A 55,758-nucleotide genomic window follows, 5' to 3' on the forward strand; every position below is an offset into this window, starting at 1 on the left:
AGGAGAAGGACACCAGCCAAGCAGGGTACAGGGAGGGCACAGGCATGCGCTCTCACAAGTATGCACGAACGCACACACTCACAGGCACGCACACGTGCAGACACACACTCACAGGCACGCACACGTGCAGACACACACTCACAGATGGGAATTCTGGCCTGACAGTGACCACCCACCCTGTGTTCTCAACCACGAGAATCGCGAAGGAAGCGTTCTTAATGCCAGGACACACTTCGGCTCTGACATTTCAGCAGGTAAAGGGGGGCTTTCAGCTCCATGTGGGAGCTGGGCCTCTGTGTCCACCACAGGGCTGCTCCAGGGGCCCGCGGGCCTGCCGCTCTGGCCAGCCCACCCGGGGCGCTCTGCCAGCCGGCATAGGAGTGGTCAGAGGAGCCGCTCAGTCCTGTGAACACTCTGAGTGCCCCCACACTCCACCACAGGGGCCTCTCCAGCAGCCCCTCAGCCAGGACCGGCTCCACAATTGTGGGGCCCATGCAGGACTCGTGCGGCCTCTTGCTCCAAACCTTAGCTCCCTAAGCTGGCAGCGGCGGGATTTAGGCCTCCGCTCTGAGCCCAGGCCGGCCTGACGCCCCCTCCTCGTGCGGGTGGCTCCCTGGGGTTGGGCCCTGCCGCTGCGGTTGGACAGACCCTGTGGGGACGAGAGGTTCATTCGGGGGGGAAGGGGAGACAGCTGGGCTGTGGTGCAGGACCCCCGCAGCCAGGACACCCCGCTTTGACTGTGGCCCCTCCTTCAACAGGTCGGGCTGCTGCTGGTGGGGGAGCACTGAGGCTGTTCGTTAGATCTCGGCGGGGCCTCTTCTGACCCTCCGCGCACTTTGCAGCAGGGTGGGTGGGGGGCATGGTAGTGTGGGGTCCAGCTCTGACTCCTGCCTGTTCCTGGGGGGCTGGGGCTGGGCTGGGTCTTATGACCAGGCTTCCGGTGCCCCCAGGAGGAGGGGAGCCCAGGACAAGCTATTGCGGGGAGACTCGCATGGCCTGAGGTCCCAGTGTGTGGGCCGTGGGGGTCCCTGCGGGCGTGCTCCTTCTGCGCAGTGGGCCGCGCCGGCCCTGTGCTCCGTGCCCCCAGGAGCAGAGCTGAAGGGTGGGGGGCAGGTAGGCGGGCAGGAATACCGGCTGTGCCCAGCTGCACCTTGCCTGAAGGGTGGGGGGCAGGTAGGCGGGCAGGAATACCGGCTGCGCCCAGCTGCACCTTGCCTTGCCTGACCCCACCTGGCTGTACCCCCCGTGGTGCCTCCTACGGCCCGGACATGCTTAGATGAGCCCCTGCTGATCCCGGGGGTCCGAGCCCCACTCCTACCCCTCCTGCACCCCCGTGACCCTAGCTGAGCCCCGGGCCCCAGAGCTGTCACCCCAACCCCCCAGTTGCTCTGGGGCTGGTGACACATAATTAAACACCCGTGTCACTAGCAAATCATGGTGGGCTCAGTGGGGCCGGGGCCCAGGGAGAGCGGCCAGCCGGGAGAGGGCTTCCTGGAAGAAGGCGGTGGAAGGTTCTCGGGAGGCCGTTGGGGGCAGGGCTGGGCTACCCAGGCTGGGTGCTTGGTGGGGCTGGGGCGGGGTGGTGGCTGAGAGGCTGGACCCGCAGGGGTGAAGCCGGCTCTTTGGCCAGGGCCTAGCACCTCCTTCCACCTGGCGCCGCTTGGAACGCTTGCCCTGGCCACCCCAGGTGGCCTCCTTGCCCGGGCAGATTGAGCTGGCTGCTGCTAGGCAGATGAGATGGTGGGCAGGGTCCCCAGGGGTCACCCTCGTGAGTGAACTGGCCGCCTGGGCCGTTTGCTCCAAGGCAGTGTGGCCAGGAGATGGGGCGCCCTCCAGACGCCCACAGTGCCTGCACCCCGGCGGGGACCACAGCCACTCCTGGGCTCACGCCAGACCTCGCCACCCCCATCCCCTGTGAGTCTGGAGGCCCGGGGGGAGAGTGCAGACAGCCCGGGGGGTGGGGTCATCTCCTGTGAGTCTGGGGGCCCGGGGGGAGGGTGCAGACGGCCCGGGGGGTGGGGGCATCCCCTGTGAGTCTGGGGGCCCGGGGGGAGGGTGCAGATGGCCCGGGGGGTGGGGGCATCCCCTGTGAGTCTGGGGGACTGGGGGGAGGGTGCAGACGGCCCGGGGGGTGGGTGCAGACGGCGAGGGCGGGGGGCAGTTGCCGTCCACAGTGTTGTCTCAGGCCACCTCTGCGCCGCCCCAGGGCTCCGCTGGGCGCTCGTGCCATCGCCGTCTCGGCGGGTGTCCTTCTCTCATCCTGACTGCTCTGCGCCATCCACTGTTGCTGCTGTGGGCGCCGCGGGAAAAGGCCCCACAGCAGAGACAAGGAGACTGTGGTCCTGGGCGCCGCCAGGCTCACCACCACCCCTCTGGTGAGAGGCAGGCACCCAACCCCTGTGGGCCAGGGCCAGGGCAGCTCGGGGGGCCAGGCTTGGGGGCCAGCTCCACCCCCAGGGCAGAGGCGGGGGCCTTCCCCGCAGGGGAGGCGACGGACAGAGGTGAGCGGGGCCTCGGGCCATGGGGAGCCGCAGAGGTTCCTGTGGAAGGCAGTGGCCTGAGAGGTGCACTGGGGGGCATCGCGGCCAGTCTCGCAGGGCTGAGCAGAGGGTGGCCTTCTAGTGGCCTGGAGGTCTGCTCCGTCGAGGACCCGCTGCCTGCGGGATGGGGGCTCTGATGGGCACAGGGTGCCTGCACAACGGTCAGCATCCTCGCGACGCCACGCAGGTAAAGCCGGAGGTGGGTAACCTGGCATCTGGACCTGGAGGGGCCCAGCAGTGGGGGCGCCTGCAGCTGTCCCTGGAGTACGACTCTGGAAGCCAGGAGGTGAGGGGGTCCCAGAGGAAGAGTGGGATTTTGGAGGGTGACGGGAGAAGGGCGGGCGCCCAGTGCTGGGTGGTACAGGGCTGACCGGGGAGGGGCCCCTGGCTGAAACAGCCCCCTGGCTGCTAGATCAGGGTGGGCCTCAAGCAAGCTGCAGACCTGAGGCCCGGGGCCCTGGGCGGCATGGCAGACCCCTACGCCTGCCTGAGCCTGCCCCCGGATGCCGGGCACACACACGAGACGAAGCTGCATTGTGGCACGCTGTGCCCCGTGTTTGAGGAGACCTGCTCCTTCCACGTGAGTCGGGGCTGGGCCTGGGGGCCTGGGCGGGGTGGCTGGGTGGCTCACACCCCTCCCGCAGGTGCCGCCCGCCGAGCTGCCCCGGACCGCCCTGTGAGTGTTGCTCCTGGACCACAGGCGCTTCTCCCAGCACGGGCCGCTGGGCGCGCTCACCCTGCCGCTGGGCTCCATGGACCTGTAGCGTGTTCTGGAGCGCTGGCGCCCACTGGGCCCGCCCGCCACGGCCGAGGTGAGCCCGCCTGCCCCAGGCTCCTGCCCCCACCCGGCTCCACGTGCTGGGGGGCAGCTGAGGCCCTCTCATGCTGCCCGCAGCCTGAGCAGACCAAGGAGCTCTGCATTTCACTCCGCTACGTGCCCGGCTCGGGCCAGCTGACCGTGGTCGTGCTGGAGGCCTGAGGCCTGAGCCTGGCGCTGGCAGGTGAGAGCTGGACCCACCCCTCCACATGGACAGAGGGAACCCAAGGCTCAGCCCTCAGACCTGGGAGGCCCTCTGACCCCTTCACTCGCGCAGACCCCTACATGAAGGTCCAGCTCATGCTGAACCAGAGGAAGTGGAAGAAGAAAAAGACGGCCAGGAAGGGCTCGGCCACCCCTTACCTCAACGAGGCCTTCACTTTCTTTGTGCCCTTCAGCCAGATCCAGGTGGGCTGCCTGGAGGAGGGGGCGGGGGGACCTCACTCAGGGCCAAACTGACCGCTGTCTTTCTCCCCCTCCTCCTACACTTCTGCCTGCTTCTCCCCAGAGTGTGGATCTGGTGCTGGTCGTCTGGGCCTGGGGCCCCCAGCTGCGGGCCGAGCCTGTGGCAAAGTGCTGCTGGGCTCCAGGGCCACTGGTCAGCCCCTGAAGCATTGGGTGGACATGCTGGCCCAGGCCCGGCAGCCCATTGCCCAGTGGTACCGCCTGCAGCTGGCCAGGGAGGTGGACCAGGCCCTGGCCTTGCAGTTCCGCTTGTGTCTGCTCTTGCCCGGCTTCTGAGGGCAGCCCTGGGCCTTGGTCTCCCCATGCGGACTGCCCCGGGGCCCGCTGTAATAAACCCCTTCCCCCAACACCGTGTGTCCTTCCTGAGCTCCACGGGCACAGCAGGTAAGGGGCTCGTGACGCTGCCATGGCCCCTCCCGTGGACAGGGAGAGGGTCTCCTCTCATGGCTCAGCCAGGCCTTGAGGACTCTGACTGGCACCTGACCCTGAGTGAGGGCAAAGGGGCCCCTCAGGCCTGCTGGGGATGATCCGGGAGATGGGGCCCCCATCTGTGACTAGAGAGTTAAGGATGGGCCCCTGGGGACACCCTGGGAAAGAGGCAGCTGTTTGGGGGGGTGGTGACCGTGGACAGAGGGAGCCCCAATTCCTGGGGCCACCCCAGTCCCCCACAAAGCCCCCAGACCGACTGGATGGTGGTGCGGGGCCTCCCTTGCACGCGCAGCAGGGGGCAGTAGCTGCTTGCAGAAGCAACCCCGGGGCCTGTGGGGCTCAGCCTGGCCCAGAAAGCAGCTCTAATCCCCACACGTCTGGATGGCTTCAGCGCTCCCTAACCCTCCCCGTGGCCGAGAGCCCCCAGCTCGGAGGGGCCACGTCATGGTTGTCCAGGGGCCTGTGCTGGCTGGGGGCCAGGGTGGGGGCCGCAGGCCGGGGCTGGGGTGAGGAGGGCAGTGCTGGGCCTGCCTGAGCAGCCAGGCGGGCCCTGGGCCCCCTCGGGTCAGGGAGAGGTTCCCAGGCGGGTGGCGCCGAAATTCTGGGTTTGAAGGATATGTTCCGAGCTGTGCAGGGAGCCAGCCCACGGACAGGGTGGTCGGGCAAGGCTGCACGTCCATCTGGGGCCTCCCGTCCTGCTCTGGGAGGAAGGTGGGATCCCACCCCTGAAGGGCAGTCCCCCCACCCTCGGCCCAGAGCCCCTAGTGCTGCTGCAGGCCCGAGGCCGCGTCTGGGGTTCGGCCTCGCCCCAGGCCAGCCTGAGGTAGGGAACACGTGAGCAGCCCACGCTCGAGCCGCCCCTGGGCTAGAGGGGCAGCGGGCAGCAGAGTGCGAGCAAGCTGCTGTTTCCCGGGGCCCAGAGGCCTGGGGAAGCCAAGGGGGACCCAGAGTGGACCCTGACTCTGGGCAGACGGGGCTGGGCTGGAGTGACCCCTCGGCTGACCTCTGAGCTGGGCACCACAGCTGCTGAGGCCGTCACACTGTCCTTGGGCTCCTTGCAAGATATGAGAGAGGCAACTCGAAGTCGTCACCTCGCCCTAAATAGACCAACCCAGCCTCAGCACCCCCTCCCAAGACTTCTTGGCCTGGATGGCAGCAGCGGCAGCGGTGGGGCCGGGCCAGGCGGCCTGGGCAGGTGGGGAGGTGCCTGTGCCCCCATTGGTCTGAGGAGGACTCCATGCCCTTTCTGAGCGGGGGCCCAGCCTGGGGGAGGCCATTTATAGCCCTCCCCCGGACCCACCATCCTGACTCGCCGCTGCTGGCCTGACCTCGGTCCCAGCGCCGCTGCCCAGACGCGAGGTGAGGCCGGCCCAGCCCGCCGAGGCCAGCACGGGCGCGTCAGGAGGGCCCTCGCAGAGGGACTTCTTCGGGGCCAGGATGGGGGTCCGGGGTCTGGGGACTTCTGCAGAGCAGAGGGCTGCAGGGAGGCGCCTCTGGAGGGGGCTGGCGTGGCACGGGGTCCCGGATGGCACGGCAACGGCCAGGCCTCGGCTCTGGGCCGTGGGAAGGGGATTTCATGGTGTGAGGGACCCCAGGCCCTACTGGGGGACAGCATCTTGTGTGCGCTTGGGCCAGAAGCCGAAGAAGCAGAGCTAAAAATAACCGGCAGCTCAGGCGGCCACCTGCGCTGGCCAGACCCACCCTCCCGTGGGGACAGCTGCAGCAACTCCAGGCCCGCGGGGACATTTTGGGCACACTTTCTCCTCTTACTGCCTCCCCCGCCCTGGGGAATTCCAAGACATGGCCCTGAAGGAGGTGGGGGTGGGGGTGGGTTTGTGCTCCCTCACCCCACCGGGTACAGGGCAGGCGGGCAGGGGCCCTGACCCCTCACCTTTCTCTCCCGCAGGCTATCAGCCCAGGACTGCACGATGGGGGAGTAAGTGAAACCCCCAGGCTGCTGCCCCTGGGGCCCCACCGCCCAGCCCTGGGTGGGGGTCTCCGTGTGTCCCCACCTGGCCACCCTGTTCACCCGCCCGCCCCATCACACAGCCCCATGGCCCTAACTTCTCTTCTCTCTCCCCCACCCCCTGCCCGCCCTCCTGGGACAGTGAGGAGGTGAGTACCCGCTTGGGGGTGAAACACAGAGGGGATGGGACCCCCAAGTCAGGACAGGCCTGAAGCTGGAGCTCCAAGGCTCAGGGAGACTGCCTGTCACCCTGTGGGCGAAACTGCCGCACCCTGCCTGCCAAGACACCGACAAACAGAGGAAGTGGCCTTTCCGTGGGCCCCTCCCGCGGGCCAGGGGAAGTGAGGCTGCGCCGGGTCACCGGGGACTCGCTTCTTCTTTCTCATGGCTGCACCCCGCCCCCACCCCCTGGGCCCGAGGGTCTCCTCTGCCCTCCTCTCGGCCTCCCTGTCCAAAGTCTCTTCTCCAGACCCCAGGCCTCCCAACCAGAAGGGCTGCCCCAGCAAAGGGTCACCACGCGGCCCTGTGTCCCGGGCTGGTGTCCCCCCACCAGGCCCAGGCCCAGGCCCCGCCATGCCTTGGGCAGGATGCAGGGCTGGCCGGGTGGGCAGGGAGGGGTGTGGGGTGCCGGGACCCCCCACCGGCCAGTCCTGACTGCGCCTCCTCTCCCCTGCCCTGCAGAAGCGCAACAGGGCCATCACGGCCCGCAGGCAGCACCTGAAGGTACATGCGGGCCTGGGAGGGTGGCCTGGGGGGTCAGTGGCCTGGTCAGACGCGGCCCCTCACCGCCCGCTGCCCGCCACCCCATCCCCAGAGCGTGATGCTGCAGATCGCTGCCACGGAGCTGGAGAAGGAGGAGGGCCGCCGGGAGGCAGAGAAGCAGAACTACCTTTCGGAGCACTGCCCGCCGCTGCACCTGCCCGGCTCCATGTCTGAAGTGCAGGTACCCAGGGCCCCCCCGCACCGCGGGCTGCGTCCCTGGCCTGGCCCGGCCTCCCCCTGCGTCGGGAGGATGAGCGGGGTGGATGCCAAGCATGGGGTCACCCACCCACCGGCGACGTCCGCCGCCAGGAGCTCTGCAGGCAGCTGCATGCCAAGATCGACGCGGCCGAGGAGGAGAAGTATGACATGGAGGTGCGGGTGCAGAAGAGCACCAAGGAGGTGAGAGGCGGGAGGGCGCGGGCTCCGGGGGGTGCGGGGTCGCCCGGCGGCGGGCCCGGCCGCCGCTGCCCGCCCGCCCAGCCCTGCCGCCCGCCCTGCAGCTGGAGGACATGAACCAGAAGCTGTTCGACCTGCGGGGCAAGTTCAAGCGGCCCCCGCTGCGCCGCGTGCGAATGTCGGCCGACGCCATGCTCAAGGCGCTGCTGGGCTCCAAGCACAAGGTGTGCATGGACCTGCGGGCCAACCTCAAGCAGGTCAAGAAGGAGGACACCGAGAAGGTAGGCTGCTCCCTCGCGGCGGGAGGCCCAGCCCCGGGGCCGGCCGTGGGGCCGTGCGGCGGCCAGGAGGCGTGGCGCCCGCCTGAGCCCTGTCCCACCGGCAGGAGCGCGACCTGCGGGACGTGGGCGACTGGAGGAAGAACATCGAGGAGAAGTCGGGCATGGAGGGCCGCAAGAAGATGTTCGAGACCGAGTCCTAGGCCCCCCTCCCATGCCCCGAGCCGACTCGGCGCCCGTCAATAAAGGGTTCCAACCCCACGTCTGCTGCTCCCTGCCCTGCTCCGGCGCCGCCCCAGCCTCTGTCCACAGGCCGCCCCGGGAGGGCCCTGAGACTGTGCCTGGGCTGGACGTGGGGCAGCCACACGCAGGCTGTGGGGGTCCCGGCTGTCCTGCGAGGGTGGGCTCCAGGCCAGGAGCCCTCCTCCTCGCCCACCCGCTGGGGTGGCCGGGTGGCGGCGGCGGTCAGACCCCCAGGCCTGGGCACAGGTGGCCGGGGCCGTTTCAGAGCGCCACCCTGAGACAACCGTGTGTCTGCTGTCGCTGTCGTCACAGAGGCCCCTCAGGGCCCAGAGACACTGTCCTTGAGGCCGCGGTCCACGCAGGGGCCTGGGGGGCTCCCTCCCCACACAGGCAGCCCATTCCTCCCAGCTGCCCCTCCCCAGACCCCAGACTCCCAGAGGGGCTTGGGGGGCGGTCCTGGACCAAACTGCTGGGGGCCTCGAGGGGCTGGTGACAGAACAAGGCAGCCCCTCTCTAGGCCCAGTGGGAGGCCTGGCCCTCCTTCCTGCACGCCCCTGGCCCTGGCCACCCCCACATCAGGGGACGATGTCCCTGGCAGGTCCAGACAGGACTGTCACAGCAAGGCCACCTTCAGCCTCCTCCTGAAGGATGACGGCATGGTCCGCGAAGGCCCCGCACTCAGATCTCTGGTGGGGAGGCCAGGCCGCAGTGGTGATGGAGCGGCTGTCCACCTTGCCCTTGCCCTCAGGATGCCCCCGCGATTGATGTGCAGGGGCCCGGAGCCTTGAGTCTCGAGGGAGGGACGCCAGCCCACCCGAGGCCCTGGCCAGGCCCTGCTGCTGCAGCGTGGGTACTGGGCTCCGTCCTGTGAGCACCTTCCTGCGGGCCCTCCTGCTCGGCTGCCCTGCGGCTCAGGGCGGGCCCAGCAAGCCCTCGGCCCAGTCCTAGCGCTCCCGACGGCGGGAAGGGGAGGCTCGCCGAGTGCAGAGCCAAGCACGGGCAGGCGGCAGGCAGTGTGGGCTCCAGTACTGAGGGACTGCGGTGCCAGAGCTCCCAGGGGCGGAGGTGGTACCTACCCCCACCCTGCAGAGTGAGCCCAGCAACTGTGCAGGGAAAGGCGGCGTGGCCCTATCCCCGGGCTGGGGGTGGGGCACCCCAGGGATGTGACCCCCAAAGGCGGGACCCGACTCTGACGGGTTTGGGGAATGATCTTCATGCAAGCAAATGTCTAACACGAGGTTCCAGAGAGTGATTCCCTGGGCTGGGGGGCAGGTGGCAGGTGACGTACTTTTGGGGCAGGACAGACGTATAGGTGTGTGTGTGTGTGCCTTCAGTCATGTCCAACTCTGTGCAACCCCATGGCCTGTAGCCCGCCAGGCTCCTCTGTTCATGAAATTCTCCAGGGAAGAATACTGGAGTGGGTAGCCATGCCCTCCTCCAGGGGGTCTTCTCAACTCAAGGATCGAAGCCACATCTGCATTGGAGGCGAATTCTCAACTGTCTGAGCCACCTGGGAAGCCCCCAGACTCATCGGGACTTGTTATGGGTACTTTCCAATGAACGAGCGACATGACAGAAGGCCATGCGAACCACGCCAAACCGGCAAACACCCACCCAATGCGGCTCGGCCTGACCCCACAGCTCTCTGCGGCCCTTGGAGGGTGGCACTCCTGAGTGACCTGCAGGTCCCTGCAGTCGTGTGGACAGGGGCCCGATCTGGGAAGCACGTAGTCCGGGAATGGGCAAGTGTCGAGGGCTCTGCCTTCTAGAAAGTTCTCTGCAGCATGGAGAATGGTCGAGGCTGGAGGCAGGAAGGGAGCCACTGTCAGCCCCCTTGAGGGCTCGGGGAGAGCAGCAGTGGGTGAGAGAGACTCGAGAGGCAGAGCCTCCAGGACGCGGGGGACCAGGGACACAGGGCGCCAGGCCTGTGCGCAGAGTGGGCCGAGGACGTGGCTGCTCCCAGGCAGACAGCTGGGCGCAGGGGTCCGGGCTGAAGTCGGAGTCTCAGCGTCCTCAGCGCTGGGCAAGGTCCCTGACAATGGGTGGGGGGAGGCAGTGACTCCTGGAGCGCCCGAGCTGGACGCTGCCCGGGAAGGAGCCCCGAGGGCAGGAGGAGGGCGGCAAGATGTGCAGGGGACGTGCCCCCCGGGGGTGAGGCTGGAGGTCAGGGAGGGCCGCAGCCACAGCAGGTCCAGGGGACCTGGCTCGGCGGGGCCGGGGGGCTGGGTGAGCCTGGCGGAGACTGGCTGAATGCTGGGGGTGTGCATGGGTTTGGGCCTGCAGCTCGCTCCGTCCTGCCCCTGCGAGGGTGCCCAGACACCTGGGGCTTGGGTCCCTAGGCTGTCCCCCAGGAAGTGCCCAGGGCTCGGGGTGGACGGCTGAGAACAGGGGCCATGAGCCAGGACCGTCTCGGGGCCAGAAAGGAAGCGGGCAGAGCGAAGCCAGAGCAAAGCAAAGGAGGACAGGTGGTTGTCAGGCAGGCGGTGGCCGGTGAGAGCTCAGCAGTGACTGAGGTTGGGTCCGCACTGTGGCCTGGGGAGAGGGCTGCTCCCGTTTCAGGAAGGAGACCGTGAATCCTTAGGAGTAGAGGAGCCTGGAAGAGGGACAGAGGGACGGCAGGTGACGGAGCTGAGGACGCGCAGGGGCTCTGAGTGTCAGTCTTAAAACTTTCCCACCTGCTTGAAATAATTTCCTCCCAATTAAACCTTTTTTTTAAAAAAAGGTCAAACCAAGAAAACCCTTAAACAACGGCAAAATGGCTGTTCAGTTGCTCAGGTGTACCTGTGAGCCCATGGGCAGCAGCAGGCCAGGAGCCCCTGTCCTTCACCCTCTCCTGGACTTTGCTCAGGTTCACGTCCATCGAGTCAGTGACGCCCTCCGATCATCTCCTCCTGTCGTCCCTTCTCTTTTCCAATGTGCCGACTATGCATCAGGTGACCAAAGTACTGCTGCTTCAGTCCTTCCAATGAATATTCAGGATTAATTTCCTTTAGGATTGACTGGTTTGATCTCCTTGCAGTTCAAGGGACTCTCATGAGTCTTCTCCAGCACCACAGTTCGAAAGCATCAGTTGTTTGTCACTCAGCCTTCTTTATGGTCCAGTTCTCACATCCATACATGACTACTGGAAAAACCATAGCTTTGACTACACCGACATTTGTCGGGAAAGTGATGTCTCTGCTTTTTAATACACTGTCCAGGTTTGTCATAGCTTTTCTCCCAAGGAATAAGCGTCTTTCAGTTTCATGTCTGCAGTCACCGTCTGCAGTGATTTTGGAGCCCAAGAAAATAAAGTCTGCCACTTGATGGTGGGAGTCGGGGGACCCAGACGGCGTTCTCGGGAGGGTTCCGGGCCCACCCTTCTTCAAGTGCGGTGGGCCAAGGAGACAAGGCAGGGCGGGAGGGGCCAGCCTCAGGGATGGGACACTGCCAGGGTCCACTCGGGAGTGGACGAACCCTGTGGACCAGGACGGGCTGTGGCCCTGGGTTCCCTGCACCTGTGAGACAGGCTTCCCCTCCCCCTTCACCTGCACCCTCTCCTGGCCAAGGGAAAGCCAGGGGAGTGTCCGCCTGGGGGGCCCATGGGGCTTCACCTCCTTAGCTTTGCCCCTGGAAACCTGTCCACATTTGTCCCCTCTGGTCCCCCAATACCAGCTTCATCCGGGCCCAGACCTGCTCCTCCTCCAGCTCCAGCCCTGGGCCTCCTTGTCACCTTCCTCCCTGACCTTCACTCACTCCCCCTCACAGTGGCTTGGCCTCGGTTTACCCAACTATGAAATGGGTTTGCAGGTGAGTATACCTGCCTCACAGGATGGACAGGTGAGGACGGAGCTCTGATCCTTCTGGGAGTCCTCCCAGCTTCCCGAGTCACTCCTCCATGACACACCTGCCTCAGCGTCAGGCCGGGAAGTCTCTCCTGGACTCTGCCAAGAGGCCTTCGGTGAGCCCTTGGGGCTGAGGGCACACGGTCTGGGCCACGATGACCTTGTGTAGAAGGGAGATACCCTCAGCTGGGGCATGAGTTTGCATGCCCGCTGTCCACACCGGGCCCCCAAGGCTCTGCTCGTGTCTGCCCCCTCCCAACCACCCCATCACCAGCGTCCTTGCTGGACTGCTGGCCTTCGTCCTCCACTGTCCCGGGGGGCCTGGGGAAGACCCCCAGACGGCCTCTCCCCGCTGTAAATCAAGATGGCTGGGACAAATACTGAAAACCTCGGATAGAAAGAGGACGCCGCTCTAACGGCGGTATCACAGACCTTCCACCTGGAGTCCTTCACGGCCAGCCCAGGGGCCATCCCCTTCGCATGGCTTCTCCTTCCGGAGCTCGGCTCCTTGAGGTTCTTGTTCCGTCACTCGGTCGCGTCCGACTCTTAGGGACCCTGTGGACCGCAGTATGCCAGGCTCCCCTGTCCCCCTCTACCTTCTGGAGCCTGCTCAAACTCATGTCCATGGAGTCAGTGATGCCATCCCACCATCTCATCCTCTGTCGTCCCCTTCTCCTCCTGCCCTTAATCTTTCCAAACATCAGGTCTTTTCCAACAACTTGGCTCTTTGCATCTGGTGGCCGAAGTATTGGAGTTTTAGCTTCAGCATCAATCCTTCGAATGAATACTCAGGGTTGGTTTCCAAGGGACTCTCAAGAGTTTTTTCCCAGCACCACAGTTTGAAAGCATCAGTTCTTCGGCGTTCGGCCTTTTTTATGGTCCAACTCTCACATCCGTACATGACCATTTGAAAAACCATAGCTTTGACTATTCAGACCTTTGTCAGCAAAGTGATCTCTCTGCTTTTCAATACACTGTCTAGGTTTGTCATAAGTTTCCTTTAAAGAAGCAACTGTCTTCTAATTTCATGGCTGCAGTTACCTTCTGTAGTGATTTCAAGCCCAAGAAAAGAAAATTGGCCACTGCTTCTACTTTTCCCCGTTCTATTTGCCATGGTCTTCATTTTCTGAACATTGAGTCTTAAGCCAGCTTTTTCACTCTCCTCTTTCACCCTCATCAAGAGGCTTTTTAGTTCCTCTTCACTTTCTGCCATAAGGGTGGTGTCATCTGTATATCTGAGTTGTTGATATTTCTCCAGGCAATCCTGATTCCAGCTTGTGCTTCCTCCAGCCCGGCGTATGGCATGATGTACTCAGAATATGAGTTAAATAAGCAGGGTGACAATATACAGCCTTGATGTCCTCCTTTCCCGATTTTTAACCAGTTTGGTGTTCCATGTCCAGTTCTAACTGTTGCTTCTTCTCGGGAGACAGATAAGATGGTCTGGTGTTCCCGTCTCTTGAAGAATTTTCCACAGTTTGTTGTGATCCACCCTGTCAAGGGCCTTCTTGTAGTCAATGAAGCAGAAGTAGCTGTTTTTCTGGAATTCCTGTGCTTTTTCTATGATCCAACGAATGTTGGCAATTTGATCTCTGGTTCCTCTGCCTTTTCTAAAGCTCATACATCTGGAAGTTTTCGGTTCACGTACAGCTAAAGCCTAGCTTGGAGGGTTTTGAGCACGGCCTTGCTAGCATGTGAAATGAGCACGACAGGACGGTAGTGTGAACATTCTTTGGCTTTCTGGCAATTCCAGGCTCACCGAAGCTGCCCCCTTGCAGGGAGACCCAGCCAGGTGCCCAGGGGTCCCAGCCGCACCCCTAGGCCTGACCCCCAGCCCCCATCAGGGGTCACGTGTGCACAGACACGCTTATCTGTTCCCTGGCCTCCGGTGGCTCCTGTGACCCGCCTGCTGCCCCTGGGCCCCCACCTGACCTGGCCTCTCGGTGCAGCTGCTCAGCGTGGACACGCCCTGTCTGCCCGACGGTCATCCTCCCTGGCCTCCCTCTGGCCTGCTCCCCTCCCCCGTTGCAGACTCCCTGTCCCATTCTGTCCCCAGGCCAGGACCCCAGGGCCCAGCTCACCTGGTGTGGGAGCACGGGGTTGGGGAGCTGCACCACCAAACCCTGAAGCTCCTCCCCGAGTAAAGCCTGCCCAGCGTTGCGCACACTTGCTTGCGGTAGCCTGAGCGCAGATGAGGGTCGCGGGGCAGCTGGGGACCCCGGACCTCCCTCTGGCCTGCTCACCGCCGACCGTCTCTCTCCCAGCCTCTCCCCGCTGTGCCCACACCCACACAAAACCCCCAGGACGTCTCTGCTAGGGTTTCCGGGGTTGGCATCCATGTCTGGATCCTCCCGAGACCTGATCTTCTCCCGCTTCCTGTCTGTGCTTGCCGATGCCACGCTTGGGTCCCCAGCACCTCCAGGCACCCCGACTTCTCACCCCCCGTCCCCAGCTTCCCTCATGGTCTCTCCACCCTGCCCCTGCCAGCCGGGACTCCAAGGTCCTTAGAGGAGGGGCCTGGAGCCCAAGGATGAGTACGGGCCCCTCCCCTCCCACCTGGATGGGGCTGAGGGTGAAGCACTCTTGGCGCTGAGCCCCGAGGTGAGGGGTTGTTCGTTACAGCAGCTCCTTCCTTCCCTGGGGGGGCACATCCCTGAATCAGCGTCCAGGGCACCGCTGAAGGCGAAGCACAGCCCGGCAAGTCCAACAGCAGGACTCACATCTCCGGGCCTGGAGGCCGGAACTCCAGACCTCGGGTGCGGGCGGGGCTGGCCTTCCTGAGGCCCCTCTCCTGGGCGTGCGGACGGCCGTCTCCTCCCCGCATCTTCCAGGGTCACCCCTGTGTGTGCCTGAGCCCTGACCGCCTCTTCCTACAAGGACACCGTCAGCGCTCCAACCGGATCAGACGTGTGTCACCCTCCTCTGCCTTGACCTGTCCCTGCACCGACCACTTTCCTGATTTTGACGGCTGCTCCTCACTCACCCCACCCTCTCTCTCTTTCACCACCCTGGTCCCCAGAACCTCACCACCCAGTCACTGCAGGGTGTGACCTGCTTTCCCCAGGGACCTGTCTCACCTGGGCCTCGGAGGCCACCTCGTCCGTGGCCCAGCCTCCCTGGGGTGGTCTGCCTGGGCATCTCACAAGCAGAGTCAGTGCATCTGGGCCCTTCTGCCCCCGTCTGCCTCGCCCAGACCTCCTCCTGGCCAGCCCTTAGGACCTGTATGCCTCAGCTCGGCACCTCAGGGGCCAGAAGCCTCCCTGATGCTCACCCCAGCCTCCCGCAGGACTCACTTCCCCCGGTCCTCTGTGCCACTGGGGGCCGTGCCAGGCTGGAGTGAGAGGGACTGGGCGTGGCCTCTGCCTCCTGAAGGCCCCTTTGGAGTCTGTATGATCGACGGTGTGTCTGCTTTCTGGGTGGACCCTGAGCTCGTCTGAGGAAGGCCAGCTCTCCTCACCTGCCCCCCAGCGGGGCACCGGGGCCCTTGGGCTCGGACACTGGGTCCCCAGCGGGGCCTCGCCCACGTGGGCTGGACCTGGCCGAGTGGAGGAGAGGGGTGGAGGTGTGAGAGGGCGGGCCAGGGGCATTTTTGCCTGACACTGTGAGGTTCTAGCACACGCACGCAGAAGTGGGGTGAAGGGAGCAGGGGAGGCTGGAGGCACGGCCAGCGGCTGGCCGGCCCTGGGACTTGGGGGGCAGCTGAACTTGGGGTCAGGCAGAGCCTCAGGGCAGGAGCTGGGCCTCAGGAGAGGAGAGGGTGGCTGAACGAGGTGCGGCCAAGGAGGAGGAACCCGGTGAGTGGGGGGACACTGCTCCCCATGGGCCCCAGAGCCCCGGGGCACCCTCTGGCACGGCTGCCATGGTCCCCGCCTCTCAGGCATGGAAGCAGGGTGTCTCTCACCCTCCAGCGTCAGCCAGTGTCGGAGCCTCTTTGCTGGACACACAGCGGGAGGCAGTGGTGTGAGCGTCCCGGAGTGGCTCCCACACCTGCCGTCCTAGAGCCAGAAGGCGGGGACCCAGTTGTCACAGGGGTTCCTCCTGGCCCTTCCCCAGCAGCCGGTGGTTTCCTGGGGCTTTTTGGTTTGAGACGCGCCACCCCCACCTCGCTCCACCTTCAGCGGGCATCTCCCGACAGGCCAGAGCCTGCCTCCAAGTTTCCCCTTTTTGTTCGGACATCAGTTGTCCTGAATTATGACCTAGTGACCGCCTCTGAACTGATTGCATCTTCAATGACCCTGTTTCCAAATAAGGTCCCGTTCTGGGGTGCTGGCCAGCGGGACTCCAGCCTGCGGTTTGGGGACACAGTTCAACCCCTCCACAGAAGGGATCCATTGTTTCTGGGCCTTCGAGGGTGGGGATGGGCAGAGAGGACACACTGTGGAGGGCCCCGGGGTCTGGTGAATGCTTGGTGGTGAGGGCCAGTCCCGAGTCCCCTGGCCATGGGGGCTGGCAGAGTCCGGGGGCAGCAGAGAGACCCCAACAGTTCAGAAAAGTAAAGAAACAGCGAACGAACATGGGGGTGGGTGAGGGACGCCTCAGGCTGGGCCCTGGAAGCCTGGGGAGCGGGGACCAGTGCGGGGGGAGCCAGCCGGTGGCCCGAGGCTCGGGAAAGGGGACCATGCTCTGGGAGTGCACTCAGGAGACTCCACCCGGGGAGGTCACCAGCTTCATGTGGAGGCTTAGGGACCGGGCCTGGGCCCTTTGCCTGGGGACAGCAGCCGTGCAGAGGTGGACGTGGAGGCTGGGACTGCATGCGGGTGGGGGGCTCCCATGAGGGGTCCCAGCCCCCACACCCTGCACCTCAGCCTCACCTCCGCCTTTGGGCCCTCCAGGCCCCTGCAACTTGCTTAACACTTCCTGGTGACTCGTGTTTTTTTTCTCTTCTCCTCTTGCAGCAACAGATTAGAAAACAACACCCCAACCTCAGGCCTGATGTGTTCCAAACCTCAACCTGCAGTCGGAAGGGGGAAGTGAAACCCGGCTGGGGGTGGGGGCTCCGAGGCGGCCGCCCCAGGAAGTGCCCAGAGCTGCAGCTCACACGCACAGCGAGGACCCATGGCGGAGGCTCCCGGCCACCCCGAGGAGCGGCGGGAGCTGCTGGCGGAAGACGGCTCAGGGTAAGGCCCGGGCCACACGCATGCCCAGGTCCACACAAGCCTTTGCATCCGCACATTGTAGGGCCGCGCTTAACCCGAGGTCTGTGGCACTGCGGGGCCCAGACACGGCTCACAGGCTGCAGGGCGGCTTCCTGGGTCCCTGTCCCTACCCCGCCCAGGGCAGCTAGATGCCTCTTGCATCTACCGCTGAACTGGGCCTCTCTGGGAGACGAGGGTTCACCTACCCGCCAGTGGGATGCGAACGGGGTTCCAGGTGGGCTGGACGCCCAGGGAAGAGCCCCAGCCTTGGGCAGGCAGGGCGGAGACTGTGAGGGCAAGAGGTGGGGCTGGCCTTGTCCAGGAGGCCTGGTCAAGAAGGGGTGCTCAGCATCAGGACCCTTGAAGCCTGTTCTGGGAGTCTGGCCCGGCCTTCTTCCGGGCCGCCCTGCCCCGCTGGGGGTGAGGAGGCAGAGGGTGCTGCGGGTTCTGATCGCCCGGCAGGTGGTGGGAATTGAGGGGCTGACCGGCGCTCCGGGTGGGCTGCGCGTGGGCACAGCCGGAGCTGGGAGGGGACGCTGGCAACCCGGGCGTCTGCAGGAGGCCGCCGGGCTCTGGGGGTGGGGGAGGAGGGGTCCCTGGCTGTGGGGGTCTGACGGTCCCACGGTGCAGGGGCTGCACACGGGAGCGGCCAGGGCTAGTGGATGGATGGACGTCCTGACGGTCAGGGCGTGGGCAGCCGTGTGGAGAGAGGCCACGGGCCCAGAGGGAGGACGGCAGAAAGGGAGGGGCAGAGGGAGGGGGTGAGACGCTCAGAGCCACAGGACTGAGGTGGAGCCGACCAGCTGCCCCCCACGCTCCAGAGCCGCTGCGGGGAGCGGGCGAAGGGAGAGCCAGCCGGCCCACTAGGACCCCCGCCGGCCGAGCCACCACAGGCCGGGCTCCCTGCGGCCTCAGGCTTTCCTTGCAAAGTGGATTCCGCCCCCAGCTCTCCCACGGGGGCTGGAGGCAGTGGCACCCGGTTCAGTGATGATGCCTTTATTGACGAGGAAGGGAGGCTGGAGCTGTCGGCAAGGCGCACGCACAGGCAGGTGAGGGAGGCACAAGGGTGTCTCCTCCCGGCCAAGCTCCAGGGGAGCCCTGGGCGGGGGGCCGCGGGGCTCAGTCCTGGGGGGCAGGGGCAGCTGGGCAGCAGCGGGGCAGCTGGGTCCGGGAGTGTCGGGGCACGCGTGCCCGCCCCAGGCTGTCGGGGGTAGCCGGGGCGTACAGGGCAGGACCCGCTGCTTGCCGTAGGGGAGGGGAAGGAGGCTCGACCCAGGCCTGGCGCCCCGGGGAGGCGGCCGTCCTCCTGCGGGGCCGGCCCTGCCGCACGGAGCAGGTGACGGGAACAGCTGTGTCCTTGCTCGGGCTCCTCACGCCAGCACCGCCCGGCGCGGGCTCCCGTGCGCCTCCGGCCGCCGCATGCCCATAGAAGGGCACGGCTTGCGCGGCCTGGCAGGGGCCTGCCCGCTCCTTGGCCCCGTCCCTGACCAGCCCCCACTGCACGCGGAGGAGAGGGGCCGACGGCGCACCCAGCCACCCGCCCCAGGCCGGGCGGCTCGCCGGGGCCTGTCCGTGGGGCTCGGCAGAAGGACCAGTCCAGAGACACCTCCACCCTGGAGCTGGGCGCCCCCGCGACACCCACCCCCGGCACGGTGTGCGTCCTGACCTTTCAGCATGAAACTGAGACCCAGGGCGGGGCGGGGGGTGGTTCTCGTTTCACACGATGACAGAGGGAAGCAGGGATTTTCCTGTTCGGGGTGACAGAGAAGTCCCCGACGCCCAGGTAGGGGACCTGTGGCTGGGAAGCCCCTCCCCGGGGCCCCCCGGAGGGCCAGGGTCTGCTCGGGCAGAAAACAGAGCTCAGAGACTGCCAAGGTCTGTCTCCCAGCCCCCACTGGCTGCCCAGAGCAGAACCGTCAGGTCGGTAGGTCCAGAGCAAGCCACCCCCTCAGACTGCCCGAGCACGGGACCTGCCCCCTCAAACCTCCCCAGACGCCTTGGAGGCCCATGGGTGCCCCAGCACTCCCCGAGGCCAGGCTGGAGTACGCAGGTCCTCCCTGCGCCCGCCGCCACCCGCAGGCAGCATCCCAGGGCCCTCCCTGCCTCCCCCGCCGCCCCAGCTGCAGCCCTGCACCTCCCCAGTTGGCTGGGACGACAGGGTGGCCTGCAGACCCTTACCCCTTCCCCGGCCATGCTCTTTGTCCACAAGCCATGGGACCACGTCCTTCCACGCATGGAGTCGTGTGCCAAAGGAGTGGCACGATCCACACCCAGGGTGGCCACTGCTGCCCCGGCCACACGGCCCTCACTGCTCCACAGTCTGACCTTCCCAGCCCTTCCCCATTCTGGAAGGTGCTAGAATCACCGCAGACTTTAGACAGGACCTTCCTCAACCTCCCTGGCTGCCCCACCCCCTCTCCAGGCTTCCGAAGTTTCCTCTTAGCTCCCCTCCCCTGGTGGCCCCTACCCCAGGTTCCCTTTGCATCCGCCACTGCCCACGGCGGGGGCCCGTGTAGAGCTCCGGTCTGTCTCCTCCCGGGGCAGGGCTGGGATGGGGTGAGTGGGTGTCTCCCTGACCCCCAGGCCACTGTCCCCTTCCCGGCCTGCCAGATAGGGTGTGACCCCCGCTCAGGTGACGCTGCCCCCTCACTGCTCCATGTGCCAAGCTCAGGGGGCAGGCGGGCAGCAGGGGAACAGCCTGCAGGCCCCTTCTCTGGGCCATCTGTCCCTACAGGCCCTGTCGAGCCTGCCTTCTGCGCTGCAGGGTCTGCAGGACAAAGGCCACTGGTCTGCACGGGGTAGCAGGCAGTGGAGGAAGGGCCAAGCCGGCCCAGAGGCCTTGGACACATCCATCCGGAGCCCAGGGACACGTCCCACCAAGGGAGCCAGGGTGGGAGGGGCCCATGGCACCGGAGAGGCCCTGGGTGGGGAACCCCAGGCACCCCATGACTCTCCCTGTCTCCCACTTGCCCTCCCAGCAGGCCCAGCACCACCTGGTACAGCTGGGCACGCGACCTGGAGCAGTGAGTGGCGCCAAAGCCTGCTCAGGAGGGCTGACGGCCCCCCAGCCGTGCGGGCTGATGGGGCGGAGGGATGGGGGCCACACACTGGGGCCAGATCCGGGGGCGGCAGTCAGAGCTGGGTCAGGCCTCAGGACCCCCAGGTGGGCCTCATCTCCTCCTCCCCCAGGTCAGGGGTCTCGGGCGCCCGGAAATTTCCCAGGGGAGCGGGAAGGCTGAGCTCAGCGCAGATGATGGATGCCTTCCTTCTGCTCCTCCTCCCGCCTCCATCTGGACCCTTCACATCCCCTCCTCGGTGCGGGGGAGGGAAAGGACCTTCACACACACTTGGGGAAGTCACTGCAGGGCCCACCCTGCGACTTGGGAAGCCGGAAACCCTTCCCTGCCTCCCCACCCCCTTCCTGGTCCCCATCTGCCTCCTCAGAGAACAATCCTGGAGCCACCGGGGCAGAACCAGGGGGGTCTTGGGGCCAGGATGGGCGGCCCTGCCAGAGGGGCACTGTGGGTCGAAGCGGCACTGCCTCCCCCCACGCCCCCTGCCCCGGCCTGCCTCTGCAGTGGCACCCCTTGCAGGGCCCAGAGCGAGGGCCAGCCCGCCTCGGGCAATGGTGAGAAGCCCCCCAGGCCGGCCCTGAGTGTCGCCTTTGCCTTCTTCCATTCTGACCCAGGGCAGGGGCTGGGTGGGCCCAAAGCCCCAGGGCAGATGGCGCCCACTGCTGCACCTGGCCTGGGACTTTCTGGGGTGACTGCACCCCACCCCGAGGTCTCAGTTTCCTGAACTGCAGAGTCATCGCTCACACCCTGAACCGGCCTCGCTGAGTGCTGGAAACCAAGATGCTCACGGCCCTGCCAGGCAGGCCGGTGCCAGGGCCCCCTTTCCACGGGCAGAGCTGAGGCTTGAGGGCTGTACCTGCTGCTGGAGGGCGGCTGGTCGCCGGCTCTGAGCATCTGCTTTCCTACAGGGGCCCAGGCCCCCTGAGATGCAGCGAGGCGTCGGGGGAACCCAGAGCTGGCTGGGCTGCCCTCGGAGGCCCTCAGAATCCCCACACGCTGGTGCCCCTTGAGTGTTCTGGGAGCTGGAGAGCCACCCCAAATAGGGAACAACCCAGAAGATGCCCCGGGGTCCGCCCCAAAGCGGAGATGGGGTTCAGCAGCGGTGGGCGGGCAGGTCCTCTCCAGGGCCCCCTGCAGAGGCGCCCTCAGCGTCTCCCCAGGCCCAGCCCCAGGCCTATGCGTCTCAGGGCCCTCTTTCCATCGGCTGCTCAAGGCCTTCTTGGAGAAAGGGGTGGGGAGGGGTCCTGGGCCACAAGGCCACCAGTGAGGGCAGTTCCCAAACCTCCCTGATCCTGCCATGATGCGTGGAGACCCAGCGGGGAAGGCACAGGCGGGGTGCAGGCCCTGGGAAGGCTCAGCCAAAGGGAAGGCCCCACACCTCCCCAACACACGTGAGCCTGCGGGGAGGGGCCGGGCCGGCCTGTGATTGTGTGGAGTTTACAGGAGATAAGGGGACGGGGAAGATCAGGCTCCTCACCGGCCAGCACGGCCCTGCAGTGCCAGACACAGTCAGATAAGGGCTGGGGGTGATGGGAGAGGAAAGCCCTGGCCCTTTCCTGGGGCCAGGCCTGTCTGTCCGCACTCCGTCAGCTCCCCACCTCCGAGCCAGGAGGGTGGGAGTGGGTGGGTGGAGGACGGAGCTCTGTCTGGTCCCCCCGGCTGCTGGGGAGGGGCTGACTGGGAACCTGGGAGCTGGGTGCCCCTCGCCTCACAGGAGCCTGGAGCAGGGCCAGCGCTGGGGGCAGGAGGACGCAGCGGTCGACAGGCACAGCTAGCGGCGAGTAGGGGGCAGAACTGGCTGGTGGTGGTGGGTGCAACCTCAGCCTCCCCACTGTCCCCCGGGGGAGTGAAGACCGGGAGAGGGTTGCCGCTCGACTCTGTGACCGGGAGGTGGGGCTTCAGATGCTGCCCCTTTCCCTCCCCGGGGGAAAACACAAGCCCCTCACTCCAAAGGGGTCTGTGCCCCTCTGGGAGAGGAGCCTGCGCTGCGGACGGCTTCCCTACGGAGGTCCCAAGGCTGCCCACGCGCCCTCTCCTCTTTAAAAGAGAAGTGGGACTTGGGACAGATGGATCCAGCCAGCTGATTCTAGAGGGATCTGGAAAGACAGCATGGGCCTTTCTCCTGGGCCCAGCCCCTCCCCAAATCCCAGCTTCATGGGCCTCCCACCACAGCACCACGCGGGCCCCTCTCCCCTTGCTGGACCGAGGCACACGTAAGACAGATGGGCACTCGGGAACCCTGCTGTGCCAGAGCCACCTGGGAGCCGCTGCCCCAGAGATCACCCGCCCTGATCCCTCTGCCACACTCCGTCCCTCATGGGCTCCCACTGCTTGATACATCTTTTTTTAAAAAAATTCATTGATCTGGCTTTACTGGATCTTAGTGACAGCACGTGGGAACTTCAGTGATCACGTGGAATCTTTCGTTCTGGCGCATGGACTCTCCAGGCAGCTCACGGGCTCCAGGGCCCGCGGCTCAGTAGCTGCTGTGTGGGCTTGGTCACTCTGAGGCGTGTGCGAGCTTAGTCCCTGGACCCGCGACTCCTGCGTTGCAAGGCAGAATCTGAACCTCTGGACCACCAGGGAAGTCCCTGATGCACCTTTCACCGAGATGCAGCTCTGTAAGCGTGAATGTGTGAATGTCTAAACAAGAGGACAGACCCCTCCCTCCCCAGCCCCTGGTTAAGCTCTGTGGTGGCACTAACCTTGCTGGGAGAGGGCAGCGCCTTCATCTCCTGCAGCCACAAGCTTGTGAGCCGTGTTCTAGTCACAAAAGAAAGGACAAAGGATAGAAAGGCTCAACAAGGGAAGAGTTTAAAGGAAAAGAAAGGGAGATGAAGAAAGTAGGACGGAGGGACAACTAGGTGACGGACGGACGGACGGACAGATGGATGGCAGGAGCATGGGGGATGGACAGGTGGTGAATGAGTGAGTGGCTGATGCGTGGCTGGGCAGACGGATGAATTTGGGGTGGACGGGCAGCTGGCTGGACGGACGGGTGGATGAGAGAATACGTAGATTGATAAATGCATGAACGGAGGGGTGTCTGGGTGGATGGGCGATGTGTGAATTGATTGGTGGGGAGGTAGGTGGCTGGATGGCTGGATTGAAAATGGACTGATAATGGGTGGATGGATGGATGGATGATAGCTGGACAGATGGAAGTTGATTAAATGGATGGATGAATTTCGGGTGGCTGAGTGTGTGGGTGGCTGTGTGAGTAAAGGGAAAGGTAGATGGATGATGGATGGACGGCTTGCGGACAGACACAGGAACTACAGTGCATGGGTAAATAAATGCAATGTTACACACAAATAGCCGGACAGATAAATGCAGGTGGATATACATAATTGGTAGGTTTTTATGAGCGGGCAAACTTAATTCACATGACCATTAGGTTTACTACTGTGAGCAAGAATCCCTAGAAGAAATGGAGTAGCCCTCACGGTCAACAAAAAAGTCTGAAATGAGGTACGTGGGTGCAATTTCAAAAATGACAGAATGGTCTTGGTTCACTTCCAAGGCAAAACAGTTAGCATTACAGTATGCCCCAACCACTGACACGAAAGAAGCTGAAGCTGACCAGTTCTCTGAAGACCTACATGACCTTCTAGCAGTAACACCAAAAAAAGATGCCCTTTTCACGATAGGGGATTGGAATGCAAAAGTAGGAAGTCAAGAGATACGTGGAATAACAGGCAAGCTTGGCCTTCAAGTGCACAATAAAGCAGGGCAAAAGGCTGACGGAGCTTTGTCAGAAGGACACACTGGTCACAGCAGACACCCTCTCCAGCAACATGAGAGACAGCTCCGCACATGGGTGTCACCAAATGATCGACACCAAAATCAGATTCGCTATATGCTTTGCAGCCAAAAATGGAGAAGTTCTCTACAGGCAGCAAAAACAAGACCTCAAGCTAACTGTGGCTCAGATCATTAGCTCCTTATTGCAAAATTCAGGCCTAAATTGAAGAAACTAAGCTGTGCAGCTATGACCAATAGGTCTTTCAGGTATGACCTAAGTCAAATCACTTATGATTATACAGTGGAAGTGACAAATAGATTCAAGGGCTTAGATCTTATAGAGTGCCTGAAGAACTATGGACAGAGGTTCATAACACTGCACAGGAGGCAGTGACCAAAATCATCCCAAAGAAAAAGAAACGCAAGAAAGCAAAATGGTTATCTGGGAAGTCTTACAATAGCTGAGAAAAGAAGAGAAGCTAAAGGCAAAGGAGAAAAGGAGAGATACACCATCTGAGTGCAGGGCTCCAAAGAATAGCAAGATATGCCATCTGAGTGCAGGGCTCCAAAGAGTAGCAAGGAGAGATAAGAAAGCCTTCCTAAGTGAAAAATGCAAATAAATAGAAGAAAACAATAGAATGGGAAAGACTAGAGATCTCCTCAAGAATATCAGAGATACTAAGGGAACATTTCATGCAAAGATGGGCTCGATAAAGGACAGAACGATATGACCCTAACAGAAGCAGAAGAGATTAAGAAGAGGTGGCAAGAATGCACAGAAAAACTGTACAAAAAAGTTCTTAATGACTCAGATAATCACGATGGTGTGATCACTTACCTAGAGTCAGACAGCCTGGAGGGTGAAGTCAAGTGGGCCTTAGGAAGCATCACTACGAAGGAAGCTAGTGGAGGTGATGGAATCCCAGTTGAGCTGTTTTGAATATGAAAAGATGATGTTGTTAAAGTGCTGCACTCTATATGCCAGCAAATTTGAAAAGCTGAGCAGTGGCCACAGGACTGGAAAAGTCAGTTTTCATTCTACTCCCATAAAAGGGTAATGCCAAAGAATTCTCAAACTACTGGACAACTGCGCTCATTTCCATGATAGTAAGGTTATGCTCAAAATCCTTCAAGCTAGGCTTGAGCATTATGTGTACTGAGAACTTCCAGATGTAAAAGCTGGGTTTAGAAATGGCAGAGGAACCAGAGATCAAATTGCTATCTGTTGGCTCATAGAGAAAGTAAGGAACTCCAGAAAAACATCTACTTCTGCTTTGTTGACTACAACACAAGCCTTTAACTGTGAATCACAATCAACTGGAAAACTCTTGAAGAGACGGGAACACCAGACCGCCTGACCTGCCTCCTGAGAAACCTGCGTGCAGGTCAAGAAACAACAGTTAGAGCCTTACATGGAGCAACTGACTGATTCAAAATCGGGAAAGAAGTATGTTAAGTATGCCTGTTGTCACCCTCCTTATTTAACTTGTTCAGTTCAGTTCAGTCGCTCAGTCGTGTCCGACTCTGCGACCCCATCAACTGCAGCACGCCAGGCCTCCCTGCCCATCACCAACTCCCAGAATTTACTCAAACTCATGTCCATTGAGTCGGTGATGCCATCCAACCATCTCATCCTCTGTCGTCCCCTTCTCCTGCTGCCTTCAATCTTTCCCAGCATCAGGGTCTTTTTTGACAAGTCAGTTTTTTTGCATCAGGTGGCCAAAGTATTGGAGTTTCAGCTTCAGCATCAGCCCTTTCAGTGAATATTCAGGACGGATTTCCTTTAGGATTGACTGGTTGGCTCTCCTTGCAGTCCAAGGGACTCTCAGGCGTCTTCTCCAACACCAAGTTCAAAAGCATCAATTCTTCGGCACTCAGCTTTCTTTATAGTCAAACTCTCACACCCATACATGATAGGCAGAGTATATCATGCAAAATGCTGGGGTTGATGAATCAGAAGCTGGAATCAGGATTGCTGGAAGATATATCAACAACCTCAGCTATGTAGATGATATCACTCTAATGGCAGAAAGCGAAGAGGAACTAAAGAACCTCTTGATGAAGGTGGAAGAGGCAAGTGAAAAAGCTGGCTTAAAACTCAATATTCAAGAAACTAACATCACGGCTTCTGATCCCATCAACTCATGGGAAATAGAAGGAGAAACAGTAGAAGCAGTGGCAGATTTTGTTTTCTTGGCTCCAAAGTCACTGTGGATGGTGAATGCAGCCATGAAATTGGGAGACACTTGCTTCTTGGAAGGAAAGCTGTGACAAAGCTAGACAGTGTATTAAGAACCGAAGACATCACTTTACCAACAAAAGTCCACGTAGTCAAAGCTATGGTTTTTTCAATAGTCATGTATGGATGTGAGAGTTGGACTATAAAAAAGGTTGAGTGCCAAAGAATTGGTGCTTTTGAACTGTGGTGCTGGAGAAGACTCTTGAGAGTCCCTTGGACTGCAAGGAGATCCAACCAGTCCATTCTAAAGGAGATCAATCCTGGGTGTTCACTGGAAGGACTGATGCTAAAACTGAAACTCCAATACTTTGGCCACCTCATGTGAAGAGCTGACTCATTTGAAAAGACTCTGGTGCTGGGAAAGATTGAAGGCCTAAGGGGAAGAGCGCAGCAGAGGATGAGATGGTTGGATGGCATCACCGACTCAATGGACGTGAACTCGAGCAAACTCTGGGAGTTGGTGATGGACAGGGAAGCCTGGCGTGCTGTGGTTCTCGGGGTTCCAAGGAGTCAGACACGACTTATTCACTGAACAACAACGTAAAGATAAATTTAGAGATGAATAAATAGATGGTTTGTTGGATGAGGGCTTCCCTTGTAGGTCAGATAGTAAAGAATCTGCCTGTTAATGCCAGAGACTGGGGTTTGATCCCTGGGTCGGGAAGATCCCCTGGAGGAGGGCATGGCAACCCACTCCAGTGTTCTTGCCTGGAGAATCCCATGGACAGAGGAGCCTGGGGGCTACAGTCCGTGGGGGTCGCCAAGAGCCGGACAGGACTGAGTGGGACATGAGTGAGTGGATGGCAGACAGATGGACGGGTAGATGAACGGAAACAGCAGGAGCTAAGGTGACGGGCAGCTCACGGCGCTCCGTAAGGGCTTTAGATTGACTCATTGGATGGTCTTACGGGCAAAATAACGGATAAATACGTGTGTGTGGGTGCATTCTCAGTCACTCAGTTCTGTCCAATTCTTTGCACCCCTGATGGACTGTAGCCCACCAGGCTCCTCTGCCCATGGGGTTTTCCAGGCAAGAATGCTGGAGTAGGTTGGCCATTCCTACTCCAGGGGATCTTCCAGACCCAGGGGTTGAATCCACACCTCCTGCAGCTCCTGTATTGGCAGCTGGATTCTTTACCACTGTGCCACCTGGGAAGCCCAAATATGTACGTGACAGGACAAATATATACATTTTCATGCACAATCTAGGTGGGAAGACGGGTGGACACACGAATGGATGGATAGGCAGATAAATAAATGGACGGACAAGGGGGAAGGTCGGTGAAACGTTGACACTTAGATGAATGTAAGTACAACGGGGTATTTAGAGGGGTGGAAGGAGGCACACAAGAACGGACACATGGCTCACCAGCTGGGCAACTGGGCAAATGGACACACAGACTGATGAATGCCTGGGTAACAGTGACCAACAGACGTTCAGTAGTTACTGGGCAAATGGACACACAGACTGATGAATGCCTGGGTAACAGTGACCAACAGACGTTCAGTAGTTACTTTGCTCGGAATGGATGGATACCTAGCTAAATGCTTACGGCTTTTACATGCTTTACATGTATTGAGACTTTTGAATAAATGGACGGATGGGTTTATGGGGGAGGGATGAATAGGTGACGGGTGGATGGAGCATGCGCGTACTGATGTTGAATGGAAGATGGATGGACAGATGAACAGATACAGGACGGGTGGACGGCAGATGGTGGAGGACGGACGGGTGGAGAGAAAACGGTGACGCTGACGCCACACGCTCTCTCTGCCCCACTTTCCCTGTTGGGTCGTGCCCTAGTTGTGAAGCCGTGAACCCTCACCGCGGCATGTAAAGTTCTACCCTTGCTATTAATACCTCCCACCCATCAGTCTGATAAGCGATTGTGTAATTCTGTTTAAGTTTCAGGGGCAGGAAACTCCCACCACCCCAAGGCAGCCCTTTCCCCTGTGGAAATATTTTTCCTTCTTTTGAACCGAAATATGCTTTGGCACATTTCGCTCCTGGCTGTGTGTGGCTGGGATTCCAGAAGTAAGAGCAGGGGGCAAGGAGGATATGGCCAGTCGAGATGGGAACGAAACGCAAGCTTCCTTTCCTGGGGTGATCTGGCTCAACCCACAGCCCGGCCCTGCTGTCCCCCCACCACTGGCCCCACCAGCATCTGGGGGTCTCTGCATCTCTGGCTGGGGGCTGGGACGCACAGTGGGCACAGTGGCCTCTGCCGCACACCCCGCACAGTCTCTGGCCCCTCCTGGCTTGTGCAAGGGAAGGCGGTGTGGGTCACGGGATGCAGCCTGATGCATGGGGGCTAGTCTGAGCCAGAGGGACCACCACAAAATCTCCAGCAGCCAGCACTGCCCCCAGTCACCAAGGACCTGTGGGCCACGTGGAGTCTCTCTGAAGGCTGCTGCCTCCTCCAACACACGGGTATTCACCCCACGCCCACCCGCTCTCTGGTCTGATCCCAACCTCACTCTTCGTCCCCTTGCACGTCTGCAGGAGCTCCCAGCCCCGACAGCCCGGCGCAGCCAGAGATCAGATGAGTTAGGGAGGCAGAGGCCATGGAGTAGCATTGGGGTGGCCGGCAGGCGGCTGGCGGGCATGGTTCTGGCTCTGCCCGGCCCTGACCTTCTGACCTCGGGTACCAATCTGAACCTTGGTCTTCCCACCTGGGGCATGGGTCTACAGTGGCATCGGCCTCTCAGGGCAGTCGAGGGCATGGGTGAGCCCAGCCAGTTGCTGGACACAGGACGGCCCAGCCTGGAGCTGGCCCTCGGGGACTCCCCGAGGGCGAGCTGGGTCGGGCCCTCCCCGGTTCGGCCAGTTGCCTGCTGTGCTCCGCAATGAGTCACCAGGGGCGCTTCAGCCCAACCAGAGGAACAGTGGGCTGGGCTGCTGCTCCTGGGGCCTCGGCCAGAGCCCGGGGGCAAGGGGGGCTGCCGGCCAGGCCACTGCGCTGACCTCGTGCCACTGGCCACTGGTGGGGAGCACGGCTGTCCCGCCCCGACGGGCGAGCCTGCAGCGGCCTCAGGAGCCTTGGTGCCCTGAGCCGCCCGGGGCTGTCTGTCAGAGTCAGGGGTGGGCAGCAGCCTCCCCAGCAGGGAGCCGACGGCATTCCCGGGGTGCCCCGGCCTGCCCCTCGAGGTGCTAATAGGAGCAGAGGGCTGGGAAGAATCAAAGGGAACATGGAGGCCAGGGAGGGAGCGGCGGGGAGGGGAGGGGGGAGGGAGCCAGAGACAGGGAGACACCAGAGGGGAGAGAGCAGGCTGTGGGACCAGGGGGCGTCAGAGGGCATCAGGCAGAGGAGCCAGGCCTGGCCCGGGCGGCCAGGCCAGGCCGGGGGCGAGGGCCGGAGGGGGACCGGGAGGTGGGGGGAGGCTGCCTGCCCGGCACAGGCCTCCCAGGTCTTGCTCAGGCCCCAGGCTGCTGGGCGGCGAGGGTTTCCCTCTGATGTTTTTACTAGTCTCAGAAGGAGCCGGGGGTGGCTGTGGACGAGGCCGAGGCCAGCGGAGAAGGGCGCTGCGGGGGGCCAATGCGAAGCAGCTGCTGGGCGTCCTGGCGCAGGAGAGGGGCTCGGAGCCCCGGAGCCCGCAGGGCCGCGGAGACAGGGCCATTCGGGGTGCCCGGGACAGCCAGTGGGCAGCCCAGCCAGGGGACCCCCAGGGGCCAGAGGAGTCAGGACAGACAGATGGACGGAGGGTCACAGACCCGCAGACAGAGAGAGGAGACGGGAAGGGGGTGTCAGAGCCGGAGACCAGCCAGACAGACAGGGGAGAGACAGAGCAAGAAGAGGTGGGGGGTAGAGAGAGAAGGGGAGAGGGTCCCAGGGCAGGAGGAGCCGGTGCAGCGGGCAGCAGCCTCTGAAGAAGCAGCCGCAGCCTCCAGCCCCAGGGCGGGGGTCAGGCCAGGTCACCGGGCAGCCGGGCACCCGCCAGCATCATGAGCAGCTCTGCGCTCCTGAGGAGGAGTTCTAGCAAACAGGGCCTGGAGAGCCTCCTGAGGTAGGTCCTTCAGCCCAGGCCGGGGCATGGAGGGCAGGGCAGGGTGCCCGCGGGTGCCACCTACGGACTGGCACCACGCTCTTCCCCAGGCACCCGGCCCAGCGGCCCTGCAGCTCCGACCCGTGTGTGTGGGGCCCGTGCCTGCCTGCCCGCCGTCTCCCCCACCGCTGTGTCCCGCCGCCAGCTCCAAGCCCTGCCGGTGACAAGCACGGCCCCAGAGCGGCATTCCCCGCCTCCTCTGGTCCTGCTGGCCCTGGGGACCATCAGGTGACCCCTTACTTTGCAGAGGGTGAAGCCGGACTATGCCCCACATTCTCCGTCCGCCCTGACCGGCCCTTGGCGCACTTGCCGCGGGTGGCAGGCACTGCGGGCCGCATGCACACTTGGAGTCAGGTCTCTGTAGGCAGAAGCTGGGTCTGCATCCTTGGACTTTGGGGCCAGTGCCCTGCCCTCTCTGAGCCTCAGTTTCCTGCTCTGTACAGTAGGGGTGTCGTGGCGCCTGTCTCACAGAGTACTGGAGAGCAAGCAGAAGCGAAGGGCCATGGGTGGGCTCAGAGACCCCGCAGTGCTGGGGGCCTTGCCTCACGTCCCTCTGAGCCACCCACAGTGCCCTTCTCCTCCTCCACCCTTCCAGGCAGCAAGGCCAGGGAGAAACACGGCTTCTTCCACCGAGCCCGCCTCCGCTTCTCCTGAGCAGGGAGGGCCTCCCGCTTCCACAGGACTGCTGGCCTCCTTTCTGGCGGCCTGCTGCTCCCTGGGCAGGCTGCTCGCTCCTGGGGGACGGGTGTCGCTCAGCACCCCAAGTCCACCGCGGCCCTGACACGGGACAGAGCGGGGTGGCTTGTGCGGGTGGGCTCTGCAGCGTCTGAGCGGAGCCGGGAGCCCCGGCCCATCCCGCTCCGGCTCACGGGGTCTCTGCAGACACAGGCATGGCTCTCTCCCCATCCCGCCTGGCCTGGCCCAGCCTGAGGGCCGCAAGGCCAGGGTTGGGGCCACGCAGAATGTTTGCATTCCTGCCGAGCCCGCCAAGCAGGCAGACACTTGAGGGTCTGCCCCTGGCTTCACACCTGCCCGTTGCTGGCTCTGCTGGCCTCCCTGGCACCGCTCACCAGGGGACCCTCAGAAGTGTCTTGGGGAAGACTCCCAGGCAGCTGGGAGGAGTCACCGCTGTCTCCCTGTGCCCAGCTTGTGGCCCCGGTGTGAAGGGGTGCCTGCCAGTCCGGGAGGTCCAGCAGTGCCCTGTGACAAGTAGGGAAACTGAGGCCAGGAGGGGCACTGTTCAGCCCAGTGGGGAGTGGCAGCGAGAGCCCCAGGGCCTGCCTGTGTGTGTCGTCCAGGTGTTGCTTTGGCTTCGTCCCCAAACCCAGTGCCAGGTTACTGCCCTGGGCATGCCAGGGCATGCTGGAGGTGCTGCTGGAGCTTGGATGGTGCAGCAGGGCGGAGGGCACAGGCAGGCCTGGGCGTGAGCCCCACAGACCCAGACGGGCAAAGGCGGGCCTAAGGGTGACCGGCCGGGGCAGGGACAGAAGGCAGCCTGCCTCTGAACCCCCTGGGAACGCCTGCCATGGAGGGCGGGGGGCGGGGAGGTCCCTTGTGAACAGTGGCGGAGAGAGTCTGTCCACCTGGCCAACGGGCACAAGCCCGCACGCCCTCTAGGCCCCGACCCAGTGTGCGTGGGCCCTGATACCTGCACACCTACGTGGATGCCACTCCCAACTCCGAATCTAAGAGGCCTCTGGCTGGCAGACCCTCGCCCTTAGCTGGCGACAGAACCAGACTCAAAGAGGCTGCAATTCACCGCAGGTACCCTGGGGAGCGGGCAGCCACCTGCCTCACCAGGCGGGTCACCCTGGCCTTTCACCTGGGATGCCTGGGAGCAGGGGACAGGGGCTGCAGAGGGCCCCGGACGTCGCTGTGATGAGCGCTGGGTAGGTTTGCTGGGCCAGCAGTGGCCAGGTGCCTGTTAGCTGAATCCACCCAGATCCTCAGTGAAGCCTGGTTTATTCTGGGCTGCGGCCGTGAGGCTGTGCTGAGAACTAGCAGGAGGCTTCAGGCTGGTGGGCCGGGACCCTGGGACTGACCCCCTTCCCCTGGGACTGACCCCCTTCCCCTGCTGTACCCCCATGCCAAGTTCTGCCCCTTCCCAGGTGGCAGGGAGTTACCCCCACCCCCTCCAGTGTCCCCTGGGGGCCTCAGTGCCTGCCTCAGGCCCATCTCAGGCCTGGCCTATGCGGGGACCGTCAGGGACAGCCAGGGACCCTGGGCCCACGCACTTCCGGAGGACTCTGGACTCAGGGCGTCCTGTGGGCCATGCAGTCGTCCAGGGCTCGGCTTTGTAAGGCGGGGCCGAGCTGATGCAGGGCTGGTGGCTCCCGGTCTGCCCGCCGCGCTCAGCGCGCTCCGTCTCGGACATGCCGGTCACCCCCACGCCCGGTTCTCTCGCCTGAGGAAGCCTGGCCCAGGAGGCCCTGAGGGGCGGCCAGAGGGCAGGGAACGTGGCCACTGCCTGCCGAGCTGGCCCGAGGGCACTGGGAGAAGCCAGGCCTGCAAACCACAGTGTGCGAGGGGTGGGGCTGCCTCAAGCCCACCCAAGGCCCCACGTCTGGGGGTGGGTGGCGCCCGCCCTGGCAGGGCTGGGTGCCCGGGGGGTGGTGCTGTTGTGGGTACAGGTGGTCTGGCGTTCAGAGTGAGTTCTGCCCCGGGAGCCTGGGCAAGCCGGCAGGAGCGGGTATGGGGAAGCGAGTGGCCCTGCCCCGGGGCAGGCGGTCAGGGCCGGAGCCCAGAGCGCTGAGGCTGAGGCCAGGCTCCAGCCCTGACCTGCAGACCAGCTGGGGTCAGAGCAGCCGGAGAGCACGGCCAGCGCGCCAGATACCCGGGGCTGGAGCCCGGTCCCCACGGGAGCCTCGGGAGAGCACCCCGTGGCTCCCGGGTGCCAGAGGTGGCTGGATGGGATGCGGCCCCTAGGGGCACCTCCTCGGGCTTGGAGCAGCTCAGCGCAGGTTGGTGGTAGGGGGCAGACCCCCCACAGGGGAGGGTTCAGGACGAGAACCCCAGGTGGCCTGTGGACTGGCGGGGTGGTGGGGCCCTGGCCACGCACAGCTGCTGAGGGGAACGAGACCCCAGCCTGCCCAGGAAGGTGAGGGCATGGGGCTGAGAGGGCTGGCCGTGGCCCCTGACCTGCGGGGCAGTTCTGAGGCCATGGAGGGGAAGCTGCAGCCAGGCGCTGCGTGCCCTGTGGTCCCAGGGCTCCTGTCCTGCCAGGTGATGGAGCAGGCAGGGTGGGGGCAGCGGGACCCCCGTGGAGACAGAAGAGTGAGTGGGAACAGGAGGGGTCGGGGGCACGGGGCCGTGAGCAAGAGGACGGGGAGGCAGCAAAGGTGGGGCCGCACGGGGTGGGAGATGGGCGCCCGAGGGGTCCCAGAACCCCCTGGGCCAGGCAGTGTGTGTGCTGAGTGCAGGAGGGGTGGGCGACCCTGGCCACCCGGGAAGGTGGACCGCGTCAGGCAGGTGAGAGCAGGACGGGAGTCTGGGGAGGACACAGAGGAAAGCCCACCATGGGGAGGGCGCGGGGGCCAGGGGCCCTCCCACGCTTGGGCAACCTGCCTGGGTGCTGAATGGGGACTGGAGGTGGGACCCCAGCTGTGTCTCCCTGGGATGGGGGACCCCCAATGAGTCTGCGCCTCGGTTTCCTTGCCATGGAGGGGTCACTGTGCCCCTCTAATGAGACTGTTCTGGCAGAGCCCTTGGTGGGCAGAGGACCAGGGCAGGTCCCACAGGCTGGCGGAGGCTGGCCCCAGGCCCCCGTCTATGTGGACAGAGAGGCTGAGGCTAAGGGAGTTGGGGTCTTGCCCCCGCCCTGGGGCACGGGCTGTGGGGTCTGCAGGGTCAGAGGACACACAGCGGGGACGGCAGGGCAAAGTGTGCATTAGGGCCGGTTTGGTGGCAAAGCCCCCCACCCCCTGAATGATCCACCCCGAGGGGTCAGGGACGAGGCGCCCTTTGGAGGAGGGGCCGGGGGCTGGGCAGGGGCTCTGGTGGCGGAGACAGCGCATCAGCAGAGGGTCCCGCTGCTCCGTGTGCTTGGGGCCCCGGGGCCCTGTGGGAGCGCTGAGCCAGGAGCAGACAGGCAGCCCGTGCCAGGCTGTGCCTGCCCCCTAGGTGGGCAGCTGAGCTTAAACGACAGGCAGACCCCTGGACTCTGCCGAGCACGGGAGCCCCTTTGGCATTGACTGTGGGCAGAGTCGCACGTGGGGGCGTTGGGGAGTGGGAGTTGGACCCGTGGCACCGAGCAGCAGGAGACGGGAGGGGGTGGCAGAGGCTCCAGCCGGTGCCAGCCACCGGTCGCGTGTCCTGGAGCGTGCCAAAGCCTGGCCTCGTGAGCGCTCCGAGGTCTGTGCCAGGCAGTCCCAGCTGGCTTGGGAGCGTCCGGCTCTCCTGGAGGGCTGTCCAGCGCCAGGAGGAGACCGGGCCGGGCCCGGGGCTGCAGCTGGAGCCGCCGCTCGGTGGGGGTGCCGGGCGGGCGGGTGGACCCCCAGTCCCGTCCCCCGGGAAGTCGGCCCGGGTGAGGCAGTGTGTAGGCGTGGGGGTGGGCAGGGCGACTGAAATGAAGGGTGGGGCGGGGGCGCCCGGGGAGGTCTCCTGGGCTGCCTCGGCCGCGGGCCAGGCCCCTGCAGCGCTGTGGTCAGTGACTCGGAGGAGAAAGGAGGGACCCAGGCGCGCAGGGCACAGGGCAGAGGAAGGAGCGGCCTCAGCCCCGCCGGGCCACCCCAGCCCAGACGGGCAGGCTGGTGAGAACAGATGGGGCAGAGGCGTGGGAGCCCCGCAGCACGGAGGCTGGGCATGGAGCACGTCACGAGAGGTAGGGCGTGCAGCCAGGGGAGGTGACGGGCTGGGCACCGGGGAGCCCAGCCTGGGGGCCAGCCTTGGGGACCGAGGGGAAGCCTGGGGTCTGGAGGCTCAGGGCCCGAGTGCCCACTTTCCACTCTCGGCAGGGTCTTCCAGGGTCACGTGTGGCCAAGCTGTAGGGGTGGGTGAAGCCCCCACAGGGAAGGTCACAGACGCCCTTCGACGGGAGCCTGGGCACCTGGGGGGCCTGATTCCTATCAGGACAGGACACTCTTACCATTCCGGTGTCTGGGTGGCTGGTGAGGGTCTGCCTGGCCTGCTAGGACAGCTCTAGGGATGGCGGTATGGTGGGTAGGCCTGACCCGCCGTGCCCCCCACCTGCCAGCATCAGAGCCCAGACCCCCGGGAGCTGCGTGGGTCCCGGGTCTGGGGTGAAGAGTACAAAGGAGCCCGAGGCAGCAGGACAGCAGGCAGTGGCTGCTAAGGGGGGTGGGGTCTTGTCCGGAGTCCTGGGCTGGGGGTCTTGCTCCTCTGGCACTGCCGCCTCACAGCGGGTGGGCAGCAGCCGGGCAGCCACCGCCCGGGAATGGCAAGCAGCTCCAGATTGGGGGCTGGAGCAGGAGCAGAGAGCCCCGTCCACAGGGACAGAGGCCCCTCCCACAGCGCTGTCTCCTGGAGGGGCTAGGACCAGGGAGCTCCCCCCAGGAGGTGCCAGGACTGTGCATCCCCCAGGAAGGGTGGACCTCCCCCAGGCTCCAGGGAGGATGAATGGGGAGAGGCGGGGCCTTGGGGGGTCCCAGCTCTGAGGGCCGCACCCGTCCATCTTCAGGCCCCTTGGCCACCACCCCCGCCGTGTCTCCTGGGCACCACTGTCCATTTGCTGCCCCGCCCCCTCCCAAGGGCCTCCTCCCACCACGGCCCCTTGCCCCTCCAGGCTGGGTGCAGGCACGGGGGCCCCTCATCCGAGAGGACGCCCCGCATAGAAACGAAGCTCAGAGCAGGGGTTCTCTTCTGGCCCTGGAGCCACACTGTGGGACCAACATGGGCTTTCCTGTGTCCTCTAAGGGCAGCGAGGGCAGCGCCCCCATCACTGGGTCCCTAGCACCTGACAAAATAGAGTGCTGGTGAAAGAAGGTGAGGGAGGGAGGCCCTGGCAGGCCAGGAGACTGGGCTGCACTGGCGGGAGGGAGGTGATGGAGCAGGTGGCAAATGCTGGGGTGTCGTCTGGGCGTCCCTGCCGGGGGCAGGAGGCCGGGGCGGTGCCGGGCGGCTGTGGTCCCCTTACCCACCTTCCCAGGGAGACCACAGGCCCTGCAGCCTCACACCTGTCCCGTCTTCAGCTGTAAGTGGGCACTGAGTCTGCTGAGACTTGGGCAGTGGGGCCGTCCTGCCTGGAGCCAGTAGAGGTGACCCAGGTGCCAGTGGGGAGACGGCCTGGAGGCGGCGTGGGGTGGGGACTTGGCCTGAGGGGCCCTGGGGGCTGGAAGGCTAAGGTCGGGGTGACTCCTCCTTAGTTTGCCTGAGGGGCTGGCTGGAAAGTCACGCAGAAGGAGGTCCGAGTCTTCGGGGGCTCCGGGTGGGCAGGCTCCCAGGGGTCCTCCAAGGGAAAGGCTACCATGTGCCGCCCCACTGAGGGAGGATGAGGGGGTGGCATGCAGGGAGGCTCCTCCGAGAGGCAGCGGAGCCCGAGGGCGGGAGCCAGGGCTGGGGGGCTCTGGACTGGGGAGCTGAGGGGGAGGGGGCCAGTGCTGGGGGCTCTGGGTGTGAGGGTCCATCCACAGGCGCCAGGGCTGGGGGTCTCTGGGCTGGGGGTGCTGGGTGTGAGGGTCCATCCACAGGCGCCAGGGCTGGGGTCTCTGGACTGGGGAGCTGAGGGGGCTGGGGCCAGTGCTGGGGGCACTGGGTGTGAGGGTCCATCCACAGGCGCCAGGGCTGGGGGTCTCTGGGCTGGGGGCGCTGGGTGTGAGGGTCCATCCACAGGAGCCAGTGTTGGGGGTCTCTGGGCTGGGAGTGCTGGGTGTGAGGGGGCCAGTCCACAGGCTGCTCTGGCCTCATGCCCAGGTCAGAGGGCCCTCCACTCCCTCGGGGCCGGAGCAGCCAAGATCCTGGGGAAGGCAGGTTGCTCTGCCTCTGTCCCTGGGCTGCCCGAGGGTGCTGTGGAGCCCCTGCAGGGCTGGCCTCGCTCCTGCGAGCTTTGGGCTCCCAGAGATTGCAGCTGTGCCCCCACCCCGGAGATGCAGGTTGGGTGCCCTGGAGACACGGCAGCCCCTCCTACAGCCCCAGCCTGCGTCTCTGGGGTGCCATCCTCTCTGGTTGTGGGAAAGCTGGTCTGCAAGCTGATGCTCCCTCCTCCAGGGAGGCTTCCCAGATGTGACCTGCCCACGGGGCCAAGAAGACATGGTGCCGGGGGGTGTGGTGTGGGAAGCCTGGACCTACAAGGGCACTTCGGCCTCCTCCTTGGGGACACGGGTCTGCCGTGGTGCCAGCCACGGGGAGAGGGAGCTGGGCCCACCTGCCCAGGGCTGTCCTCAGTTCTCACCTTGCCAAGCGGGGTCAACACCCCTTTTCACAGCTGGGGAGCTGGAGACTGGGCCTGGGGTCTAGCGCTGGAGGAGGGCCAGAGAGGGAGAGTTACAGCTCCTCCCCAGGGGCCAGCAGCTGCCCCTCCCCAGGGGCCAGCAGCTGCCCCTCCAGAGGCAGCCTGGGCCCTCCTCGCCCCCAGTGGGGGCAACAGCCTGCCTTCCACATCCCTGAGGTCTCCCCGATCACCCCAGGGGCAGCAACAGGCTCCCCACCTCCCGTCCCCTGCTTGGAGCCCTTGGTCTCCTGGGGACCACAGCTCAGCCTCTGCCCTCAATCTTGCCCAGACCCCCCACGGTCCCCCGCCCCTGAGTCCTGCTCTGGGTCTTGCCGCCTGGTGCTGGGGGTACAGCCTAAGGGAGAGTCAAGAAGAGCTGGCAACCCACACCCCAGCAGAGGGGACACCCTGAGTCCCCCAGTGGCAGCTGGCGGTGCAGGCTAGGCCTCAGCTGTGGACAGCAGGCCCTGGAGGTGCCTGTGGGGTGGGTGGGGCCGAAGGGAGGGTGGCAGGAGGGGCTCTGGCACCCCCAGCTTGTCGGTCTCCCGGTTCCCCAGGCCACCATAAGGGTTGCTCATCCCTGGGTGGGCTGGGGCAGCCCGTCCGCCTCTCTCCCCACTGCCCTGCCTCTCCAAGACCCCGGTGCCCCCCAGGCCTGCCTCAGAGACCCCTAGGTGGACCCCTCCCGGGTTCCCGCGTCCCCCCTCCGGGGAGCTCTGGACGCCTGTCCCTTCACCCTGCAGTCCCTCCGCCTTGCGCCCACCTGCCCCCCACCATGTATGCCCCTTCCTCGCAGCCCAGCTGGGCCTCCTTCCCAAATGCTGGTCTGACACCACCTGTGCTGCTGTGGGCTCACCTGACATCCCCCCAGGGACAAGGGCACCGCCCCCAGACACAACCTCCACCTCTCTGCCCCAGCCTGACCACTCAGCTCTCCCGTCCACCCTATCTCTCCCTTCTCTCAGCCTCCGAGGTCCGACTCACAGACCCCTGCTCTCATCCTTCAGAACCAAGTTCAAGGTCACCAGCTGAGTGTCCCTGAACGGGGGCAGGGCTGGCCCTGTGGGGTGTCTCCCTGGTCTAAGACGCCCCAGCGGCGCGGACACACCCAGGAAGGTGCTGCTGGGGGTGGGAGGTAGGCCAGGAGGGGCTGGACCCGCGCCCAGGCGGTCAGGAGGGTGGGGGCCCTGTTACCCACTGCTCTGTGCCAGCCCCACCGGGGCGGACGCCCGCACCCTGTGCCAGCCGCCTGCTCGGGGCTCCCACGTGCTCCTGGCTCAGCCCTCACGCTGCCGTGGCACGGGTGAGTGATGGCCGGCACCCTGGCCCCCCGCGGACCCTCCCTATGCTGCACCCAGGCAGCGGCTCCCCTCGAGTCGGGGGGCGCGGGTACTGCCCAGCCTCCTGCCCCATCCCGAGCCCCCCATCTGGGCCCCGCCTAGCCTCTGAGACCAGCTGGCCGGGGGCGCGCGCAGCCGCCCAGCCTGGAAGCCAGGCCGAGCGGCCTCCGGGCCCTTCTACATCGCTCCCTGCACACAGGGGCTCTGCAGTCACTTGAGGCGCCGGTTGCCCTGCGGTGTCCACCTGGGCGAACGGAAGCCCGGGGAAGGGGGTTACTTGAGGGGACCAGACGCCTTGGTGGTCACAGGCACATAGGCTGACCATCCCAGCTCCTCAGACTCCCGCCTGTGGTGTCCAGGGGACAGTGGTCAGGAGGGTGCCTGCGGGTGTCTAGAGGGAAAGGCCCCCCACACTGACCTGGCCATTCTCCCTCAGGCCCCCGGCCCCCAGCTAAGCCCCTGGTCCTTCCCGGGACTCTGAGCTGAGCTTTAGGCTCCCGGAGACAGATGAGCAGAAGGTGGGGGGCGGACAGGAGATGCCTGCAGGGGGCAGAGCTGAGGTGGAACCGAGGCTTGACTGCCTTCTGGAGCTGCCAGGCAGGCGGGGAGGACGGCGGTCAGGATGGCGGGGAGACCAGAGCAGGCCTGGCACCGCCGGGGCCTCGGTGGAGACTGGGGGCTGTGGAGGAAGGGGAGGAGGGGCCCCCGAGGCGGTGGACGTGGCCAGTGGGGGCAGCCGCTGGACTTGGGGACCCCCACTGAGAACGGGGACCCCCAGCTGGCTCACGGGGGCCTGCACACACTCGAGCGCCTGGAGGGCGAGGCTGCTCAGTGGAGCGTGACTGGGCTGGGGAGCGGAGCCCCGCTCCGCGGCCCCTGGGGCTGAGCCCTGGGCGCGCCCGGAGCCAGAGCAGACGCAGGAAGGAGATAATTGCGTTTGTGCAGGAACACCAAATCCCTCGCAGCTGCACGCGGGCCGAGCCAGGGCCACGGGCGGCCGCGCCAGCATCCTGACAGCTCCGCCTGGCGTGCCAAGGGGTCTGGGCCGCCGGCCGGGGGCGCCTTCCCAGGCCAGAGGCCCCCACCCCACCCCAGGAGAGCCGCCCCCCTCTCAGTTCCCAGAACGCGGCCCAGCTGCGGAACAGCGAGGGGGTGAGGTCATGGGAGGGGCCCGGGCCCCATGACTCACATCCTGGGGCGGAGGGAGGGGGGCCGGAGGGAAGGGGCCCGCGCTGCGGGTCAGGGCCCGGGGCAGCGCGGCCTCTCCCCCAGTAGGGGCTGCGGGGAGCCCCCCGAGCCCCCTACCCCGCGTCCCCCACTCTGTTCCTGCCGAGGGCTGGGGAGTCACGTGCGGACCTCCGGGAGCAGGGCTGACCTTCGGAGGGGCCTCTTCTCAGGAGCGCAGTTCTCAGAAAACATGCCTTGGCCTCGGGCCAGCGCCGTTGTCAGGACGATGGCGGGAAACAGTAAACACACGCTGGGGCACCCTGGCTGGGCCGGGGGCCGGGGGGCTGGGCCGGGCCTGCCACCTGGCCCTCACCTGGTTCCCATGCCTGGGTCTTGCAGCGCGTGGACCCCCGGCGTGGAGCGCAGGGACCCACGTGTGAGTGTGGGTTTGTGTCCACGTGGGCCCTAGGGTCCGGCTCAGGAGAAGGAGTGTGCACCCACCGCGTGCATTCCTGCCACGTGTGTGTGTGGCAGGGAGGCCCGTCGTGTTGGCAGGCCTGGGACCAGGGTTGGGTGCAGGCAGCCTGGGGCCTGGTGGCTGGAACACACGGCCTGACTGTGGGTGAGCAGTCTGCGTGGCCTCTGCACTTAGCTGTGCCAGTGAGGGGTCCCCGAGGCTCGGGGAGGGGGCTGGAGTTACAGCCTGAGAGAGGCCCCACCTGGGTACACGCACCCCGCACCGGGGCCCACCAGCACACACTCAGCCCCACACGAACACACCACGGTCTAGTGTGCATGCATCAGTCAGGGGGCCCCCAGGCCTGGGAGCCTCCAGGAGGGGCTGTGGACACCACTCCACCCCGCAGCCGGGGGCCAGGCCCCACTGCCTGGCCCTGCTCGCCTCCCACCCTCAGCCTGGGTGGCTGTGGGTGCTCACGGGAGGAAGGACCGCCAGGCCCCGGGTCCCCCCATCCTTAGGATCACCCAGGCTCTTCCCCCCAGACAGGACACAGCCCCCAGTCCCCGCCGAGGGCCTGGAGCGGGAGGCTGGCTCCGTGATGGGGCCAGGTGTGGGGGATTAGGGGCTCCCCGGAGCTCGGGTGGAGGGGGGAGTCGAAGGCACTTCTGAGGCGCAGGGGTGGGCGGGCGGGGGGCGCCGAGGTCTGAGTGGGAGGCTGGGTTTGCACGGCTGGGGTCCCCTGCGGCTGCTGCGGGGGGAGTGGGCTTGGAGCTGGGGCTGTGGAGGGGCCTGGCTTTTGTCTAGAAGCTCCGGGGAGACCTAGGAGAGATTAGATCATGTGCTGGCAGGCCTGCCGAGGCCACGGGGCCGGCCCACCCTGGCCAGGGGACGGGGCTCTGGAGTGGGCTGCGGGGTCGGGCGGGGGGCATGGCAGGGAGGCGCTGAGACCCCAGCTCAGGAGACCCAGGGCCCTCCTCTCGGGCTCCAGGGAGCCGGGGCCGGCAGGCTGGCCGGGGCCTGTGGTGCCCACTGGGTGCCAACAACTCGAGAGCTGCTGGGCCAGGGCCGGGGTGGCCAGGCCCCAGGCCCCCGGTCTCAGGCCTCCTGTGTAGCCTGGGTGAGGGACCCTGGGAACGCTGGGGGTCAGCAGGCCTGCAGGTGAAGCTCTCCGGGGCCTGGCTCCGCGTGGGCCTCAGTGTCTCGTGGACAGCATGGTCTGGAGTGAGCCCGCACCCGGGTCTGGGGTAGAGTGGCACTGGGTGGGCTGCGGGGTCAGGCACCAGCAGGAGGGAGCCCCTCCCAGGTCCTTCAACAGGGCCTCCCTCTCCCAATGCCTTTTACTCATGGGCGGTGGGGGGGGCAGGCAGGAATGATCGCCCCCTGCCCAAGAGGGTCTCCTGAGGGGCTGGGCTGCCTCTGGCCTGACCCCCGCCCAGGTTACCAGTGCCTAACTGACCGAGGCTACGGCCACTTGACTCAGGGAGAAGGAGGAACGCCAGCTGACCGGCGGCCACAGCCGGCTCTCCGCACCTCAGCTGGGGGTGAGGTGCCTTCCAGGCCCTGCCTGGAGCCAGAGTGGCACTGGCCAGTGTCCGGCTGTGATGAGGGTTAGGGAGCCAGGCTGCTGGCAGGGGCAGAGGGCCTGGCCCCGTCTCTGGGGCTCCCCAGGCCCATCTGACTGTGGGCCCCTCGTCACCAGGAGGCACGTGGATGTCCAGAGGCCAGCCCCACTGGCCAAAGGCACCTTCCTGACACTTTCTCGTGGACTCCGCTTTAGAAACGGGGAAACTGAGGCCTCCAGGGTCCCCAGCTGGCCTGCTTGGGTGGGAGGCGGGGGCGGGGCCCCAAGTAATCCCTTCTCGTGCCCCCAGGCTCGCCACTCAATGGAGTGTGGAGGATGAGGAGGCAGCTGCCCGCGAGTGGTGCCGGAGGGACAGGGAGCAGCAGCTTCGGGCTGAAGACGAAGACGAAGGAAGCCCGTCCCCGGAGCAGTCGGAGCAGGAGAAGCTGTGAGCCACCACCCCTCGCCGGCTCACCCGTCCTGCACCACTGGGCAGAGGGGGCTTCTGGGCATTAGTTCCCCCTGGGGCTGGAGGCCCCAGAGCTGAGAGGATGAGGAGGCAGGGGGAGGGCCACCCTGGAGCCTGAGTACAGTGGGGGCGTTTTCAGGGTGAGGGTCAGTGCAGTGCCGGGGGCCAGGGAGCGCTGCTGGACTCGGGCCGCTGCCTCCTCCCCACCAGCCTCCCGGGGCCCTGACTCAGCCCCCGTCCCCCTGAACGGTCCCCCTGCTTGGACAGATTCTGAGCGCAGCTGTGGGGCCCTGGGCCCCAAGCCCCCTGCCCCACTCCTTGCAGCCATGACTCACGGAGGCCACGTCCAACTTGGCGGCCGAGGCCGGCTCGTCCCCTCCCGGGGCCCGGGAGGCCGCTGTGGCTGGGTTGGGCTGTTTTTCCAATAATGTCCCCCCCTCCTCCCAGCCCTGTTTCATTCCATTTTCTCTGAGTCAGCAGCTATGGGTGGGGTGGTGTGCTGCAGCGGTCAAGGCCCTTCGAGCCAGGTCCCCATTCTAGGAGGCAGAGACCACTGTGGCCGGGGACCCCGGCCTGAAGCGGCGGACAGGGTGCAGGGCTCATCCCGCTGCCCAGGGAAGCAGCCTGGTGCCAGACCCTACTGGTTCAGCTGAGGGAACAGAGGGGGACTCCTCACCCACACTTGGGGACCCCAAGCTGAGGGGAGAGGCCCAGCCCAGCACTTGGGGAGCCCCAGACTGACGGGGGAGGCTCAGCCCAGCACTTGGGGAGCCCCAGACTGACAGGGGAGGCTCAGCCCAGCACTTGGGGAGCCCCAGACTGATAGGGGAGGCTCAGCCCAGCACTTGCGGAACCCTAAACTGACGGGAAGACCCAGCTCAGAAGTTGGGGAGCCCCAGACTGTGGGGGGAGGCCCAGTCCAGCACTTGGGGAGCCCCAGACTGAGGGGGAAACCTGGCCCAGCAGTGGAGGGCTGTGTCTGTGCAGACGGGGTCTCCCATGCTTGGTGCCCAGGGTCTGAGAACCCCTGGCCCACCTCCAGCGCGGCCCTGAGACCCTGACTGCTCTTCCAGCCTCAGCCCGCAGCCCTCGGAGGCCCCTGAACTGGATGAAGATGAGGGCTTTGGTGACTGGTCCCAGAAGTCAGAGCAGCGGCGGTGGCAGCACTGGGGGGCTGGGGAGACCCCGGATGCTGGGGACCCCCCTGGGGGTGAGAGTCCGGAGGGGCCGCAGGAGGACGACAGGCAAGTGGGGGGTCAAAGCCTGGGGGCGGCGGGCTCCCTCCAGCCCCCTAAGCCACGTCCAGGCCGTGCCCTCTGCACCCCTCCCCAGCAGCCCCCCAAAACGCCCCTGCGGCCATGGGGGCAGGAGGAGGAAGAGAGCGAGACGGGGGCGGCGGGCGGGGCTCGCTCCAGGCTCCCAGGGCCCCGGCCCGTCCAGACCAGCTGCGGCCCGATCAGCACGTGTGCAGCCCGCTGACGTCAGGGAGGCCCCGCGCCCCCGGGCCCCTTCCTCCTTGGGGGCGGCGAGCTCTGTTCCCACGGAGGGGAGCAGGTATTTCCAGATGTTAGAGGCGGCCTGGGGGACAAGCTTTCCAGATGCGCGGACGCTGAACCGGGGCCGGCAGGGGAAGGGGGCCTCTCCCCCACCCACCTCGGGGGGCTCTGAGCCGGGCTCCAGCCCCTTGGCCGTGGTCAGGGCCCAGATGGCCTCGGGAGCTCCGTGCTCGGGGCTCTGGCCCCTCCCCGGGCCATCTCCGGTCCCCCCCCACCCCGAGGTCCCTAAGCAGCTCAAGCTTTCACTAAGACACCCCCGGCAACCGTCACTCGGTCACCCCCGGTCCTGCTGCAAGCAGCCTCTGTGCCCAGAGCTGGCTGCCTGGCCGGGCCTTGGTCCTGCTGTGGCCCTCTGGCCAGGACCACCCTCCAGGGCTCAGTGCCCCCGTCTCTGTGGGTTGGGGTGCTCCCTGCATTTCTGAGCTGGGGTCGGGGGCAGCAGGGAGGCCCATCTCCACTGGTCTTGGAGTGGCCGCCGGCTCCCTTTGTCCCTGGCTGCCCGGCTACCAGCAGGGGGCACTATGGCTCTTCTGTGGACCCTCCTAGGCGCCAGGCCTCCCTGCCCCCCGCACCTGCCTGGCCGCCCGCAGCCGGGGCTGAATGGGCCTCTGTGAGCCTGCTGCTGGCTCACACCCCAGCGCACCTTGGGTGGTGGGTCTGGGTCTTGGCTGGCACGAACACCAAGGGGCCTGAAATCATGGAAAATGCAAGAATTTCCCATATTCTTCTCCAGGTTCAGTCCCGCTCAAATGCAGACCCGCACAGGCTGCCAGCGACCGGCCTCCCCTGCCCTCAGCCAGCCATGTCCGGCCCGCTCCTCTGGGCTGTGGTCCCGGCTGTGACCCCAGTTCTTGCCTTGTCTCCCACTGCACCAGCCCCCAAACCCTCCTCAGACCCCTCCTCAGGCCTACAGGATGTCCAGGCCTGTCGCTCCCACACAGAGCGGGCAGGAGCAAGGCCCCGCCTAGGCTGACCAGGCAGACGCTGTCAAGCAGGACACAGGCCCGGCCTGGGGCCTGGGAGTGGCCGCAGTGAGCCGGCGGCCCTCTGTCCGCGGGGCAGACGCCGGGGTCTTGGGGTTCCTTAGCACCCGGCTGTTCTGAGGGCCCAAACTTACAGATGGGGAAACTGAGGCTTGGACTTGGGGAGGCCCTCAAAACAAACCATCAGATGACCTCTGACTGACCAGACTGCCTCCCCCACGACCACAGGCCCCACCAGCGCACCTCCGGGAGCCAGGGTGGCGACGAGCGAAGCCCAGCTGAGGTCTGCCTGGAGAAGCTGCATCTGAGCCCCGACTCGGAGCCCCAGGAGGGGCTGGCAGCAGAGGCCTCAGAGCCCAGCGGGCCCGAGGAGCCCGTGCAGGGCAGCCCCGGGCTGGCAGAGACCAAGGAGGTAGAGGCATAGGTGCGGGGGGCTCCCACGGGTCTGGGTGGCACTCCAGCCCCGGACTGGATCTTTCTCTGCTGCCTGCGTGCCCCGTGGGCATCATGGGACCGGCCCAGAGGAAGCCAGCACCCCCCTCTGCAGACAGTAGCCCCTGCAGCCCTAGAGAGCGGTGGGGCTGGGCACCGTGGGATGGAACAGCACGTTCCCAGACTCACCAGCTCACGCAGCAGAGAATTCAGAACCGGAGCATGTCAGTACTGGAGAGGGCCAGAGGAGGCCCGGGGTGGGGGGCGCGGTGTCCGCCGGGGCCCTGGGGTGGCAGGAGCGGGGCCGAGGGGGCGGTGGTCCAGTCCTAACCCTGGATGTTCTGCTCCCAGCACCAGAGCTGCCGGCAGCCCAGGACACCCAGCCCCCTGGCCTTGGAGGGGACTGACGCGGGCTCGCCTCCCCTGAGCCCCAGCACCAAGGTAGGTTAAGCCCCAACGCCTCGTCCCGTGTCCTGCACAGGCTGCTGACTGCCTGCCGTGCGGGGCTCGGCAGGGCCTGTGATGGGCATAAGCTGGGCCGTGGGACTGGGGGGCGCATGCGGGGGGAGCAGCTGCGGGGCGGGGGCTCTGGGCCTCACTCCGGCTTCAGAGGCTCCATCTCCGCCTGCCTTCCACAGCTCAGCGACAGAACCGAGTCCCTGAACCGCTCCATTAAGAAGAGGTATGTCTGGCTGCTTCCCAGGCAGGACGCAGGGTTCTCCAGGGGAAACAGGACCCTGGGTTCTCCAAGGAAGGCTCCAGGGGAACGGAGGACTCAGTGTTCTCCAGGGGAACGGAGGACTCAGTGTTCTCCAGGTGAAGGGAGGACTCAGGGTTCTCCAGGGGAAGGGAGGACCCAGGGTTCTCCAGGGGCAGCAGGAGCCAGGGTTCTCCAGGGGCAGGCTGAGGAGGGCTCCAGGAGGTGGGGGTCTGGGGCCCGAGGGAGCTGTGGTGGCTGCTCAGGGTGAGGCGCAGGAGCTGAGGGAGGGGCCCTGGCCAAGACTCTTCTCTCCCCCAGTAACAGTGTGAAGAAGTCGCAGCCGGCCCTGCCCATCTCCAGGATTGACGCGCGGCTGGAGCAGTACAGCCAGGCCGTGGAGGTGGGCACAGGCGCCCCCAGGCTCTGCTGGGCCCCTCCTGCGCCCTCCAGCCAGTGTCCCTCCACTGCCCCTGCAGCCCCCGCCAACCAACAGCGTTCCATTCAGCTGCCTCCCGTCTGAGCAGCACTACTCCACCCGTCCGCATTCTCCCATCCAACCAAGGTTCCTCCCGCGACCCTACCCCCCCATCCAACTAACACGCTGTTTATTCAACTCTCTCTTCCATCCAATCCACACCACTCCTGGCAATCGACACCCCTTTATCCAACCAATGACCCTCCAGGCAACCAACACCACTCTGTCCACATCCTTCCCCTTCCATCCAACCAACACTTCTCCATTCAAGTGATGGCCTTCCATCCAAGCAAAGCTTCTTTGTTTAACCAGTGTTCCTCTATCCAACCAACACCCCTCCACCCAACCAATGTCCCTCCTCTAATTCCACACCCCGCTACCCAACTAGCACCCTTCCACACAATCTGTTGTCCTCCATGCAGCCAGTGTCTTTCCACCCAGTATTTCTTTGCTCAATGGATGTTCCTCTATGCAACCCACGCCACTCACCCCGACCCACACACCTCCACACAACCACTGCCCGTCCACCCAACTAACTCCCGTCCACCCAACCGTCACTCCGTCCACCAAGGCACTTCCGCTCCAGCCCTGCTCCTCCAACCCCACGCCCGAGCAAAGCGAGGATGGCCCTGTCTCCTCTGCAGACCGCGGGCAGGACCCCCAAGCTCACCCGCCAGCCCTCCATCGAGCTGCCCAGCATGGCTGTGGCAAGCACAAAGAGTCGCTGGGAGACGGGAGAGGTGCAGGCTCAGTCGGCCATCAAGTCCGCCCCCTGCAAGGTAGGCGTCCATCCTGGGGCGGAGCCAGGCCCCCTCGGCACAGCAAGCGCGGGCCTCCAGGCGGAAGTGCGGGCCGCAGGACCCCGGGGTCGCCGGGCTGGTCCCTGGGAAGGGCTGGGGGCGCGGCTCGCGGGCCTCGTCCGTGGGCGCTCCCCACAGGACACACTGGGCCGGCCCTGCGGCCCTGGCACTGCGAGGCCGGCGGGAGACGTGCCCGGGCTCCCAGCTCCCCGGCGGGGCCGTCTGACGCGGCTTCCTTCTGCCCCCAGGACATCGTGGCCGGAGACATGAGCAGGCGGGATCTCTGGGAGCAGAAGGGAGGCCCCAAGGCTTCGTCCACGGTCAAGGTGCGCCCGAAGGCGGCTGACTCGGGGCGGGCCCCGCGGCGGGGCGGGGAGGGCGGCTCTCACCGTGGCCTCCTTCCCGGCAGAGCACCCTGCCTGGGAAGAGGTACAAGTTTGTGGCCGCCGGACACGGGAAGTACGAGAAAGTGCTTGTGGACGAGGGCTCGGCGCCCTAGACCCCTCTTCCTGGTGAGTCCGCAGCAGCGGCCCTCGTGTGATGTGTTGTGTGCGAAATTTGCCGCCCTGGGCGCCTTTTGGCAGGGGCCAGGAGGAGGCTCCTGAGGGCGGACTGCCCGGCTCAGGGCCGGGCAGAGCCTGCCCCTCTGGTCCCCCTGCCCATCCCCATCCTTCTGCGGTCCTGCCCTGCTCCCCCTGGCAAAGCTCGAGACTCCCTCCCGGGAGGAGCCATGATGCCCCGTCTGCACCGCTTGGGCAGGTGAGGCCTTCCCGGGGAACTGCAGGGAAAGCGTGGCCAGAAGGGGAGTCCTGGGGGCTTGGTCCCCGCCCATCAGTGGGCTCAGGGTCTCCGAGGGGCCACAACCTTGGGCGCTCCCTGTTATCCCAGTGGGAGCTGCTCCTGTGGCTGCTGCCCGCCCCATCGCCTCGGAAGCAGAAAGACGACGGTGGTGTGGTCGTGCACACTTTTATTAGTGGCCTGGGCCCCAGGATCCGTGTACAGCACCCGGCGCACCCCCTGCCAAGCCTCTCCCACCGCTGGTCAGAGCCCCAGCGCTGGTCCTGGGTCAGACCCCCTCTGAGGGCACAGTGGGGGCCTCACGGCCATGCGAGGCCCGGGGCCCCTTTCCCCACCTGTCCAGGCCACGGCTGGTCTTCGCCCCTGGGTCAGGCTGCTCTCCCTGCCTCCTCATCCAGCCTCGAGGCTGAGACCCCCCTCCTGTCTCATCATCAAGCCCCCCCAAGCTCAGCCCTCAGTCCAGGGGAGCAGAAGCCACAGCAAAGGGCGGCAGTGAGGGCCCAGCTCCAACCGTCCTCAGCCTGCTCCCAGCGCTGGCCAGGGCCCCGTCCTCGGGCGGCACGGCCGCCAGGGCAGCCCACGGAGGCGACCCCACCCAAGCCCGAGCCCGAGCTCCCAGCCACTACCCGCCCCCACGGAGATGCAAGTCTCCCCCACTTTCTCGGCAGAAGGGAACGGCCCCAGAGTCCTTCTTGTCCTGGCACATGTCGGGATTCACCACCCAGAACTCCCAGGGTTCAACCCGGGCCTGCTCCCTGGAGCCGGGCAGACCCTCCCGAGCAGCCATGGTCCCTCCAGGCCCTGCTGGTGACCTCCTCCTTCAGCCCCTGCCCCAAGCCCTGTGCAGACACCCAGGCTGGCCCTGCCCTGCGAGGTTATTCAGACAACCCTGACCTCGAGGCGGCCTCCTGACCTGTCTGCCTCCCCAGCGGTTCACCCCAAAAGCCCCCACACTCTACCCCAACGCAGACCTCTCTCTGCCCCTCTGCACTGCCCAAACCCGCGTCCTGCTTAACCCCCTTCTCCCACCATGGTCCTTCCTGCTCCCATCCGCCCCACCGCCCCTCTGGACCCCTAGGCCGCCAGGCTCCCCTCTTGAACGGCTTCAGTTTCCCAGCTGGACGCTCAGCCCCTGTCGTCCACCCCACGGCCCTGGGGTCACCCAGCCATTCAGTGGAGCCTCCAACCGGCCGCTGTCCGGTTGAAGTTCTTGGGCTGGGGGTTCAGGACCAGAACTGGGGAGGTCACAGGAGGGGGTCGGGCGGCAACCTCCTGCAGCTTCCGGGCATTGAAGCGAGGCCGGTAAAGGAAGGTCAGGCGACCGAGGCCGGCCAGGGTGCGCACCCCAGCTCCGGGCCCCGCCTGGCCGCTGCGGGACTCGGCCACTGACATGCGGTACAGCACCGCATCCCACATCTTGGAGGCCCGAGAGGCGGGGGGCCGGGGCTCTGGGCTGGCAAGGGTGGTCTTGCACTGGTCCACCTGCCCCGGGCTGGGCTCTGGCGCTGGGAACTGGGGCTCCTCTGGCTCCTCCAGCAGCTGCTTCTTGAGGCGCGTCCAGCCACTGAGCTGGGGCCTGGCTGAGGCTCTGGGGGCCGGGCAGGGGTGAGGGCCTACCAGCGGGGCAGGGGGCGAGGCCCTATGGGGGCTGGAGACTCTCTCAGCCTCGGCGGCAGGGCTAGCCATTCGGGGCTCCTCCAGGCGCCCAGCTTCGGGGGTCCCAGAGGCCGGCCTGAAAGGCGAGGGTCCCGGTGAACGGTAGGTGGGGGCAATGGGCACCACCACTCGGGTGCCAGCCTCCCTGGGCACTGAGGCCTGCAGGCCAGGGGGAGGCCTGGGCACTGGGGACGCCGCAGTCCGGGGACTGGCCACCTGCGTCCCTGTGGGCAGTGGGCGGATGTGGGCCACGGGGATCAGGGGCTGAGCCTCAGGAGGGCAGGGGGCCGTATGCCGATCCTGGGGGGCTGCCAGGGCGGGCTCGGGGGTCCTGGCCTGCGGGGATGGCGCCAGCCGGACGTGCACTTGGCTGACATGGCGGCCCCTCACTGCAGGGGCTGCGACCTGGGCGAAGCCACTGGGGCGCCGGGTGGTTTCCAGGGCTGGGGAACCCGTGAGCTGGGGGCCCGTGGCCCTGAAGTGGGAAGCCAGGCTCCTGAGCTGGGTGAGGCTGAAGGAGAATGTGGACCTCTGCGTGGGGGAGGCCACGTGGTGGACGACAGGGGTCGGAGGGCAGTGGGGCATGGCGGCCACAGCCTTCAGGGCCTCGGCAGGGTGCGGGGCCTCTGCCAGACTCGGGGCCTCGGTGGGGTGTGGGGCTTCAGTGGGACGCGTAGCTTCTGCTGGACGTGGGGCCTCCACAGGACGCAGGGCTTCGGCAGGACGCGGGGCCTCCGTGGGATGCACAGTGTTGGCTGGGCGCGGGGCCTCCGTGGGGAGCGGGGCCTCTGTGTGGCGCGGGTCCTCCGTGGGGTGCGGGCTTGGGGCCTCCTGGTCGTGGCTGGCCTCACTTACGGGGGACAGGGAGGTGCGGAAAGCCCCGGGTGGAGCGGGGGGCCCGCCCCCGCCCATCCTCTTCCGGGCCGCCTTCCTCAGGAGCTTCTGCAGGCGCAGGTTGTCCTTTCCCGGCTTGGGCAGCAGAGGCGGTGGGGGTCTGGGGGGCCCCAGGCGACACGGCCCAGACGTCCCAGGGGCCACAGAGGCGGACGAGATGAGCATCGCTGCTCCCTGGGGCAGGAAGGAGGCGGCGGTGAGCCCAACCCTCTGCCTGCAGGCCCCATCCCTGAGGGGGACACACGGCTCCCTCGTCTGCAGGGGGACCCCCAGGTGCTCTGCTCCCTGAGGCCAGGTGCGCTCTTGGTGGGAACGTTTGCAGCATCGATCAAGGGGGCGGCCCTGACATCACCCCCAGACTAGAAGTGAGCCTACCACAGCCCGAGGTGCCTGGTGGTCATGCAGCAGGGGCCGGGCTGGGAGACCCATGGGCAGGCGCCAAGCGTGGGCACGTGCTGGGCCGGCCGCCTGCAGAGGCAGGAGGGGCAGCCGCCCACAAACGTGAGGGCCGCCTCGCCGTCGCCGGGCCGACCACAGGCGCGTCCCTGCAAGCCGCGGCGAGGTGGCGGCCAGCGGCCGGGGAGGCAGGGGCAGCGTCCTGAGAGGTCAGCTGGGCGAAGGCGGGAGCTGCTCCCGCCGAGCTCCGGCTAAACGGGATGTTCCCGCAGGCCTCCCGGCGGGCTGGTCCTGGCCAAACCACCCACCCTGCTTTGTGGGCGCCACGTGCTTGCAGGGACGTTGACGGATGGTGGCCGGGCAGAGCGGGGGCTGTGGGCTGGGAAGGGGGGAGGCCAGGGCTATGGCCGCGGGGCCGCTCCATCAGGCAGGAGCTGGGGGGCCTGGGAGGGGGTCTGCTCCCAGCTGCCGCCCACAACCGGGGGACCAGGACCTCCTTGGGAAGAATGGGGTGCCCAGGCCAACTCCCTCCAACCTGAGCCCCGAGCAGGGTCCAGGTGGCAGCGTCGGGAGCCGGCCTCCAGACTGGAGGGGGACCAGGGAGGCTGCTCCTGGTGACCGGAGGGGTTGGAAGGGTGGCCCCAGAGAGAGGCTGCAGGCCGCGGTGGGCAGGGTGGTGGGCCCTCCTGGGACTGTGACTGATGTGCACCCCCCCCACCTCCCCGTGTGTGTTTCAGCCTTCCCAGGAGCAGGGCACAGGCCAGCAACACATCCTGCCTCCCAGTCTTCACGCCCAGGGGAGAACCCGGCCAGATCTGCCCCCCTGCCCCCTGAACCCGACCTTGCCGAAGAAGCTTCTTCTCATGCCTGCCCTCGCCCCGCAACCCTGGCAGCTCTTGCTGTGGGGCCCTCCGACATGGCACTCACTGCCCCCCACAGTTCCGGGAGGAGAGGAACTCTGGCTGTTGGTTGGTGAAGGGACCCTCCCCAGAGAAGCTGCAAGCTCCCAAGGAAGGCGCCGTTGGTGCTGGGAGCGGCCACGTGCCAGGGTCTCCAGGTCAAGAGCCACAACCCCTACCCCGCCTGCACTGCCCCCCGCCCCCTGCTGGCAGCCCCTCCGTCCTGTCCAGTAAAGCTCCCGTGTGTCTCCACGTGCTGGCTCTCTGGGGCTCACTGACGGGGGTTGGGGGGAGCACGGCTGTCGGGAGGGGCCCTCCACCCTGCCCAGCGGTGGTGTCCGGGCCTCTGTTCTTCCTTCAGATTTGGACCCTGTCCTGCCCAGGGGCCGTCTGCGTGTGAGGCTCTGGGGTCTGAGGGGCGCGGTGGCCAGAGTCAGGGTGCACGTGGCAGCGGGCTCAGGCCTCCTCTGGGGCGTCTGTGGCACTTGCCCCCCAAAGCCTGCAGTCCCCGAGGCCGTGTGCTCGTCACCCTGTGCCCCCAGGCTGTGCGTCCTCTGAGGACGAGACCTTCCTTAGGGTCATCCCCGTCCCTACCCAGGAGATTTGGTGGATGGGTGGATGATGGATGATGGACGGATGGAGGGTTGGATGGTGGAGGATCAAGGTTGATGGGCGGGCAGACAGAAGGAGGGAGGGATGGGTGGGCGGGTGGACTGGTGTGGAAACAGCAAGAGGTGAGGGCTCCTTGGGTGGCGGGTGGCAGGATAAAGAGCAGGTGGAGAGGGGCCTGCAGGAGGGAGAGGGGCAGATGCGAAAACGCCACTGTGCAAAGAGTAGACGGGAGAAGAGACGAGGCGCCTGCTCCAGGGGCGCCGGGGGGGACGGGCGGGCGGGCAGACGGATGGGTGGGCGCAGGGTGGCGGGAGCAGGGCAAGGAGGCGCAGAGGCGACTGACATGAGCAGCGAGTGCTCGGACAGGCCTGTTGGGGGGGGCAGGCTGGGGCTGTCCTTCCGCCCGTGTGCCCCCACCGGCCTGCACGCAGGTCCCCCGTGGGGCCCTGCTGCCCTCCATGTCAGGGGAGCCCTTTTGAAGAGCAGGCCCCCTGGTCCTCTGCGTCCCAGGCCTGGGTCTGCTCAGAGCCCGCTTTCTGAGGTCTCCTGAGGGGGAGCATGGATACGGGCGGGGCAGGAGGGCTGGAACCTGGGCTTGTCACACAGCCCATCGCTCGCGGCCCCTCCGAGGGGGCGTCCAGGGCTGTGCCCACCAGCTGGGGGGGCATCTCCAAGGGAAGGAGGGCTTCTTGTCCACCTGGCTGGATGGACGTTACGAGGGCCACAGGCAGAGGCGGCACTCTGTGCCACTGGGCAGGCAGCGGGGCCCCGAGGGCCAAGGGGTGGGTGGGGCAGGGCAGGAGAAACAGCCGGCCACTCAGCCCGCACCCAGGCCAGCTCCTCTCGGGGTCCTGGCCTTGGGGACAGGAATCTAGGGCTTGTCTCCTCTGCTGTGGCAGCGTTACACCCCCACCTTGCAGAACCTGGGGTCAGGGCCTGCCCACCACAAAGGTCGAGAGGCTCAGAGGGGCCACCGCCTGGCCTTCGGCCCTCTACCGTCTGTCTTGACTGTCTCAGGGCCCCCCCAGGCATCCTGCTGCTTCCCAGCTCCGGGCACGGAGTGCCAGGCCCACACAGCGCAAACCAGCGACCCACTACAGAGCCCGCAGAAGCGCTCAGGGCGTGTGGGGTGGCCGCCCAGGCTGGGAAGGGCTTGCCCTGAAGTGCTGTGTCAGCGGCTTCTATCTGGGGCCTGGCAGGGCCTGAGCCCATGGGCTGGGCCGACTGGGAGCTCAGACTGGCACTGGAGTGGGCACCCAGGTCAGCTCAGGGCTACCAGGCGAGGTTCAAGGTCTCTGGGCCCCGCCACCCCCAACCATGCACACGGGGGGCCCCTGCCCTCACCCGACCCCTGGGGGGTCAACCCTGCAGGAACCTGAGGCGGCACGGGTCGCTCACGGCCTCCTCCCTTCTCTGTGGCTCAGCTCAGCTTTGCAGGCTTGAGAAGACCACCCCAGCCCACCCTGCTCTGTCCCTGGGCCGAGGCCCTGCCCTGTCAGCCCTCAAACTTTTCCTGGGATTCAGTCATTCCCTCGCTGCAACCCTGGTCCGTGCCTCCAGCTCAGGTCCCCAGGCCCGGGGGGGCCCAGCCCTGCCCCCTCCTCCCGGGCCGGCACATGGGGTGTGGGTTACCTGTCACAGGCCCCGGGCAGCCGGCGGCTGTACAGCAGCACCCGCTCAACGCCGTCCTGCAGTACCCCGGGCCTGGCGCCCCGAGAGGGAGGTCGCTGATACCCAAAATAAAACCTGCCGCGTCCCTCTGACCTCAGCGCCGGCTCTCTGGCGCTGCCCGCTCACGGGGGCGCTCCTGCCAGGGCCAAGGCCGCTGAGCGGGCAGCCACCCTCCTCTGCTGGCTGGGTAGGGTCACTGCAGGGCCGAGGAGTGCCCACCTTGGGTAGAGATGCCCCAGGCCAGGGTGAGGTGTGGCCAGCTGCTCTGGGCACTGGTGGCCGGTGGGGCCGGACACATGCAAGCCCCTACCGTGCTTCCCCCAGCGTCTCCCTGCATCTGTGTCCAGGGGGACGGGGTCACTGTCAGCAGAGCATGGGGTGCCCGCCTGAGAAGGGTCGTCAGCTCCCAACATGGGGAGCAGACGGGGCAGGGGGTCCCCAGGAGCAGCCCAGGGCTCTCATTCGGATGTGTCTTTACGGCTGAGCCCACTGGACATAGCGTTGGTCAGCGTTATCCCAGGGTCAGCGCTGTGTGTGGCCTGTCCCAGGATCTGGGCCGGGGGAGGGGTTCAGAGACCCCATGAGGGAGGCAGGACAGTCCGGCGCCTCCGGCTTCGGGGGCTCCCCACCCCCAGGAGCTCTGGAGGGGCGGACAGGATGGGGGCTCCGTCCACCCCTTGGCTGAGGACGGCGGGCCCACCCTGCCTGTCTCGAGCCCCACAGCCTTATCTCCGACTTGCAGAAATTGGATGAGGTGCTGCGGGAAACCTTCCAGAAGGCTCGGGGGGCCAGAGCAGGGCGTGGAGCCAGGGGGCTCCAGGGCTGGGGTGTGAGGGCGGCCGTCCTGACACCCCTGGCCCTCAGCCTCCGGAGGACGGGACCCTCATCTGAGTCTGCTGGGGACCACCCCCGGCCTGGCCCCTGGCCCACCAGCCTCAGCTCTGGGTCAGGCCAGCATTCTCGGAGCAACCACAGCTCCACCAAGTCTCCGGGTCTTTCGGCCCCTCTCCCCAGCTCTGCATCTCGGCTCCCCCACCCGAGGGGCAGACCCAGAGGAACGTGTGGCCTCACTGGCCTGCGCGGGGCTGTGGGAGGCCGCAGGCACGACGTCTGCTGACTGGACTGTGCCGCCTGGGGTCGTGAGGAGAGAAAGGGTGGGCTCTATGGGCAAGTGGCGGAGCCCGCCGTGGGCAGCATGCAGAGCCCAGCCTGTGGGCAGAAGGAGTCCTGAAGGATCTGGACCCCGAGGTGGGAGCTTCCGGGCTGACTGCAGAGATGTGGCCCCTGGCACCAGGAGGTGCCAGACCCTGTGCAGTCAGACCCGGGTTAGCATCTCACGCGCCCGTTAATTCTGTGTGTCCCCAGTGCGTCACCCAGGGAACCCGGTCTGGCCACTAAATGGCTTCGACCTGCTGGGGGCCTGGCCGAGGACTCACAGGCCCTCCATTCTACAAGGGCATGGAGACCTCAGGCTGGCCCCTCTGACGAGGAGGCTGGGTGGGCCCGGGGCCTGGCTGGACAGACGGCAGACCCCCTTCCTGGCAGGACC

At 65.5% G+C, this 55,758-nt stretch overlaps 4 protein-coding genes across 7 annotated transcripts in view; 3 read left to right on the plus strand and 1 right to left on the minus strand.

Moving 5' to 3' along the window:
• Nucleotides 1-6,633, plus strand: part of SYT8 (synaptotagmin 8) — a 7,735-nt gene extending 1,102 nt beyond the window's left edge. The window contains 12 exon segments of the mRNA XM_088832370.1: nucleotides 1,805-1,914; nucleotides 2,207-2,227; nucleotides 2,230-2,375; nucleotides 2,728-2,826; nucleotides 2,953-3,120; nucleotides 3,185-3,352; nucleotides 3,436-3,541; nucleotides 3,635-3,765; nucleotides 3,866-3,920; nucleotides 3,923-4,206; nucleotides 6,158-6,187; nucleotides 6,360-6,633. Of these exon segments, the coding sequence (XP_088688496.1) occupies nucleotides 1,821-1,914; nucleotides 2,207-2,227; nucleotides 2,230-2,375; nucleotides 2,728-2,826; nucleotides 2,953-3,120; nucleotides 3,185-3,352; nucleotides 3,436-3,541; nucleotides 3,635-3,765; nucleotides 3,866-3,920; nucleotides 3,923-4,098 (1,164 nt within the window). The 5' untranslated portion in view covers nucleotides 1,805-1,820 and the 3' untranslated portion in view covers nucleotides 4,099-4,206; nucleotides 6,158-6,187; nucleotides 6,360-6,633.
• A 157-nt stretch (nucleotides 6,634-6,790) lies between these two features.
• On the plus strand, nucleotides 6,791-7,914 carry TNNI2 (troponin I2, fast skeletal type). Its single transcript, XM_055414867.2, has 5 exons — nucleotides 6,791-6,940; nucleotides 7,032-7,160; nucleotides 7,289-7,378; nucleotides 7,480-7,656; nucleotides 7,761-7,914. The coding sequence occupies exons 2-5, from the start codon at nucleotides 7,038-7,040 to the stop codon at nucleotides 7,854-7,856; spliced, it is 486 nt and encodes a 161-aa protein (XP_055270842.2). The 5' UTR covers nucleotides 6,791-6,940; nucleotides 7,032-7,037; the 3' UTR covers nucleotides 7,857-7,914.
• Nucleotides 7,915-16,660: 8,746 nt separating this feature from the next.
• Nucleotides 16,661-52,178, plus strand: LSP1 (lymphocyte specific protein 1). Of its 4 annotated transcripts, XM_055415217.2 has the most exons (11): nucleotides 16,678-16,837; nucleotides 42,179-42,316; nucleotides 43,411-43,581; nucleotides 45,105-45,288; nucleotides 45,660-45,749; nucleotides 45,947-45,990; nucleotides 46,327-46,408; nucleotides 47,128-47,262; nucleotides 47,532-47,609; nucleotides 47,693-47,795; nucleotides 51,765-51,801. In XM_055415217.2, the coding sequence occupies exons 1-10, from the start codon at nucleotides 16,776-16,778 to the stop codon at nucleotides 47,780-47,782; spliced, it is 1,074 nt and encodes a 357-aa protein (XP_055271192.2). In that variant the 5' UTR covers nucleotides 16,678-16,775; the 3' UTR covers nucleotides 47,783-47,795; nucleotides 51,765-51,801. The 4 variants fall into 4 exon arrangements, with proteins under 4 accessions (XP_055271191.2, XP_055271192.2, XP_055271188.2 ...); XM_055415213.2 differs by lacking the exon at nucleotides 47,693-47,795 and having other exon boundaries at nucleotides 51,765-52,178; XM_055415214.2 differs by lacking the exons at nucleotides 16,678-16,837; nucleotides 47,693-47,795 and adding an exon at nucleotides 17,828-17,904 and having other exon boundaries at nucleotides 51,765-52,178.
• On the minus strand, nucleotides 49,252-50,796 carry PRR33 (proline rich 33). The gene has a single exon (XM_055415212.2). The coding sequence runs from the start codon at nucleotides 50,794-50,796 to the stop codon at nucleotides 49,252-49,254; it is 1,545 nt and encodes a 514-aa protein (XP_055271187.2).
• Nucleotides 52,179-55,758: the final 3,580 nt, after the last annotated feature.

This window comes from Moschus berezovskii, chromosome 25 (genome assembly GCF_049115385.1).
Source record: "Moschus berezovskii isolate FMDL1 chromosome 25, NW_MosBer_1.0, whole genome shotgun sequence".
NCBI lineage: Eukaryota > Metazoa > Chordata > Mammalia > Artiodactyla > Moschidae > Moschus > Moschus berezovskii.

Excerpts from the sequence above, each read along its gene's own strand:
- PRR33 (XM_055415212.2), bottom strand. The coding sequence starts at position 50,796 with ATGCTCATCTCGTCCGCCTCTGTGGCCCCTGGGACGTCTGGGCCGTGT.
- TNNI2 (XM_055414867.2), top strand. The coding sequence starts at position 7,038 with ATGCTGCAGATCGCTGCCACGGAGCTGGAGAAGGAGGAGGGCCGCCGG. Across the intron at positions 7,161-7,288 it reads GCTCCATGTCTGAAGTGCAG|GAGCTCTGCAGGCAGCTGCA; the intron begins GTACCCAGGGCC and ends GTCCGCCGCCAG. Across the intron at positions 7,379-7,479 it reads TGCAGAAGAGCACCAAGGAG|CTGGAGGACATGAACCAGAA; the intron begins GTGAGAGGCGGG and ends CCCGCCCTGCAG.
- LSP1 (XM_055415213.2), top strand. The coding sequence starts at position 16,776 with ATGGCGGAGGCTCCCGGCCACCCCGAGGAGCGGCGGGAGCTGCTGGCG. Across the intron at positions 45,289-45,659 it reads GGCTGGCAGAGACCAAGGAG|CACCAGAGCTGCCGGCAGCC; the intron begins GTAGAGGCATAG and ends TTCTGCTCCCAG. Across the intron at positions 45,991-46,326 it reads AACCGCTCCATTAAGAAGAG|TAACAGTGTGAAGAAGTCGC; the intron begins GTATGTCTGGCT and ends TCTCTCCCCCAG.